Genomic DNA, 72,089 nt, shown 5'->3' with positions numbered 1-72,089 from the left:
TGTAAACATGTTACTGCCTTTTGTACTGATTGGAACTTGTCCGAGTTCAACATAGTCCCTTTTGGTCTAGCAACAGGAGCGGCTGTGCTTACTCGTTTGTTGGATAATATCCTTGGCGACTTGAAGTTAGTCTGCGATAATAATTAAGCGGACGACTTGGTTATCTATAGTCGTTCGTTTGAGGATCATTCGGAGCATTTTCAGCAAGTTCTTTTGAGATTACAGGGAGCCGCACTGACCGTTAAGCCTAGTAAGATCACGCTTGCCAAACAACAGGTATCTCTCTTAGGTCATATAGTGTCGGGACAGAGTATTTGCATTGACCAAGAGTGAACTAAAGCCTTACAGGCCTTGCCTCCACCTAGTGATAAGCGGGGGATTGCTAAATTCATAGGTATTGCAAATTATTTCAGGCGGTTCGTTCCCAAATTCGCTCAGTTGGCTGCACCCTTAAACCAGTTACGCCGGAAAGGGGACTCGTTATGAATGAGGACCCGCACAGGAGGCTGCCTTTGAGGATATTGTAGCAGCGATAGCCAATCCTCTGGTCCTTAGGGTGATATTAATAAAAGGTTTATTGTTCAAACTTATGCTTCTAATGCTATGGTTTCAGCTGTTCTCCTCCAGGAGTTTGAGGGGCAGAGACAGCCATTAGACTATGCGTCTTATCAGTTAACTAATGCCGAACTCAAGTACTCCGTCTGCGAGTGGGAGGCTTTAGCCATTTTATTAGAATTAGAGAAGTACCATTTCTACCTTGAACATCGGGTTTTTCAATTAGAAGCGGACAATCAGGCTTTGAGCTGAGTGTTGGCTAGGCTGCGTAAAACTGGCTGTATTACCAGGTGGGCAGTATGCATTTCGGCATTTCAGTTTGAAGTTAAACATGTGAGGGGCTCTGAGTATCCTTGTGCATGTACTCAGCTGGATGTTCACCGGAACTACACCTAGTGAGAAAAACCAGCAGGTAAAATGAGACGATCTTAATTTATGGCGTTGGGTGAAATTATAGTCTTGTTAGAAGATATGGCTCAGCATCAGGACCCTGTTGGGGCCCCCATTAAGCCCAGGACGGCTCAAGGATGAGTATGTTGTTGTATTCTCTGTAAGAGAGTGGGCGAGGGTAAGCAGTGCAGGATATTTTTTTCTGTAACTTTAGTGCGCCCAGTTTTTTGTTATTTTCATGATTCGTTGGTCGGTGGCCATTTGGGTACTTACAAGACTCTCCAAAAATCAAGGAGCATTTAACTTGGCCCTCCATGGACCGGGATGTGAGAGAGGATATCCGAATGCCGCTTGTGTAATGTAGCCAATCCCAAGAATGCTCTTCAACAGGGTTTGTTGAGTCCTGAACGAGAGTCGTGTCCTATGCACAAAGTCATTATTGATTACTTACCTCGTACTAAGGAGGGTCATCGATATGTACAAGTTACTATCGACGCATTCTCCAGATTTACTTGGCTCCTCCCGACTTGTAACGTTACCATTGCCACCACTATTTTTCATTTTACTAATATTTTCAATATTTTTGGCCCACCCAAGCAGCGTGTTAGTAATAATGCTGCTTTTCTGTCAGCTCCTTTCAAGGCTTTTTCTTTTCATAATCAGGCATATCACTAACACCCCGTATTATCCCCAGGGGTCTTTTGTGGAGAAAGATAACTGAAATCATGTCCACATTGATTATCATCTGAAGACCCCTAGTAGATGGAGCTCCACTCTTCCCTGGCTTAGTTTTGCCTGTAAAACCGCCAATCATGAAGCCCTGGTAGCTACACCCACCTCCTTGTTCTTTTCCTATATGGTTAATTCTCCTCTTTGTAACTCATGGAGAATTCAAGATTTATTCAGCCGATATTAGTGCTCGTGTTATCAAGGAAAATTGGAACTGGGCCAGGTGCCATACACTCAGAGCCCACAATAAATTGCGGCTATGCTGTTACCTTCTCCTTCTGCGGGTGGTAGCAACATTGTGTATCAATATTCACACCTTGGACTATCTTTGAAGTGGCGCTTATAGTTTCCAGCTGGGCGGTGTGCGACCAGTCGGTCGGTTGGCGTGGAGCTGCGAGGAATTCTCGGCAGGGCGTATTTTGGCCGGGGCTGCTGGCGGTCTCTATGTAGTGTCGGAGTGTGTGGCGCTGTTCCCATTGCTACAAGGTCCATGGCTCACCGACCCTGGACAGGAAAGTTGAGTTTTGATTTGACCTACCAGCAAGTGAAGACTGTTCATGTTGTGTCATTTGGAGTTCGATGTCGGCTGTTGGGGTATTCCCGTAAGCAACAACATTGTTTTCAAGTCAGAAAATTCTAGCCACCCTCTGGTGGAGTTTGACTGTATTTGGTTATTTGAATTGAACTCTACCAGCGGAATCTTCTGCCATGTGGCCGTCACCGTTCCAGTTACCTGCCCTGGCAGTTGGCGTAAATTTCAAGCAGTACAGTTTCCTCATGGTGTCGTTGCAGTCCAGCACAGTGTGTAGATTGATTTGTCCATGTATGATAGGTTGTGGGCGCAAACATCTCCTACATTGCTCCGATGAACTCCCTGTTGTGCCCTGGTCGGGTGAAGTGGAAGTTATCTTGTTAGTTGGTTCAAATGGCTCAAATGGCTCTGAGCACTATGGGACTCAACTGCTGAGGTCATTAGTCCCCTAGAACTTAGAACTAACCTAACTAACCTAAGGACATCACAAACATCCATGCCCAAGGCAGGATTCGAACCTGCGACCGTAGCGGTCTTGCGGTTCCAGACTGCAGCGCCTTTAACCGCACAGCCACTTCGGCCGGCTGTCAGTTGGTCAGTTGACTGTCAGTCAGTTGGGTTGTCGTCGGATCGTGAATGGTTGGCCTGACTGCATGTCTAAGCGAGCGTTACTGCTTGAATTACAGGCTGACCCTCGAACATCTGAGCGCCTTTGGGTGTACTGCCCTATTTTATTTTAATTTGTTCTTGTTGTTTGTACTTGTATGGCTTCTAGCCGATTTTTTTAAAAAATTAGAGTCGTTTTGCTCTTAAAGCTTTCAGCTGAGTTTAGAGTACTGCTTCACATTAACTCTTTGGCATTTTAAAACTTTTAGTGTTGTTGAATTTTAAGTCTTGGGCCTTCAGCCGATTTTGAGGTTGAGTTCTTTTGCTCTTAAGGCCTTCAGTCTAGTTTAAGGTACTGTTTCATGTAAGCCCTTTTGCACATTAAAACTTTTAATGTTGTTGAATTTTAAGTCTTGGGCCTTTATCTGATTTTGAGTTTGTGTTCTTTCGCTGTTAAGGCTTTAATCCTAAATTAAAGAACTGTTTCACGTAAAGCCTTTGGTATTTTTTAAAAAAATTAATGTTATGGAGTTTTAAGTGTTAGGCCTTCAGCCAACTTTAATTTAATTTGTTTACTTCAGCCCAAATAAAGAACTGTTTTAAGATAAGGCTTGCCTGTTAAATTTCTGATTATACTTGCGTTTTAAGTTATAAGCCTTCAGTTTTTTTAAGTTAAAGTGGCTTTCAGCCAGTAATTAAGTTCCAAGGCTTAAGGCTGTGTGTTTTTTTTTATTGTTTTGGGATCTTGTAATGTTTGATCAAATAATAATGTTGTATGTTCGAGTGTAACTGACAGCCCTTATTTGGCCCCTTTCCACAATTCATACTGTTTGTCCTGTCCTGAGGAATTAGCAGGGCGTCTCACTATTGTATTTGGCCCTTTGTAAACGTGCCAGACGAAATGGACACCACGCCGTTCTAAATTGCCATGTAGCTCTTCATTGGACTGTAACAGGACGTTGCAATGAAAATTATTTCCCTGGACCATATTGAGGCTTGTGTGGGGAGTGACTGAAACAAGAATATCATCCAGTTTGTCACAGGTGAGTAACGTCTGGGACTGGGTTGTGGATGCTGTCTGAACAAAATCGACCCATTGTGCATTTTGGACACTGCTGGCACTTTCACAAACTTATCCTCTAGGTGCTCAATAAAAACAGAGGTTTCGTTTCCAGAAAGGAGTACCCATCAGTTTTGCTGTCTAAGTAACATGGTGAATAGGGATCCAGTCACTCTCAAGCCCTTTGTTCCTCCCAAGGTGTTGCTAGGGAGGGGAACGACTTAGGGTTATATTTGTCGGTGTTGTAATCAACCTTTCCTTGTTTAAAGACTGATGGAGTCATTCGGTCCCCAGCAAAAGATGACTTAGTCTGCCTCATTGCAGGTCATCCATCGTGATGACCACCACGCCAATCAGGGGCTCTCTCCACGGGCGCCACCCTGCCACAGCAAAGGCTGCCTGGCATGACGGCTGTTGGTGGGAGTCCTGATGCCCCAGAAAGACGGGCTTATACTCCGTGGGGAGTTTACAGCTCAGGCATCAGCAGTGCAATCCCTGTGTTGTTATGGGGCTACCACCAAATGGGTATATGATGGCCCCAACCCAATGGACTGGCTACTGTGCTTAATATTAGGCGCAGAGGAATCCATTAGTGTCATGGGAGCGAAAGAGGACTGGAGACGACGGAAATAGAATACGTACCCCACGAAATGCCTTCACCCAATTGCAGATAGAGATGCAATGCCATGATGACAAGAGATTCAAGAGATAGAATCCAAGGGCACTATAGATAACTCGTGCACCATGTAAGACGCCCTGCCCCATATGGTATGCACTTCTGTGGAATTTGGAAAGTGGCAGGTCAAACCATTCAATGGGACCTGAACATATGGCCGAAATGTGTGAGACTCCTTTTAGTCATCTCTTATGACAATCAGGAATATCTCGAGCCTATTCTAACACCTGCACCTGCTGGTTGAGGTGATTTGGTGTGTATCTCGAAACACAAGACAGGAAATGGGAAGTCTTACCTCCCAAACTGGTCGAGTGAGATATTCCAAAACGTGCAAAGAACAGATACCAGGACTTACATCTTAAAGGACAGCAGTAGCATTGAAATTGCAGGATGCTTTTACACAGAGGAACTGAGCTCAGAGCCACAAGTATTCCTCATAGTGCACATCACAAATAGTTGAGGAAATGAGCACTAGTTAAATACCTTAGGTTTACTGCAACAGAAAACAAATTGACTGACGATGACGATTTGCTGTATAATGGGGTGCACAGAGGACTACCAGCACAGCAGCTTAACATGCACAAAAGGATATTTATTATAGGAGGTGGTGGTGTTCTCGACAAATTACCTGCCTAATTACACATTCTGTGGTATAACTACAGCAGAGCTGATACAAAATCTCAAAAACGTTTTCCTCATGGTGATAAGGGGATTACCCACATTTCTGAGGCATGTTTAAAACATGACGCTGCATAAGCAGCAAATAAAGGTCTTCCAAGACGTCATGCTGCAGACCTTATTTTAGCTGATCAAGCCAAGGTAATATGTGTGAGAAAAGATATTGTTCTAGGACACCATAGTACAGAATTTTTAGTGGCTAAAACGATGCACAGTAAAAGTAAGTTGGGCATCGATGTGAATTTCAAGCAAGTTATGAACGCTGCACATCATGCTCTGGACAATAAGAAGAAGAAGACTATGATGAAGAAGAAGAGGCTAGGACAAATGTGTTCAAGAACTGTATCCTGCCAGCAATGTGTGCAGTGAAAAGTACCCTGAATCATAAAGGGCTGGTTAGAGCACCAAGGGTTCTACTGTTACCTAAGACATTAGTAGGTGATAGCCCCTTCCTCATTCCTGCATTTCTGTCCTCACAGGTCTCCCAGCGCTACGTTCACTGGCTGGTGGTGCTGCAGATATTGCCAGAGCGCACAGAACCCCCATGAGACGTAACTGCGTGATGGTAGTGGCAGCCATCAGAAATGGACTAGACCGGGAACCATATAAGGAAGCATTAGGTCTTTTCATAAATTGAGATAAGGCTCATTAGCTATCCAACCAGAAAGGGTGCTCACAAATTCAAATCTTCTGCCGTTTGTTAAGAGAAACTTCAGGATTCCTACATTCTGTGGTGAGTTTATGCGGTGTACTTTACCAAAGACTATGTGGAATTTAAGACAATGTGGAAATGTGAATGTAGATATTACCAGGGACCAGGAAGCAACTGGGTGGCGTATGCTAAGAAATTAGAAATAATGTCTACTTATACTACTTTGGAGAGGTGCAGCCCTCAGAAGAATTGCAACGATACTTCACAGGCAGAAGACGTTTGCTTTACAATATCCATCGATATCAAGACAATACTCACCTGTGTGGACATCTGTGAATCATGCCCCGCTACCGTTCACCTAGATGGATACATAAGGATCTGTGTTAAACATCCATTCGTCAGTTGAGGTTCAGTGAAAATATCATATAGTCTGACTTTAAAATAACGATCGCCTGTGTTACAGGAAGTGGAGTATTGCACTGACTGGACTGGAGACCCACTTGGAAATTAATGATAGAAAAGAAATTGCGGATATACGACACGCTGCAGTGGATGACCGCTACCTACGGATTATGGCTCGGAGAAACCCTGACAGCAACATTACCATGTTGAACAATGCTTTTCATGTAGCCACATGATGTGCGCAATAGGCTGCATGATGCGCAACTTCACTCCCGACATCGACGACAGGGTCCATCTCTGCAATCACAACACCATACAGCTCGGTAAAGATGGGCCCAACAACATGCCAAATGGACCACTCTGGATTGGCGTCAGGTATCGAAGGAAATTGACGGAGATCCGAAATGTGAAATAATTTGGGTGAAGGTCACGATTAAAGCATGCTCAAACATGGTAATTGGATTTCTTTATAGGTCCCCTGGCTCAGCAGCTGTTGTGGTAGAGCAGCTGAAGGAAAATTTGGAAAATATTTCGAGTAGATTTCCCGAACATGTTATAGTTCTGGGTGGAGATTTTAATTTACCAGATATAGACTGGGAGACTCAAACGTTTATAATGGGTGGTAGGACAAAGAATCCAGTGAAATTTTTTTAAGTGCGTTATCTGAAAACTACCTTGAACTGTTAAACAGAGAACCGACTCGTGGCGATAACGTATTACACCTTCTGGTGTCAAACAGATGAGAACTATTTGAAACAGTTAATGCAGAACAGGGAATCAGCGATCATAAAGCGGTTGCTGCATCGATTATTTCAGCGGTAAATAGAAATATTAGAAAAGCAAACTGGCGCTTTTCATTTATTAATATTGAAAAAGGTAGGAAAATTTTTGTGTTCAACAAAAGTGACAAAAAGTAGATTTATCTCAAGTACAGATAGTGTTGAGGGTCAGTGGAGAAAGTTCAAAACCATCGTACAATCTACATCTACATTTACACTCCGCAAGCCACCCAACGGTGTGTGGCGGAGGGCACTTTACGTGCCATTGTCATTACCTCCCTTTCCTGTTCCAGTCGCGTATGGTTCGCGGGAAGAACGACTGTCTGAAAGCCTCCGTGCGCGCTCGAATCTCTCTAATTTTACATTCGTGATCTCCTCGGGCGGTATAAGTAGGGAGAAGCAATATCGTCCAGAAACGCACCCTCTCGAAACCTGGCGAGCAAGCTACACTGCGATGCAGAGCGCCTCTCTTGCAGAGTCTGCCACTTGAGTTTATTAAACATCTCCGTAACGCTATCACGGTTACCTAATAACCCTGTGACGAAACGCGCCGCTCTTCTTTGGATCTTCTCTATCTCCTCCGTCAAACCGATCTAGTACGGATCCCACACTGATGAGCAATACTCAAGTATAGGTCGAACGAGTGTTTTGTAAGCCACCTCCTTTGTTGATGGACTACATTTTCTAAGCACTCTCCCAATCAATCTCAACCTGGTACCCGCCTTACCAACAATTAATTTTATATGATCATTCCACTTCAAATCGTTCCGCACGCATACTCCCAGATATTTTACAGAAGTAACTGCTACCAGTGTTTGTTCCGCTATCATATAATCATACAATAAAGGATCCTTCTTTCTATGTATTCGCAATACATTACATTTGTCTATGTTAAGGGACAGTTGCCACTCCCTGCACCAAGTGCCTATCCGCTGCAGATCTTCCTGCATTTCGCTACAATTTTCTAATGCTGCAACTTCTCTGTATACTACAGCATCATCCGCGAAAAGCCGCATGGAACTTCCGACACTATCTACTAGGTCATTTATATATATTGTGACAAGCAATGGTCCCATAACAATCCCCTGTGGCACGCCAGAGGTTACTTTAACGTCTGTAGACGTCTCTCCATTGATAACAACATGCTGTGTTCTGTTTAAAAACTCTTCAATCCAGCCACACAGCTGGTCTGATATTCCGTAGGCTCTTACTTTGTTTATCAGGCGACAGTGCGGAACTGTATCGAAAACCCTCCGGAAGTCAGGAAAAATAGTATCTACCTGGGAGCCTGTATCTAATATTTTCTGGCTCTCATGAACAAATTAAGCGAGTTGGGTCTCACACGATCACTGTTTCCGGAATCCATGTTGATTCCTACATAGTAGATTCTGGGTTTCCAAAAACGACATGATACTCGAGCAAAAAACATGTTCTAACATTCTACAACAGATCGACGTCAGAGATATAGGTCTATAGTTTTGCGCATCTGCTCGACGACCCTTCTTGAAGACTGGGACTACCTGTGCTCTTTTCCAATCATTTGGAACCCTCCGTTCCTCTAGAGACTTGCGGTACACGGCTGTTAGAAGGGGGGCAAGTTCTTTCGCGTACTCTGTGTAGAATCGAATTGGTATCCCGTCAGGTTCAGTGGACTTTCCTCTGTTGAGTGATTCCAGTTGCTTTTCTATTCCTTGGACACTTATTTCGATGTCAGCTATTTTTTCGTTTGTGCGAGGATTTAGAGAAGGAACTGCAGTGCGGTCTTCCTCTGTGAAACAGCTTTGGAAAAAGGTGTTTAGTATTTCAGCTTTACGCGTGTCATCCTCTGTTTCAATGCCATCATCATCCCGGAGTGTCTGGATATGCTTTTCCGAGCCACTTGCTGATTTAACGTAAGACCAGAACTTCCTAGGATTTTCTGTCAAGTCGGTACATAGAATTTTACTTTCGAATTCACTGAACGCTTCACGCATAGCCCTCCTTACGCTAACTTTGACATCGTTTAGCTTCTGTTTGTCTGAGAGGTTTTGGCTGCGTTTAAACTTGGAGTGAAGCTCTCTTTGCTTTCGCAGTAGTTTCCTAACTTTGTTGTTGTACCACGGTGGGTTTTTCCCGTCCCTCACAGTTTTACTCGGCACGTACCTGTGTAAAACGCATTTTATGATTGCCTTGAACTTTTTCCATAACACTCAACATTGTCAGTGTCGGAACAGAAATTTTCGTTTTGATCTGTTAGGTAGTCCGAAATCTGCCTTCTATTACTCTTGCTAAACTGATAAACCTTCCTCCCTTTTTTTATATTCCTATTAACTTCCATATTCAGGGATGCTGCAACGGCCTTATGATCACTGATTCCCTGTTCTGCACTTAAAGAGTCGAAAAGTTCGGGTCTGTTTGTTATCAGTAGGTCCAAGATGTTATCTCCACGAGTCGGTTCTCTGTTTAATTGCTCGAGGTAATTTTCGGATAGTGCACTCAGTATAATGTCACTCGATTCTCTGTCCCTACCACCCGTCCTAAACATCTGAATGTCCCAGTCTATATCTGGTAAATTGAAATCTCCAACTAAGACTATAACATGCTGAGAAAATTTATGTGAAATGTATTCCAAATTTTCTCTTAGTTGTTCTGCCACTAATGCTGCTGAGTCGGGAGGTCGGTAAAAGGAGCCAATTATTAACCTAGCTCGGTTGTTGAGTGTAACCTCCACCCATAATAATTCACAGGAACTATCCACTTCTACTTCACTACAGGATAAACTACTACTAACAGCGACGAACACTCCACCACCGGTTGCATGCAATTTATCCTTTCTAAACACCGTTTGTACCTTTCGGCAGAATTTATTTCTGGCTTAAGCCAGCTTTCTGTACCTATAACGATTTCAGCTTCGGTGCTTTCTATCAGCGCTTGAAGTTCTGGTACTTTACCAACGCAGCTTCGACGGTTGACAATTACAATACCGATTGCTGCTTGGTCCCAGCATGTCCTGACTTTGCCCCACACCCGTTGAGGCTGTTGCCCTTTCTGTACTTGCGAAGGCCATCTATCCTAAAAAACCGCCCAGACCACGCCACACAACCCCTGCTACCCGTGTAGACGCTTGTTGCGTGTAGTGGACTCCTGACCTATGCAGCGGAACCCGAAACCCCACCACCCTATGGCGCAAGTCGTGGAATCTGCAGCCCACACGGTCGCAGAACCGTCTCAGCCTCTGATTCAGACCCTCCACTCGGCTCTGTACCAAAGGTCCACAGTCAGTCCTGACGACGATGCTGCAGATGGTGAGCTCTGCTTTCATCCCACTAGCGAGACTGGCAGTCTTCACCAAATCAGATAGCCGCCGGAAGCCAGAGAGGGTTTCTTCCGATCCATAGCGACACACATATTGGTGCCGACATGAGGGACCACCTGCAGATGGGTGCACCCTGTACCCTTCATGGCATCTGGAAGGACCCTTTCCACATCTGGAATGACTCCCCCCGGTATGCACACGGAGTGCACATTGGTTTTCTTCCCCTCTCTTGCTGCCATTTCCGTAAGGGGCCCCATTACGCGCCTGACGTTGGACCTCCCAACTACCAGTAAGACCACCCTCTGCGACCGTCTGGATCTTGCAGACTGAGGGGCAACCTCTGGAACAGGCCAAGCAGCCATGTCAGGCCGAAGATCAGTATCAGCCTGAGACAGAGCCTGAAACCGGTTCGTCAGACAAACTGGAGAGGCCTTCCGTTCAGCCCTCTGGAATGTCTTTCGTCCCCTGCCACACCTTGAGACGACCTCCCACTCTACCACAGGTGAGGGATCAGTCTCAATGCGGGCAGTATCCCGGGCAACCACCGTCGTAGTCCGATCGGGGGATGCGTGGGACGAGCTGGCCGTCCCCGACAAACCCCCATCCGGACCCCCACAGTGATGCCCATTGGCAACAGCCTCAAGCTGTGTGACTGAAGCCAACACTGCCTGAAGCTGGGAGCGAAGGGATGCCAACTCAGCCTGCATCCGAACACAGCAGTTGCAGTCCCTATCCACGCTAAAAACTGCTTTGCAAAGAACGTCTGAACTAATCTACAGAGAGCGCAAACAAATCGACAAAATTTAAACGGTTATTAAAATACAAGATTGCCTAGTAAATGCAGTAATGCTGCTACTTGCGCACTGCTGACACTGCTCGGCGGCGGAAGGAGACTACGCGAATTTACACTATTCAGGTATTAAAACGCGATGCTACAACTCTCAAATACTATAATACGCCCGAAATTTATGAATTAAACAATGCAAGTACCAAAAACACGCAAAGAAATTAAGAATTAAACTATGTAACAAATGAGTGAGCTAGGAGTATACGACTTGCTGCTGCAGCTGCTTATCCAACGGCGGCAGGGAGCATTAGATGAGTATGTGCCAAGAAAGATCGTAAGAGATGGAAAAAAGCCACTGTAGTACAACAACCAAGTTAGAAAACTGCTACGGAAGCAACGGGAACTTCACAGCAAACATAAACATTGCCAAAGCCATGCAGGTAAACAAAAATTACGCAAATCGAAATGTAGTGTGAGGAGGGCTGTGCGAGAGGCGTTCAATGAATTCGAAAGTAAAGTTCTATGTACTGACTTGGCAGAAAATCCTAAGAAATTTTGGCCTTATGTCAAAGCGGTAGGTGGATCAAAACAAAATGTACAAACACTCTGTGACCAAAATGGTACTGAAACGGAGGATGACAGACTAAATGCCAAGTATTAAATGTCTTTTTCCAAAGCTGCTTCACAGAGGAAGACTGCACTGTAGTTCCTTCTCTAGATTGTTGCACAGATGACAAAATGGTATATATCGAAATAGATGACAGAGGGATAGAAAAACAATTAAAACCGCTCAAAAGAGGAAAGGCCGCTGGGCGTGATGGAATACCAGTTCGATTTTACACAGAGTACGCGATGGAACTTGCCCCCCTTCTTACAGTGGTGTACCGGTGGCCTCTAGAAGAGCGTAGCATTCCAAAAGATTGGAAAAGGGCACAGGTCATCCCCATTTTCAAGAAGGGACGTCGAACAGATGTGCAGAACTATAGACATATATCTCTAACGTCGATAAGTTGTAGGATTTTGAAACACGTATTATGCTTGAGTATAATGACTTTTCTGGGGAATAGAAATCTACTCTGTAGGAATCAGCAAGGGTTTCGAAAAAGACGATCGTGTGAAACCCAGCTCGCGCTATTCGTCCACGAGACTCAGAGGGCCATAGAAACGGGTTCCCAGGTAGATGCCGTGTTTCTTGACTTCCGCAAGGCGTTTGATACAGTTCCCCACAGTCGTTTAATGAACGAAGTAAGAGCATATGGACTATCAGACCAATTGTGTGATTGTATCGAAGAGTTCCTAGATAACAGAATGTGTCATGTGATTCTCAATGGAGAGAAGTCTTCTGAAGTAAGAGTGATTTCAGGTGTGCCACGGGGGAGTGTCGTAGCACCATTGCTATTCACAATGTATATAAATGAACGTGAGGATAACATCGGAAGTTCACTGAGGCTTTTTGCGGATGGTGCTGTAGTATATCAAGAGGTTGTAACAATGGAAAATTGTACTGAAATGCAGGATGATCTGCAACGAATTGAGGCATGGTGCAGGGAATGGCAATTGAATCTCAATGTAGACAAGTGTAATGTGCTGTGAATACATAGAAAGGAAGATCCTTTATCATTTAGCTACAATATAGCAAGTCAGCAACTGGAAGCAATACCATAAATTATCTGGGAGTAGGCATTATGAGTGATTTAAAATGGAATAGCCATATAAAATTAGTCTTCGGTAAAGCAGATGCCACACTGAGATTCATTGGAAGAACCCTAAAGAAATGTAGTCCGAAAACAAAGGACGTAGGTAGCAGTACACTTGTTCGCCCACTGCTTGAATACTGCTTGATAGAAGAGATAGAGAAGATCCAACAGAGAGCAGTGTGCTTCGTTACAGGATCATCTTTCTTTCCACCAACAATACGAGAATGGAACAGAAGGGAGAACCGATAGAGGTACTCAAGGTACCCTCCGCCACACATCGTCAGGTGGCCTGCGGAGTATGGATGCAGATGTAGATGTAGATGTAGGATCTTTTCACTGAAGAGTGTCGCATATGCCATCAACCAGACAATCGTCAGAGACGTGTTTGGAAGCAACCTGGCCACGCTGAACGCTTTAGGCATTCTCTCCAGTAAAGTGTAGCAAGGTGGATGTTCCCTGCCGTTTTGGGGTGGCATTATGCGGGGCCGCAGTACAAGCCACAGGTGGCCATGGAAGGCGCTGTAACAGCTGTATGATATGTGAATGCCATCCCCAATCCGTAGTGCATTCATATTCCCAGGATGTTGGCGAGTCATTCGTCTTCATGGACGAAAATTTGCGCCCCCATCGTGCACATCTTGTGAACAACTTCCTTCAGAATAACGACATCGCTCTACTAGAGTGGCCAGCAATGGTCTTCAGTCATGAATCTTAGCGAACATGCCTGGGACAGGTTGGAAAGGGCTGTTTATGGACGACCAACCACTCTAAGGGATCTACAATGAATCGCCTTTGAGGAGTGGGACATCATGACCAACAGTGCCTTGATGAACTTGTAGATAGTTTGACACGACAAATACATCAATGGAAGAGGGGACTTGTGACTGGGTATTAGAGGTACTGAGAATTACAGCAGGGTGGACCACCGCTTCTGAAGGTCTCGCTCTATGGTGGTACAACATGCAATGTGTCGTTTTCATGAGCAATAAAATGGGCAGAAATGATGTTTATTTTGATCTCTATTCCAATTGTTTTACAAGTTCCAGAACTCTTGGAAATGAGGTGATGCATAAATTTTTTGATGTGTTTATTTGTACTGCAGACACACGAATAAATTCTGTCTGGCATCTGAAATAATGTAGTGTGAGTACTTCTAATAACATGACATTGTAACTATGGACACAAATTATTGGACTATCTGCCCAGTAGAGAAACAGGAAAATTCCTTTCTGAGCATACTGCTTAGATGGCAGTATTACGTATATTGTGAAATTTACAGCAGTTTCACATAGCACGTATGCTGCTCCTACCAAGTACTTTTCAGTAATTATGTATTGTAGAGACCTGGTGTATTTTTCGGATTCTCTTGTTTTTTCGAGAATGGACTCTTTCTTCTGACGACTTGCATTACTTTGTAAATATCTTACATTGTTAGTCTTGTCTGAGTTGGGTTGGGTTCATTTGGGGGAAGAGACCAACCAGCGAGGTCATTGGTCTTGTCAGATCTATGAGGAAGGCCATGCCCTGTCAAAGGAACCATCCCAGAATTTGCCTGAAGTGGTTTAGGGAAATCGCAGAAAATCTAAATCAGGATGGCCAGATGTGGGATTGAACCATCGTCCTCCTGAATGCGAGGCAAGTGTGCTAACCACTGCACCACCTCCCTCAGTCTCTTGTTCTGATGTTAGTGGAGTAGTTAGGTGTAGATCGAAAATACAGTTACAAAGAATGACTGCTGATGTAACATTTTGTATGGTTTATTTTAAAGAGAAGGAGAAATCGTGTATTAACGCTTGCTTTATTTAGTATACATCACAATCGTTTGTTGGAATGCTAGATAGGATTTCTACCATCCATTGTCGGTTGTTCACTCTTGCCAAGTCCAGCGCGGTATTCCCTGCGTCCTCTGTGGCGTCCCTATCGGCCCCTGCCTCCAGCAGTGCCTTCGCCGCCTCTGTGTGGCCGTAGGGTGCCGCCCAGTGCAGCGGCGTCCTACCCCACTGGTCCTTGGCATCGACGTCGGCGAAGGCCGCCGCCAGCAGCCGCACCACTGCTGCATGGCCTTTCCAGGCAGCCAAATGTAGAGGCGTGTGCCCCGCGTCGCTCCTGGCATCCACTTCTGCCCCATTCCCGATCAGACACCTCACCATACCCGTGTGCCCCTGCATCGCTGCATAGTGCAGAGCGGTCCACGTGGACCATGGTCTCTGCCCCACATTAGCACAAGCCCAAAGCGGCACCTGCACTTCCTCCACTGACCCCCGTGTAGCTGCCTGGAGCAGCACCTTGCTGTTCATCTCTGCAGAAAGGGTCCTGCAAGAAACGGAGAAGTTCTCGTATTTTTCTGCACATATACACTGTTTATGAAGTAAACTATAACGACCAGCTCTAAAAACATGTCAGAAAACTGAAAACTAATTAATCTTCAAATTTTCCCCCTCTATCATATATTACAGAATAGTGGAAAAGTGTCTCTCCATTGAAGTACAGATAGACAATTGCATCATCCTCATAAAGCTTCCTCACTCACCATAAGTAAGCCTTACATTCCATCACTCCACAAATTCAGACAATACATTTTGCCACATTGATTCCTGATTGTGAATTCCTATGAGCTCAGGATGCTATTGTTAATCAGTGATTGCACTTCACTGAAAGAGATGATTCATGCAGACTCTACTTTTCCTCTATACTGAGCATATCACCTTAATACTAGCAAATGCAATGAAAAAAATAACTTATTTCTGTATTTAAATAAAATTTTGAGTCTTTTTACTAGAAAATTTACTGGCACAGCCACTTCAGAGAAAGCTAAAATTTATCAGTAAACGTTTTAGACGATATTCCCCTGCCCCTACACACAAACACATTTGGTGGCACATGCACATGAGGGGGTGCACATACACAGATAAAGATGACTGCAGAGTTAACAAGCAAGCACACATGCAATCAGCACACACACAGTACACATGCACAAATGCAGTCACTCATACACACACACACACACACACACACACACACACACACACATACACACACACACACACACACACACACACACACACACACACACACGCACACAGACACACACACACACACATTCTTAACTCATGTTCTTGTGGGTGCAATGCAAAGCAGCTGAGAAGCCTGCTGTTTATGAGACAAAATGAATGCTTCATCTACAGACCTGAAGTTATTCGAGAAGAAGGTATTACTGACCATAATGTCATTGTGGCTTGTGGAAGTTGCAAAAATACCAAAGATACAGAGTAGAGTTTTATTGTTTGGGAAAGCAAATAAAAGTGACATTAATGAATATCTTCATAGTCAGCTCCAAGCATTCACTGCAGGACACAAATATATTGATCATCTTTGGTCAGAATTTAAAGGTATTGTCCACCACGTGCCAGAGAAGTATGTTCCTAGCAAAAATATATGGGAAGGAAAGGATGCACCTTGGTACAACAAACAAATTAGGAAGCTGCTGAAAAAGCAGAGAATTTTGCATAGTCGTTTTTAACTTAGTCACTGCCCTGCTGACAAACAGAAATTATGTGAAATTAAAGTAGTTGTCAAAAGGTCAATGAGAGATTCTTTTAATGAATTTGAAAGCAATGTTTTATCTGCAGATTCTAGAAATAACACCAAAACATTTTGGTCGTACGTAAAATCTACGAACGCTACAAATAATTCAATATCTTCTCTTGCTGACAGTACAGGTTATGTAACGCATGATGGTTAACAGAAGGCCGAAATTCTAAACCTAGCTTCCAAATACTCGTTTATGGTAGACGACTGCAGCACCATTCCCCCTTTCAATTATCGAACAAACGCAAGGATGGCTGACATAGTGTTTAATGTAGATGGGACTGTAAAACAGTTAAGATCCTTAGACGCCAGGAAGGCACTGGACCAGAAGGTATCCCCTCAAGATTATATGTTGACTATGCTCCAAATATAGCACCATTCTTATCCATAATCTATCAGAGATAATCGAAATAGAGGAACATTCCACAAGTCTGGAAGAAGGCCCTGGTCATAGCGATCTATAAAAAGGGTAGAAAATTTGATGCACATAATTACCGGCCAATTTCACTGACGTCTATTTGTTGTAGAATCAAGGAACCTATTTTATGTTCAGACATAATGAACTTTCTAGACTCTGAGAAGCTCGTCTGCAGAAACCAGCACGGTTTTAGGAAACATCAGTCATGTGAGAAACAGCTGGACCTCTTTGTTCATTATATACAGCAGGCTCCCAGGTTGATGCCATATTTCTCGACTTTCGAAAGGTGTATGACTCACTTCCGCACTGTTGCTTGCTACAAAAAGTGTGCACTTACAGTCTATCCAGTGACATATGCGGTTGGATAGAAAGTTTTCTAACAGACAGGGAGCAGTATGACATCCTGAATGGGGTAACTTCAACAGAAACAAGAGTAATTTCAGGTGTGCCCAAAGGCAGCGTAATAGGTCCTCTGCTTTTTACGAGTTGCATAAACAATCTGTTTGATGGTATTGACAGTGGCCTTAGACTGTTTGCGGATGATGCTGTAGTCTATAGCAATGTAGTATCACACGAAACTTGTGAACAAATCAATGAGGATTTGCAGAAAATAAATGCTTGGTGTAATGACTGGCAGTTATCTCTCAATATTAGTAAGTGTAACCTACTGCGTATAACAAGGAGAAAATCCCCATTAATGTATGAGCACAAAATAAATGCCCAGTCTTTGGAAGTGGTAATATCCATCAAGTATCTCGGTGTGACTGTTCGAAATGATCTCAAATGGAATTATCAAATTACACAAGGTACGGTCAAGGCGGTCTCTAGATTGCAGTTTATTGGTAGAATCCTGCAACGGTGCAGCCCTTAAACAGGGGAAGTGGCTTACAATACGTTAGTTCGTCCAGTATTGTTCTTCTGTATGGGACCCTTACCAGTTGGGTCTGATTCAAGAGATTGAGAAGGTCCAAATAAGAGCGGCAAGATTCGTGACTGGTAGATTTAGCCACCGCTAGAGCGTTACTAATCTCATAGAATGTTTGGAGGGGAACACACGACGAGCTAAACGGAAGGGGCTGCTCACTAAATTCCGAAAACCGATCTCCGCCGAGGATGCAGAGGTTATATTATTACCACCCACTTTGAAATCTCTCAATGATCACCATTCAAAGATAAGGGAAATTAGGGGTCGTACAGAGGCGTTCAGACAATCGTTTTTCCCTCGCGCGATTGGCCTGTGGAATAGAGGGGGGAAATATGACTTTCCCGCGAATTGTGCACTCCGCACACACCGCTTGGTGGTTGGCGGAGTATGTATATAAATGTATATGTAGATGTACGTCACAGTCCGAAATATTGATCTAAATAAACCCGATTTTCTTGGACACACTGTCCACCTCACAACGCTGATGTATGCTTGCACACCATTTCATTTGCATGTGACAGCATCACTATAATGTGGCTAAGAGACAACGCCCATATTCTAATGTTGAAGACAGTGTGTTGCATGCACGCAGGAGTAAAATGCAACAAAATTCTTTATATGTTAAAGAAAATTAATAACAAGTAGATTCTCTCATTCTGTCAAGTAAGACGTTACGGCGGATAAAAACAGTTTCCAACAGTCGATCCAGCACTAACCCTCTTTTTCTACAAACGTAATCCAGTTAATACACTCAAAATAAACCTTAATACTGTGAAAAATGTGTGAGACCTTCGTTGATCTCTCCTATGGAATGAAGAAACATCAAATGAGAATTCTGAATTACCATAAAATCGCTAACAGCCAGCATATGATTTTGACCCACACAGTGCTACACTAGGCTTGCTCGAGGTGCTTCCCTTTGCCAGCTTTTGGTTTCTGCATCGGTTCACACATACCCACAGTTTAATGTGGAATTCTCGGAAGATGCCACTTAGTTTTAAAGCACATGGAGCTCTGACAGAGGTCAAAGTCATGTCTAGAGATTCAAACAATCCAACAAAAGGGAAGGGAGTGCACTTGTACACTTTACTACACAGCAACCAAGGTTATCCACATTCAATATTTGGCTGTCACTACTCCTATTGTAAGGAACCTGATGCAAGCTGATTAGGATTACTGACATTGTAAGAGCCACCTCATTCCCTATTCTTTCTATTAGTGCACATTTTATGGAACTATTGCTTTATTATCAGCTGGCTGCCTCCGGTGCAAGAACTTCCCTGCTGCAGCATAACGTATGTTGTGGATGGCAGAGCTACTGGAAGCCTGTATTCTCCTAGGGCAGTTATATATGCACATCTGTGCCTCAGTGGTTTCGGCCATATAAACGTGGAAAACACACGTCGTCTTCAGTGGGAGGAGATTCTGCGTTGTCTATGTGTGGTTGCTGGTTCCAACAGTGACGTCAACCTGTAAAGGTGTCCCTGAGGTACAAACTGAGGACAACATCCTTCTACATCCAAGTGATCTGCGACAGGACACGGTGTGCCAGTCAGTCTGGTGAATGGCGTTCCTGGCACTGACGTCAGTAGGTATAATGAACGACTTGTGGTCCTCACGAAATATTACGCTTTCCACATGGAAATCTATCAGTTTCTCAGAAACTACTCTTCAATTTTCCTCTAACATATACAGGTTGGTCCACTGATCGTGACCGGGCCAAATATCTCACGAAATAAGCGTCAAACGAAAAAACTACAAAGAACGAAACTTGTCTAGTTTGAAGGGGGAAACCAGATGGCGCCATTGCTGGCTCGCTAGATGGCGCTGCCATAGGTCGAACGGATATCAACTGCGTTTTTTGAGTAGGAACCCCCATTTTTATTACATATTCGTGTAGTGTGTAAATAAATATGAATGTTTTAGTTGGACTACTTTTATCGCTTTGTGACAGATGGCGCTGTAATAGTCACAAATTTATAAGTACGAGGTATCACGTAACATTCCGCCAGTGTGGACGGTATTTGCTTCGTGATACATCACCCGTATTCAAATGGACCGATTACCAATTGCGGAAAAGGTCGACAGCGTGTTGATGGATGGCTTTTGTGATCAAAATGCCCAACAGGTGTCTGCTATGTATGCTGCTCGGTATCCTGGACGACATGATCCAAGTGTCCGGACCGTTCGCCTGATAGTTAACGTTATTTAAGGAAACAGGATGCGTTCAGCCACATGTGAAACGTCAACCACGACCTGCAACAAATGATGATGCCCAAGTAGGTGTCTTAGTTGCTGTCGCGGTTAATCCGCACATCAGTTGCAGACAAATTGCGCGAGAATCGGGAATCTCAAAAACGTCGGTGTTGAGAATGCTACATCAACATAGGTTGCATCCGTACCATATTTCTATGCACCAGGAATTGCATAGCGACGACTCTGAACGTCGTGTACAGTGCTGCCACTGGGCTCAAGAGAAATTACGGGACGATGACAGATTTTTTGCACGCGTTCTATTTAGCGACGAAGCGTCACTCACCAACAGCGGTAACGTAAACCGGCAAAATATGCATTATTGGGCAACGGAAAATCCACTATGGCTGCGACAAGTGGAATGGCTCTGAGCACTATGGGACTCAACTGCTGAGGTCATTAGTCCCCTAGAACTTAGAACTAGTTAAACCTAACTAACCTAAGGACATCACAAACATCCATGCCCGAGGCAGGATTCGAACCTGCGACCGTAGCGGTCATGCGGTTCCAGACTGCAGCGCCTTTAACCGAACGGCCACTTCGGCCGGCGACAAGTGGAACATCAGCGACCTTGGCGGGTTAATGTATGATGCGGTATTATGGGAGGAAGGATAATTGGCCCCCATTTTATCGATGGCAATCTAAATGGTGCAATATACGCTGATTTCCTACGTATCGTCCTACCGATGTTACTACAAGATGTTTCACTGCATGACAGAATGGCGACGTACTTCCAACATAGCATGATGGCTGTCCAGCACATAGCTCACGTGTGGTTAAAGCGGTATTGAATAGCATATTTCATGACAGGTGGATTGGTCGTCGAAGCACCATACCGTGGCCCGCACGTTCACCGGATCTGACGTTCCCGGATCTCTTTCTGTGGTGAAGGATATTTGCTATCGCAATCCACTGACAACGCCTGACAACATGCGTCAGCGCATTGTCAATGCATATGCGAACATTATGGAAGGCGAACTACTCGCTGTTGAGAGGAATGTCGTTACACGTATTTCCAAATGTATTGAGGTTCACGGACATCATTTCGAGCATTTATTGCATTAATGTGATATTTACAGGTAATCATGCTGTAACAGCATGGGTTCTCAGAAATGATAAGTTCACAAAGGTACATGTATCACATTTGAACAACCGACATAAAGTGTTCAAACGTACCTACGTACTGTATTTTAATTTTAAAAAACCTACCTATTATCAACTGTACGTCTGAAATTGTGAGACATATGTTTGTGACTATTACAGAGTCATCTATCACAAAGTGAAAAAGTGGTCCAACTAAAATATTCATATTTCTTTACGTAGTACACGAATATGTAATAAAAATGGGGGTTCCTATTTAAAAAAACGCAGTTGATATCCGTTTGACCTATGGCAGCGCCATCTAGTGGGCCAACCCCTTCAAGCTAGAAAAGTTTCGTTCTTTGTAGTTTTTTCGTTTGACACTTATTTCGTGAGATATTTGGCTCAGTCACGATCAATGGACCACCCTGTATATGAACTTCATTAATGGCAGTGATACCCTCCAGAATACTATCTGCCTCTACATATTACTTGCTACTGTGCCACATATTGGATTGCTGTATGTACAATTATTAATAGGACACTGGTTAAACTTATGATTTAGTTAGAAAAATACCACCCACATCAGGTAAGGAAAGAAATTTGTTATACACGTTTTCTTTATGACATGTGGTGTGTGTGTAAAAAACACACCACATGTCATAAAGAAAGCGTGTAAACCGTGTGAGGATGAATCACTACGATTCGAAACCGGTAATGGTATCCTTTGAATAAAAGTACTGAAAGTAAATTTGTGGCTAGTTGCTGCCCTGAGAATGTTTTTTGACAAAGGAACGTCTACTAAATATCTAGGCATAATGTAGCAAACTGATACGATATGAAACGAGAACGTGAGGACAGTATTATAGGAAACTGTTCCTCACCTGTAAAGGTGACAGTGTTTAGAACACTAGCTCAACCAATTCTTGAATACTGCTCGAGTGTTTTGGATGCCCACCAGGTTATATTAAAGGAAGTCATCCAAGCAAGTAATGGGCGTGGTGCTAGATTTGTTAATAGTAGTTTCGATCAACACACAAGTATTGTGGAGATGCTCAAATGGCAATCCCTGAAGCGAAGAGGACACATTTTCCGCGAAACACTAAAGAGGAAATGTAGAGAACAATTTTTTTTCACCTAACTACAGTTCGGTTCTACTACTGCCAACGTACATATTCCGAAAGGATCACGAAGGAAAGCTAATAGAAAATATGGCTCTTGTGGATGGATGTGCACAATCGTTTATACCTCGCTCCATTTGTGAGCAGACCGGAAAGGAAATGACTAGTACAACTGGAACATGGTATCTTGCGCTTTGCGCCATATGGTTACCAGTGGAGTATGTGTATAGATGTAGACGGATGTAAATGTACACTATGTGATGAAAAGCATGCAGACACTCCCAAAAGCATACGTTTTTCATACTAGGAGCATTGTGCTGTCACCTGTTTCCAGGTACTCCATATCAGCGACCTCAGTAGTCGTTTGACATCATGAGAGAGCAGAGCGGGGCGCTCCGCAGAACTCACGGACTTCGAACGTGGTCAGGTGATTGTGTGTCATTTGAGTCATACGTCTGTATGCGAGATTTACACACTCCTAAACATCCCTAGGTCCACTGTTTCCGATGTGATAGTGAAGTGGAAACGTGAAGGTGACACGTACAGCATAAACGCATACAGGCCGACCTTGTCCAAGCTGTATCAGGATCCACAGCAAGTACTATGACAGTTAGGTGGGAGGTGAAAAAACTTGAATTTCCCTATCGAGCGGCTGCTCATAAGTCACACATCATGCCACTAAATGGCAAACGACACCTCGCTTGGTGTAAGGAGCGTAAACAAGGACAATTGAACAGTGTGAAAACATTGTATGGAGTGAAGAATCACGGTACAGAATGTGGCGATCCGACGGCAGGGTGTTGGTATGGCGAATGCAACGTGAAAGTCATGTGCCAGGGTGTGTAGTGCCAATAGAAAAATTCGGAGACAGTCGTGTTATGGTGTGGTCGTGTTTTTCATGGAGGGGGCTTGCACTTGTTGTCTGGCGTCGCACTATCACAGCACAAGGCAACATATTTTATGCAGCTTCTTGCTTCCCACTGTTGAAGAGCATTTCGGCGATGGCGATTGCACCTTTCAAGACGATCGAGCACCTGTTAATAGCGCTCGGCCTGTGGCGGAATGATTACACGATAGTAACATATCTGTAATGGGCTGGTGTGCACAGAATCCTGACCTGAATCCCTTAGAACACCTTTCGGACGTTTTGGAACGCCGACCTCGTGCCAGGCCTCGAAGACCGACATCGATATATCTCCTCAGTGTAGTACTCCGTGGAGAATGGGCTGCTATTCTGCAAGAAACCTTCCAGCACCTGACTGAACCTGTCTCTTTCGAGAATGGAAGCTGTCATCAAGGCTAAAGGTTGGCCAACACTATATTGAATTCCAACATTGTCAGTGGAGGGTGCCACGAACTTGTAAGTCGTTTTCAGCCAGGTACCCGGCTACTTTTGATCACATTTCTAGATATCACCTCATTAGAACTACAGTGGCTAATATGTCTGACATGATGGTGAAATATGGAGATGTATTTTGTATCTCGCGCCACTCTATGAAGTTGTTGAAAAGAAAAGTTTACTGAACAACATTATGAGTATAATGGAAGTCGTTATTCAAAAGTAATCACCAGAGACCAGAGCACAATTATCCCGCTGTCCCACTGTTTCACGAGCCGAATGATTTCCTGGTTCTGGACTTCCTGTGGCTGCGACAGGAGCCAGTCATACGCTTTGCCCTTCAACTCATCGTCAGAGTTGAAACGTTTTCTGATTTAGTTTTTCTTTTTTTAGTGGACCAAAGACTTGGAAGTCGCAGGGCGACAGTGACCGAGGTGTAGGGTAGGTGATCAAGCTGCTGCCACATGAACTTGGCCATTACATTTCGTGTGATCTTGTTGACGTGTGACTTGCGTTACCGTGGAGCAGAATCGCTCCCTCCTACAGTAGGCTGTCTGTTCTGGATGGACTTACGTAGGATACGTAGTGTCTCACAGTGCACGTCACTATTAATGGTTTGTCCGTATTCGACGGATTCGGTGAGTACCGGACCTCGAACATCCAAAACACTGTGAACTTCACCTTGCCTGTTGACGGCACAGTTTTGAATTTTTTAAGGGGAAGAGATGAGGTTACATTCGCACCCCTACAGGTATCATCACGTTTTCCCAAAGTGGCTGATGCATATTTCATCTGGTTTGGTTCTTACGACCCTTTGCATCTTTTCATTTGAATACTGCTTACACAAATGACAACTGGCCGTCATTTATGTGAATTTGTGTGATTGAGTTAAAGACAACTATCTACTAGAAAGAGACGACATGGTAGTGAATGTGTAGCTCAGAAGAATATCGTTGGCTGAAAAGTTTATGGAAGGGTCTTTCTCCACCTGCTGTACAGAGCATGATGAAGAAGTCTGTATCAGCTGGAGAACTGGGCGTCGCTCTGGGAAGAGGCCGACATCACCACAGGTGGTTGATGAAATCACTGTGGCTGTGGCAGACAACGCTGCACACAATTCTCAATCGTTAGGCAGTCTTTGTCTTGTGTCATGAAAGTTGAACATCCAGTGGTCCACTACATGGAACGTGCTTCGAACCATTCTTTGAGCATGAAGTTCCTCTGTACGGTGAACGCGCCACTGTTTGGTGTAGCTTCATCGCCATGTTCATCATTGGCCCGTTTCTTTTTTGAACAGGCTGGCGCTCAAGGACCCAAGACATGCCAGCATTCCTGCGATATGTCTCGCCAACACGTCATACCCGCCCTACAGGAGAGAGATGCTTTGAACTCAACAGTTTTCACCCAAGATGGGACCCTAGCGCACATCTCTCGTGAAGTTCACCTGCTTCTCCGAAACACCTTTGGAAACGGTCAAATTATCATGCGATCGTTTCCGAGTGCTTGGCTGCCACGATCACTTGATCTCACTCCCTATGATTTCTGGTTGCGGGGCTACCTGAAGGACAGAGTTTACCAGGGGAACGTTCAGACTTGTGCTGATCTGAAGCGAAGCCTTTCAAAGGTGATAGCCACCATATCTATGAACATACTTCGTTTTGCTGTGCTTTCAGACTCTTCTGGACACTGATGGGCACCTTATTGAGCACCTTTTGCGGATGTAATGGTATTGGTATGTAATGGTATGCTGTACCGTAGCAGCACATTAGAAGTGTTTGAATGATAGGTGATTTTGCGTTATTTCTCTGCTCCATGTCCAACCAAGTTTGGTCCTCATTCGTCAATTAGTTTCTGTATTATAACATGTTGAATAGGGAAAGTCTAATTATAACCACCCAGTACATAACGGGTGAGGGAGTGCAGGCTGTTGACACATGGTTGATGACAGGTGGACCTTTGGGTCATGCTTAGGTAGCATAATGGCAACCACTCGCGATAAGTGGGAAATCCGGGTTTGAGTCGCGGTCTGGTACGTATTTTCGTTGTCGTCATTCCATCATACAACTAATGGTTGTCCATATTCGCAACTGCAAATACATTTCATGCGTATCAGTTACTTGCTGACTGCCCCTAGTAGCTGAGTGGCAGTCAGCCTTCAGCGGCGCAGCGGTTCGGTCGGTGTTTACGTCCCTGCCGCTCGTTTGCGCGAGAGGTGTTTACGTTATGTGTGTAGCGGTGTGCCGCGGTATACATAGAACGAATCATGGCCTTGTCGTTCCGCAAATCGACACTGAAATTTAGTTTTGCTAACGAATATGCTCGACCGAAGGCTTACGAGATCGAACGTTATTTACGGGACGAGGTGAAAATCGAACCTGACGTTCTAGTTGGAATACACTTATCTATAGTCAGCAGCGTGGTCTATGTCAAGCTCATAAATGAAGGGGGATGTGACGAACTACTACTTCGACACCGACAAGGACTTCGTTTCCGTCATTCGGACGGGAATGTTGGAGCGGTCACAGTTGAACACGCCGGCATGGGACTCCGAACGATCCGCGTTTTTGAGCTTCCATTCGAAGTGCCAGAAGAATTAGTGACAGACGCCCTGCGTCCTTACGGAACGGTCCTATCCCACGTGGCTGTAAAATGGGCGAGTTCCAAGACGTATCCTGTCCTCAATGGCGTCAGACAAATACGGATCGAACTCCGAAAATACGTTCCGTCATACTTGTACATCGCCAGTTGTAGGGCGATTGTCATCTACGACGGACAACCAAGGACGTGCTCTGGGTGTGGGAAGGAGGGCCACGTACGTTCTGAGTGTGCTCAACGATGGTTATTACAGCTGCCACGGGATGATCCACCCCTGACGCCGCATCCGACTGTGCTCCCCATGACTTATGTCGCCGCATTACGCGATGACGCGGGCCGCGAGACAGACGCGTACCAGAACACACAGACAGAGGCAGATCGTGGCGAGCCACGGAAGGACGACGTTGCGCTGGACCGCCTGCAGCAGTCACAGGACGCCCTCTCTTCAGTGCCGCTTGCGGCCCCTTCAGATAGGGCACTTAGAGACGTGGATAATACGACGGCGCACGATTCCGACGTCCCCCACGAACAACTGGAGACCATGCTGACCTCTGATTCCGAGGCCCGGAAACGTAAACAGCGATCACCAAAACGCCGGAATAAGCTCCGCCTCACGGTGGAGAACGACGACTCTGTTCTAGCAGACAATTCTGAGACGTTTACGGGTACAGAGCAGACGACCATGGATATAGAAGAACTGCCTAGCGTGGATGCAATGGTGGCCAGCGGGACGGCGACACGACCTACCGCTGACGAAGCTCCAGACACAGCGAAGGAGTTCGACCGACGGCAACAGGCTACAGAGGAGGCTACGGCACCTGCACCGCACGATAACGATGGGACACTAGGGGACTGGTCAGAAGAGCCACCCCCGTGGGGAACACATGATGCCAGAGGAACTGCTTCCACGCACTCTCCCGGTGTAAGACCGGAAGACTGCACGGAATAACGGCAGACCATATGAGGGGACGGTTGGGGACGTAAGTACGACAGCAGCCTATGTATGGAAGAATTAGCGACTGTACGGTACCCTATCTACGTTGAAAGCCATGCAACAAGCTTATCGCATAGGGTCTGTTAACATCAATAGCATTGGGTCGCCGGTAAAAATCAAGATGCTCAGTGACATGATAAAGGCTGCGGATTTAGACATAGCACTATCACAGGAAGTTCGGGTACTTCCCCCCTCGGACTTTCACGGTTACGACATTTACTGTTCCCCGTGTGACGAGAAAGGCGTTGGCACAGCTATACTATTAAAGGAAGTGATACGTGCAGACGAAGTAGAGTATTTGCCTTTTGCCCATGGTACGGCCGTGACCATAGGTGGAATACGTTTGATCAACATATACGTACTTCTTGCTCGGATAAAAGAGACAGATTTTTACGCCCGTTGTTCCAGGGACGATACGATGGTTGCATACTCGGCGGAGATTTTAATTGTGTGCTCGACAGAAAGGACCAACAACCTAACTATACTACTAGCCAAGAACTTAGGGAGCTGGTCAACGGGATGGAATTAGTCGATACATGGGACCTAAAGTATCGCAACCAACCAGGATATACATTTTTTTACTAGCCACTCCGCGGGCCGTTTGGATCGGATCTACGTTTCAAAGGCGTTAGCAATGTCGACGATGTATGTAGGAATACGACCGACAGCGTTTACAGACCACGAGGCATTTATTTGTACGGTTCACCTTGATAGACAGCAGGTATGGAGACGGAGGGGTAATTGGAAGATGAACGTCTCCCACCTGCGAGATGCAGAATGCCGACGCATGGTGGAGGACGCGTGGCATGGCTGCCTCCGTCGACGAAATTCTTTCTGTTCTGTCCTGCAGTGGTGGATCGAGTGCACGAAGCCAGCTTACGAAGGACGTTAATAGGTTACGGGAAGGAGGTTTCTCAATGGCAGCGCACGACCACTGAGTTTTACTTTACGGCTCTCCGGGAAGTGTTAACTCAACAACCTACACCAGAACGCCAGACTGCCGTCCACCGAGTTAAGGCGAAGCTGGTACAACTTACGACGCTGAGGATGACAGGTACAATGATACGTGCGAGGTCGCAGGGTTTCCTGCTCAACGAGGTTCCCTCGATGCATTATGTGATAAAGGAAGGGCGAAGAAGACGAAGGAATTTAATAAATGAGATCGATCTCGGCGATGGCCGTCGTTTTACAACTCAAAGGGGCATAACTCAGGCGTTCACGTATCATTTTAGCAGATTCTGTGAGAGCAACGGGGAGGGCCAGAGGGAGCTGGAAGAGATCCCAGACGCGACGAGTGTGAACGGGAAAGCGGACGGGTTATCTGATATTACGTGTGAAGAGGTGGAGGAAGCGATTACAAGAGGTGGCGGCAACAAGTCCCCAGGTCCAGACGGATTCCCGTTGGAATTTTACCGTGCCTTTGTGACCATTGTGACGCCTATGTGGCTATGCGTGTTTAATGATCTTCTACGGCAAGAAGTACCGGTTTACATTCAATTCACGGAAGGGCTCATGATACCGATACCAAAGCCCCGTGGTGGTAAACTGCCTTGTGATTATCGTCCCTTGACCCTCCTTAATAGTGACTACAAGATCTTCATGCGCATCCTGGTTCAAATGGCTCTGAGTACTATGGGACTTAACATCTATGGTAATCACTCCCCTAGAACTTAGAACTACTTAAACCTAACTAACCTAAGGACATCACACAACACCAAGTCATCACGAGGCAGAGAAAATCCCTGACCCCGCCGGGAATTGAACCCGGGAACCCGGGCGCGGGAAGCGAGAACGCTACCACATGACCACGGGCAGTAGATTTCGAACATGCTTTTGATCGCGTGGATCATGTGTACCTCGCGGCGCTGATGAACAGGATGCGTGTCCCGCCATTATTGACCACTGCTGTGATGCGGCTGTTGCATGTTGCCAGATCAGCGATGGTGGTCAACAGAGGGAGAAGTGAGTATTTTAAGATCTTCAGATCAGTGAGACAGGGTTGCTCCTTGTCGATCCTCCTTTATGCGATCGCCTTACAACCGTACCTGCAGGTCTTCGCCGCCGTCTTACCGGGATCTCCCTACGGCATTTATCATTCAAATGCAGAGCATACGCGGATGACATTGTGTTCCTCGTACGGAATGAGGGGGAGACTCAAGCAGCACTGGATTGCCTACAGACGTATGGGATGGCAGCTGGAAGTGTGGTCAACTACCGAAAATCACAATTCATGCATGTGGGGCGTGGACTAGAACCAGGAACGGAAGGACCCTTACCTGCGGTGCAAACCCTCCGCTGTTTGGGTATCATCTTTCATAAAGAGACAGCGGGAACGGCTGCGGACAACTACCGAAGGCTATTACTCAGAGTCCGTACGGCAGTACGACTAAACGCCCTACGGTCGATGGATATGCTGCAGCGAGTGTTCCTCGTCAGCCTTTAACTCGCGCCCATGATGTGCCACCTGACACACCTTCTCCCCTTGACGCGCACGATGGCTATGCGAATTCAGGCGGCTTTTGGGTACTATGTATGCCTGGGACAACTTTTTAAGGTACAGGCTTACCTTCCCAGAGTGAGAGGGGGGCGTTGGTTTAGTGAACGTGCATCGCATCTTCCTCCAGTCAGTGTCGGCCATATATCGCCACCGTTAACGTATGTGCGCACGTTCATCGTGGAACACAGTTACGTTCGAGAGCGTTTACCGACGTCCCGGCAGTCGACATCGAAGGACGTTTACCATCTGCTTCTTCGACAGATCGCCCGGAATAGGGTGGAACGAAAACATACAGCTGTTAACTGCCACGTGGTGTGGCGCACGGTCCACCACCCCCACCTACCTACAACAGCCAGATCAACATGGTACATTGTCGTGAACCGAAAATACCCTACGAATGATAGAAAGTACGCAATACATTTGGCGGATTCGCCCATGTGTCAGCAATGAAGCGTGCTGGATACGGACGACCATCGGCTGGTCTGCGGCGAGGCATTGGCTGTCTGGACTCTCGCAAGAAAGATAATAGCGTTCATGCGACGCACTATCTATACAGCAGTCCCTTCTGACATAGTATTTTTTCCAGAGTAAACGTATTTTCCGCGTCATAAGACGAACGCAGTGGCGTGTATCACAGGTACGACGGTCCATTACATCTATAGAGACGCACGTACGAACGTACTGAACGTCCTGGATTACTGGCAATACTGGCAAGAAGAACACACAAAACTATTAGGGCTACAAAGGTACAAGGATTGGTATGCCAATTTCCTAGTAACGGTTTTCACGGACCCGCCATATACTTGGGGTGTGCCGGGTGCGCAAAGATGAGCGGCAGTGCTGTCGTTGTGAAACCGACCAAGTAACGTGATCGGCTAAGAACACTAAGCGAGTATGCGACCTAGGAAAAGCTAACGCTTGCACGGTTAGCAAATGGATGTACTTCAAATTTTGTTTTCATATCTATAAATACTTTTCTTTAGGGTGCCGGAAGCGGCCCCACTTTGATTTTGTTGTTACTTCACGCTGCGTGGTAGAACGGCAGCGAGGTTCCTTCCAGGACAGTTATCATGTGTCAGGACGTACTTTGTTTATTTTGTGAATAATAAAGGTTTCTGTTCCTCCTACCTTCCTTAATAAAAAAATAATAATAAAACATCCTCACTCCTGACAAGAAAAGTGGTTCCCTAGGTTAAAAAAGAAAGATGGATGAAAAAAAGATGGATAGACTGTGAACCCTAAGGGCCCGGGTTCGATTCGCGGCTAGGTAGGAGATTTTTTTCTCCGTTCGGGGACTGGGTGTTGTGTTGTCCTAATCATCATCATTTCATCCCCATCGACTCGCAAGTCGCCGAAGTGGCGACAAATCGACAGACTTGCACCAGGCGAGCGGTCTACCCGACGGGGGGGCCCTCGCCACACGACGTCTAATTACCAGCTAGGTCTATGACCAAAATGGCATTTAACTAATGCACCACTAACATTACCAACATCGTTATAGCTTATGAGTCGTCCGGAGTCAGTGTTCACGGCAGAATTATCACCAAGAGTGTCACATCGACAGAGATGACTCCTCCCAGCAACGTTACACGCAACTGACGCGGAAGCACGTATTGCAACATTAAAAAGGACACCAGGTGTCTGCGTGAAAAGCGTTCATCACGAGAAATCTCACGAAATCAGCTTGCACGGTTAGCAAAGGATACGTCTAAGCACCAGAAACTAAAATTAACTACGGAATAATCCCATATCATGGAACTGGTCTAAACATTCTCCATCCCTACTAACGTCCGTATTTTCTCATTACAGTTCACACCACTTTGCCACATTTTCCCTTGATATTTAATCGATGTCCCTTTCTCAGCCAGCACCCCCATTGATACTGTGCTCTTGCATTAACACATACTTTTCTAGCTGCTATTCGTCAAATCAAATAAAATTCATTCTAAGCCATCTTGTATATTTCTGCAGGCATTATGCGATGACACTTTCCCATACACTACAGTCTCATCAACACACAGTCGCAGATTGCTGCTGTCAGATCACTTACGTATAAGGAATACAAAAGCGGTCCTATCACACTTCCCTGAGGCTCTCCTAACTGTAGCCTCGTCTCTGCTGAAAACTAGCAGTCGAGGTCAACACAACTGGTGGCTCTTTTTACCCTTCTTCTACACAAGACTCACCGGTGCTTTATTCCAGTCCCTCGTGACTTCGATGTGGAAGAGCGATTGGTGATAAATGCGAGTTAATTAAAGGGACAATAAAATGAAGTATCCGCTGTAAAATTCCATCCAGACCTGGCGAATTACTTGATTTCAACTCCTTCAGCTGATTCAGTACAGCGGAGGTGGCTACTACTACGTCCTCCATACGGGCATCTGAGTGCCTTCAAACGACAATATGTCAATGTAATCTTCCACTGTGGTTGATATCCTGTACGTGAAATTTAAAACTTCGGCTTTCATTTTCCTCTCATTTATTGGCACATCGTATCTGTCAATGAGTGACTCGATTGAAACTCTCGACCCATTTAACGATTAGTTCCAACATAAATCATGTACTGTGTTAGATTTTTCGCTAAGACTTGGCTGTCTAGTTTGTTGTGTGCATCGTACGTCAGTGATCTGATAGACGCATGAATTGCTACTAAATTTGGGTTGTGGACATTTCTGCGCTCTTTTTCGATCACTCTACCCTCCCTCGGCATTTTCCGAGTTGTATTATTCAACCATGGTTGGTGTTTTACATGCTTAATGCATTTATAGGCACTTTTACGATTTGTACAGAAACCAAATGGTAGTTATAAGAGTCGAGGGGCATGGAAGGGAAACAGTCGTTGGTAAGGGAGTGAGACAGGGTAGTAGCCTATCCCCGACGGTAATCAATCTGTGTATCGAGCAAGCAGTAAAGGAAACAAAAGAGCAATTTGAAACAGGAATTAAAATCCATGGAGAAAAAATAAAAACTTGGAACGTTCCCGATGACATTGTAATTCCGTCAGACACAGCAAAGGACCGTGTCTTGAAAGGAGGATATAAGAGGAACATGAACAAAAGCAAAACGAGAATAACGGAAAGTAGACGAATTAAATCAGGGGGTGGTGAGGAAATTAGACTAGGAAATGAGACACTTAAAGTAGTAGATGAGTTTTGCTATTTGGGGCGCAAAATTAATGATGGTCGAAGTAGAGAAGATATAAAATGTAGACCTGGCAATGGCAAGGAAAGGGATTCTGAAGAATAAAAATTCGTCGAGTAGAGATTTAAGTCTCAGGAAGTCTTTCGTGTGGAGTGTATGGAAGTGGAACATAGACGATAAATAGTTTGTACAAGAAGATAGTAGTAGCTTTTAAAATGAGGTGGTACAGAAGAATGCTGAAGATTAGATGTGTACATCATGTGACTAATGCTGAGAAGAGTAATTTGTGGCACAAACTGAGTAGAAGAAGGTTTCATTCTTAGGACATGTTCTGAGGCATCAAGGGATCAGCAATTTAATACTGGAGGGAAGCGTGGAGGGAAAAAATGGTAGAGGGAGACCAAGAGATAAATACACTAAGCATATTCAGAAGGATGTAGGTTGTAGTAGTTACATGGAGATGAAGAAGCTTGCACAGGATCGAGTAGCATGGAAAACTGCATCAAACCAGTCTTGGGACTGAAGACCACAACAAGAACAACACCTCCCTTGGACGATTTACAGTCAGTCTACACTTTACTCAAAATTCCTCTATGTCCATTCAATCGGCACTAAATAATGTATATTAATTATCTGAGTAGGATGCTAACAATTGTACTACTTAATGATCTGTCCAGGTTAAATACTCTCCATATCTTCTTGATGAACTTCAGTTATCATTGGCGCTGCAATGACCTAATGATCGCAAGTATCATATCCCTAATGATACTAACCATAAGATCACACCCAACTTTAGTTTCGACATCTAAAATATTTCCATTGCTTGTGGGTTGTTGAACTAGTCGCTGAAGACAGTTTTCAGAGATTTGCACTGAGCACCGAAAGCAGTGTAGGGGGACTAAAATATGCTGACAGTGACTTGGGTTGCGCTGGGCTTACAAACGCGGACCTGGAAGTTCCAGAGTGGTCGAGCGGGGGGTGAGGAGTATGGAGGCAATTCTTGACAACACTCTACTGGAGCCACCTGGTAGTTGAAGGTGAAGCCAGGAGTATGCAGAGCAGCATTCGCTCCCAACATGTGGACAAACATGATCTATTCGTCACACTGCAAGTTCGACTGGATGAGCAGACACAAGCGGCAAAATCACCTGTCCTTTAAACATTCATTTCTATGATCAGCAGTTCAGTCTCATTACGCTCAAAGCCCCTTTGATTTAAAAAATAAAATGGGCGAATATTTTTCATCAGACTTAAGGGTGGAGTGAGACAAAAAGTGCTGATGGCGACTTGGACTGCACCAGGCCTGCAAAAGTGGAAAGCGGACCTGGGCGTTTTGGAGGGGTTGAGGGGGGAATGGTGCGGAGAACAGAGGCAATTCTTGGCAACGCCGTACTCGAGCCACCTAATAGTCGAAGGTAAGGCTGGGAGTATGCAGAGCAGCATTGGCTCCCAACACGTGCACGAACATGACCTACTTGTCACACAGCAATTATGACTGGATGGAGCTGCAAAATCCCTTGTGCTTCAAACATTCATTGCTATGATCACCAGTTGAATCTCATTTCGCTTAGAGCCGCTCCATTCTTAAAAAAAGAAAATGTGCGTGTTGTGGTTGGCAGGAGAGCCAACACCATGTTACTAGAGGAGGCCGAAATGCACGCGTTTTAGCTCACGCAGGCTGGCGTGAGGTCTGGAACAGGACAACGAAATTAGAATTTAGAAAAACGGACGTAGCTGGTGGAATACTTAACTTTAATCCATTAATGATGAACGTCGCTCTTGACGGTACATGATTCACAATATCAATAATAACTGAATATGGCGCCTTGCTAGGTCGTAGCAAATTACGTAGCTGAAGGTTATGCTAAACTATCGTCTCGGCAAATGAGAGCGTATTTTGTCAGTGAACCATCACTAGCAAAGTCGGTTGTACAACTGGGGCGAGTGCTAGACCTGCCATGTGGTGGCGCTCGGTCTGCAATCACTGATAGTGGCGACACGTGGGTCCGACGTATACTAACGGACCGCGGCCGATTTAAAGGCTACCACGTAGCGAGTGTGGTGTCTGCCGGTGACACCACAGTGCGAATATTTTTCATCAGACTTAAGGGACTTCACAGCTCCTTTCCAGAACTTCGTCCAAGACGGCGCCCCTTCAGAATTTCGACAAAATCACCTTCACTATCATATCGGAAACAGTGGACCTAGGGATGTTCAGAAGTGTGGAAATCTTGCGTACAGACGTATGACACTAGTTACACCCAGTCACCTGAGCACTTTCGAAGTCTGTGAGTTCCATGGAGCGTCCCATTTTCCTCTCTCACGATTTCTAATTACTACTGAGGTCGCTGATATGGAGTACCTGGTTGTAGGTGGAAGTAAAAACGTATATTTTTGGTGGTGTCTGGATATGTTTGGCAACATAGTGTAACATATGTACTGAATGTAGCACTATTTTCATCAGATGATGGTTTTAGCTTGTGTGTCATCGATGGGTCTGTAGGACACACAGATGGTCAGATCTTAGTTGCTACATATCACTTTGTGTTATTCCATGCCTGGTATCTAAAGGAAACAAAAAAATAAATCTAAAGTACGTAGAAACTAAAAATAAAAACAGAAAAGGACATACTCTGCCAGACACCTTGAAAGACGACGTCGGTTTTGATCCAGTGATGTCATGTACTAAATGGTGGATAGTGGATGTACCGATAATGGTTTCAGTGTCATCGGGCAATATATAGCTTAGCGCCATAGCTAATAGGGTGCCATCTGACTGTATCCTATAACAATGAATACTCACAGCCAGAAGGTTCAGAGTGGTACAAACGTTTTAAGCAAGCAGACAATGATGTCACAGAGACACACTTGTTCTTCCTGCAGCCAACTGAGTGAATTTGGAAGGGGTCAAATTGTGGGCTTTTGAGTGGCGGGATTGTCCTTGTAGAGAACTGCCACATAAGTTGGACGTACGGCATCAGTTGCTTTCGATTCAGATATCGGTAGTCAGCTGAATATTCTCACACTCATAAATGAAGTCATGGATGGCTATGCAGCACAGACGCCCGTCTGGATCGTAGTATTTTAAGGGCAGCAGTGGTGGATCGTACAGCCACCACACTACAGATAAGAGGTCTTGTGAGCCCATATGTGTCAACACGTACTGTTGTGAACTGTTTATTAGCAGTGGGGCTGCAGCCATGCACACCTCTAGCCCATCTTCCATTTGTGAACACGATCGACATGCATATGCATGACCCGACGGGTGCTGTCAGAGGATCGTTTGGAGCAGGGAATGGCGCATTGTGGTCTCCAGCGATGAAAGTGGATTATGCCTGCGTGCAAGTGTTGGTTAGTTGTGCATACAATATAGATCTTGTGAGTGCTACATTGTAGAGTGAATTCCTCCAAGACACTCTGGTCCTACCCCAGATGTTATGGTCTAGGTTGTGACAAGCTGCAGTTCTCGTTCACCTTAGGCGTTTCTGAAAGGGACGCTACTCAGCACTCAGTATTACCAGAATGTTGTTAGACCTTTTCTTTTTCCATTCTTGCATCAGGAATATGATGTGTTATTCCAACAGGACAATGCACACCAGCATGCTGCCTGTAAATCTCAATATGCTCAGTTCTGTATTCTGCCCACTCATCTAACATAGGGTGCCTAGGAAAGCTGCTTCCTCGGATCGCTAGACAATAATTCAACCAAATCGTATTAATGGAGTTCATTATAAAACTTAACGAGATATTGACGTAGTGCAAGCAAGGGGCGACAGATGAACATAAGCAAGCTCTTCAGTACACACAATTCGTAATACAAGTGAACGAATACAGTTTTTAAGTCACTGCTCTAGCGTTTGTAGGTCGGCTCAAGTTCAACTCAGGCCACAGCCAGGCGGAGCAGCGCTTGTATTCTCCTCGTGTAGAGGGCACTCTTGTATCAGTGCCGTACGTCCGTCAGCGTGCCGTTGGCTGACGCCGCCTCACAGCCGTAACGTTGCTGGCCGATGTGCCGGCGCTTCATATTACTCCGAAACGCTCTGTAAGACACGGAGCAACTTCCCTTCCGGCATAATACCCAGGCAGATCTCCTAGGGAGCAAGTGTGGGACATGATGGGACACAAAGTGAATTATGAGACTCGTCAACTAACAACTCTTACAGAACTACACGAAAAGGTCGAGCTGATGTGGCATAACATACCCCAAGACAGTATTCGCCATCTGTTCAGTTGACTGGACGCAAGAGTCAACACCTACATTGGTGCTGTGGAGGCTGAACCATGTACAAATGTGGGTGTTTCACCGTGGTCGATACCTGATACCACAGAACTGCCTGTGCTATCAATCTTTAAGTGTAATCATTTCATGTACTCCATATGCACTGTTGCAACAGTAAAGCTTGAACGAAATGGAAACTTCTTAAGTGGTGCACTATTTTTTCCCGTAGTGTATTATAACAGTGATATATTATGAGAGGACGTTACCGTGTATGACGTCATTTCTTTGGGACTACAGGTTCCGTAGAAAGTGGTAAAGAACATCTGAGTGCTCTGAGAACACAAGGGGACTGGGGCTAACTGGGCCACTTTAAAATGACAACTGCATATCGCGTTACGTCTTTATCATAGTGCTTTAACATTGCATGAAAAAGTGAGTAGGCAGCAAATAAACAGGATCTCTTCAAATCATTATGCACAGATTTCGCATAATATAAAACAAACTAGGCAATAACTTGTCTTAAAGTAAGAATAAATGGCAGTTACTCAATTTTGAAGAAAAGTTATGGCACTGAGTGCCGAAACTGAACGCTGTTCACTCTATGAATCCAAAGAGGGAGGTAGAAACAAAAAAACTGGTAAGTAAATTGTTACCAGGCTCCTATTTCAAAATTCGTAATGCACTGCCAGACAAAAATTTGACTTACTTCCAGGACGAAATTCAGTCATCAGTTGCAAATATATTTTGTGGTGCTGTACAGGTTTCGATAAATTAATTTGTCATCTTTAGATGCATACAAAATTATGCATGCCATAGACCTCGGCTATATATTTATGTGAAGCATAAAATGTGTTTAAAATAATCACACATAATATGAACATTTCTAGGCATACCACGGCAGTATGCTTCTGTGAAGGAGATATTGACATCTGCTAAACACATATTAAGTACGTTTCTGTAATATTAAAGTTTTAAACATGGCTGCGTGGTCAGCGACCGTTTTCGAAGTAAAAGTAAAGCAATAAAACCCCTCGGTCGCAAATATTAAGTCTTTTGACCTAGTTTTGGCACTACTAAGAGTGCCTTCATCAGAAGTAAAACATTCAAACTGGCCTATAACGTAAGTACAAAAATTATGAGACTTTTTTTTGTATAAGTGTCAGTACTGACTAAAATTACAAGAAAGAAATAGTACTTACATGTTATGTATAAAATAAATATTAAGCGATAAAGCTGTAGTCACAAAATCTTTGAAGTTGTATTTTTCTGTAATATACTTTTTATGCTTCACATAAATGTAGTCAAGGTCTAACGATGTATAATATCACTAATTTTGTAGGCTTCTGAAGATGACAAATTGATTTGTCGAAGACGGTAAAGCGTAATAAAACTTATTAGCAACTGATGGCTGAATTTTATCCTGAAAAAATAATACTACATTGCTGAAAATTACAATCACAAATAAAATAGAAGAGAAAGTGATGCATCAAGAAGACTTGGTGCGATTTCAATATAACTTTATACACATACACATCATCAACAGGTATGTAATAAGTTGGAAGTGCAGTTCTCTGTGCGTGGCAGAATGGCTGGGGAGTGTGTAGTACTGTTGTTCAATTTCTAGCATTGTTTCCAGGCCTTATAAGGTAGAAAAGTGGAGTAAACAGCGTCCTCTGTTGAGCGAACTCTGAATGAGATGATGATGTCGAGTATTCATGTGAAACAGCATTATTGGCAACTGAGGGGTTTTAAAGAAGCTTTATTGCGAGTCTTCACTTGCCTGGCTGCTCGAATCCTACAATATCCAGCTTTTGGGCCATTAGAATACGATGGGGGCCCGTGTTGAACTGCATGGGGGCATCAGGGCAGGCATTCCCGTCATCATGGATCAAATCGACGATGTCAGACCACAAGGAGGTAGCATCGCTGAATGAACACAGTTTTAACCTGCCTGGACGTTTCATATCAGCCCGTAATCCACCCAGGCTGTGGCTAAGCCATGTCTCTGCAATATCCTTTCTTCCAGGAGTGCTAGCTGGTCTTGCAAGTTTTGCTGGAGAGCGTCTGTGAAGTTTGGAAGGCAGGAGACGAGGTACTGGCGGAAGTAAAGCTATGAAGACGGGTTGTGGGTTGTGCTCAGGTACCTGAGACCATAGAGCTCTTGTCAGCAAAAGACAAAGTTTTTTTTTAATGTGTGAAATCTTATGGGACTTAATTGCTAAGGACATCAGTCCCTAAGCTTACACACTACTTAACCTAAGTTATCCTAAGGACAAATACATACCCATGCCCGAGGGACGACTCGAACCTCCGCTGGGACCAGCCGCACAGTCCATGACTGCAGCGCCTTAGACCACACGGCTAATCCCGCGCGGCAGACAAAGTTTCTGAGTTCGAGTCTCGACCTGGCACACAGGTTTAATCTGACAGGAAATTTCAACACCGGCATTTCACTGAGTGTAATGAAATATCCATTTTCGTAACTGGTCATAACCTATATGCTGAATCACGAGAAAATGGAGAATCAAAGGTATGACACTCAAACTTAAAACTGAACAAGTTCCACTGTGAAGGTGTAAAACGTGCACGTATAGAGACAGAACTCACTGTAGGCGAGAGACCGTGGTGTCACCAGTTGTGGGGGTGGTGTGGGCGGTTGTCGTCGGCGCAGTTGCGACAGGAGTCCTGCTGTGGTCGCCGTGGTCGCTGTGCGGCAGAGTGCTGGCTGCCAGTGTGCTCTCTGGGGTGGCTGGAACACTGTACAGAGACAAGCAGTGAGTGGAGGTGTACTCACGTGGAGGGCAGGTAGCAGCCTCCCATACACAGTGCTACTGAGGGCTTGTCCAAACACAAAAAAATACAACATATGGTGTGAACGACAATAGTCGCTCCACTAAGATGTACCATTGAGGTACAAGAAATCATTATATGACATTTTTGGCTGGGAGGCCCCATCTGGGGAAGTTCAGCCGCCGAGTGCAAGTCTTATTTCAGTCGACGCCTCATTGGGCGACTTGTGTGCTGGTGATGAGGATGGTGATGAGGGCAACACAACATCCAGTCCACAAGTGGGGAAAATGTCCATCCCTGCCGGGAATTAAACCTGGGCCCACTGCATTGGAGGCATGCAAGGTACCACTGAGCTAAGCAGTTGAACACCATTGAGGTAACAATTCACACATATTTCCTCCTGAATTTCGCATATCACCAGCTTAGCGTATCAGACCACAGTATGTAGGAAATAAACCACAGATAAACGGTATACGCAAAGGCCTATACTTATGCTGCACTGATATAGCAACTACTGGGCAGCAAAGTTTGAATACATATCTACAACATGAGTAATATTACAATGGCTGTAGCCTTTAAATATACTTCATGTGATACTATCAAACAATGGAAAATGTAGGATGGAATGTAACACTTTCATGAGACGGGAAGTAGCTACTCACCATATAGCAGAGATGCTGAATCACAGATACGCACTACAAAAAGACTCTCACAATTAAAGCTTTCGGCCATTGACTTTTGTCAACAATAGACACACATATGCATACACACACAGTCATGCAAACGCAACTCACAAACACGACTGCAGCCTCAGGCAGTCTCCCTGCCCATGGCCTCCTCCTTTCCCCCACCCAGTCGCCACTCCCATCATGCACTGGTGCTGCCGCTGCCAGTGTGACCTCAGATGCGTGAGACTGCAGTCGTGTTTGTGAGTTGCGTTTGCGTGACTGTGTGTGTATGTGTATGTGTGTCTGTTCTTGACGAAAGCCAATGGCCAAAAGCCTTAATTGAGAGAGTGTTTTTGTAGTGCGTATCTATGACTCAGCATCGCTGCTATGTGGTGAGTAGCTACTTTCCTTCTCATGATATTGTTAATGTGATACTGTGATCAACCAATGGTCTATGTCGGTTCTGCGTTAGACACCTGGCTGTTAGAGACACGGATGTTAAACAAGGCAGAGAACTTCTTGTATGAAGCTATTCTTACGAAAAAGAAAGAAACAGAATTGATTTACGCTGCCCAACGAGAACTCTCACTAAGCAGGTGAACATTGAACATCAAATGACTGTTAAGTCGAATGAGTATTTGAGGAACTTCAGTAAGGTAAGCTGAAACTGCGCATGCCTGGTAACTGGCAAGAGGGTGTCACTCTGCTGAAATTAAAAATTCTGTTTCGTTATTGTATTCAGTGTACTCATTCTATCAGACTGTGATTGAGGGATTTCCTGGTGGAGGAAGGAGTCAATATGGTAGAAATTAATGAGAAACAGGTTACGCAATACAACTGTCAAAGCACATTTCAGTAAGGACACATGAAACAATAATTGCACATAAGAAATCCTTAAAGTAATCTGTGAACTTTGGCAGTGAAGAGGAGATAGACGCTAATGTCTGTGACGTGAAGTACAACCACTGAAGAAAGTGTGTATGGGTGTGTGTGTGATTTTTTTCCATTACTTAATGTAGTGAAATGTCGTGTGGCTAGGGTCTCTCATTGTGTGGACCAGTCGCCTGGTGTAAGTCTTCTTAGTTGACGCCACTTTGGCGACTTGAGCGTCCATGGGGATCAGGTGATGATATTGATGATGAAAACACAATACCCAATCCTTTAGCGGAGGAAATCTCCGACGAAGCCAGGAATCGAACCCAGGCCCTTAGCATGGCATTCTGACGCAATGACTCCTCAGCTATTGAGGCGGACAAATAATGTAGGAAAATTGGGCTATGAATTTACGAATGACACGAAGTCGAGGATATGATAATCGGACGTTCTACGAGACATTGATGTTATGATAACCGGATGGACTCCTACTGTGCATTAGTGTGTGATGCCTGAGGCTGTGGTGAAATTGATGGTTAGGAATACCAACACAGATTCTATTTAATTTATTAAGTGCTTCCCTGACCAACACTTCTGAATACTGCAAGTATAATAACGTCTACAGGTAATGTGTTTGTCTACCAACTCAGAGTCGTCACCTTTGAAAAGTGTCTGAACACACACATCTGCTGCATGTCGCATTGGGTGGCACTTTGGCCAGTACGACCGTTGCGCCTCTGAAACGAAGCTGCCTGCTGTTGAGTGACCACAGGAGGTACTCACTCCATCAGCTTTCAACCAATAGCTACCATCGACGGCGTCTACGCCGCCGGATTACATTGTTTCTATTCCTGGACTTGATGATTTTCCATGTCTGCATCGTCAACAGCAGCGTTCGGAGTTGTGAATCCTGGTTTATCTCTTTGCATGCACAGGAAATGCTTGGTGGCCCTGATCATCAGAAAGGATCTGGTTATGCTTCAGAAAACGTTTGGTGTGGCCTACCTATGACCAGTTAATCGCTTAAGGTGGAATCTATGTACCAAACGTTCAGCGAAAGAGTCGATAGTCCACCCCCTGAAAAAGTGAAGTCAAATAGTGTGTTCAAATTTGACCATATTGCAGTGAGGAATCAGTAGGAAATCAGAAAATATTTATTCTTTGCTCATAGACGCTAGTTGATGTACAGAATTTCAGCCAGATATACTCATGGGTCCAAAAACATTTGATCCGGGATACTGCAAACCTTTCAGGTAGGACAATCTGAATTTCAAGTACATTTACCAAACTCATGACGGAACCGACATGCCATTTGCTGAAATGTTGGGATTGATGAGATAACTCGCAATATGATTTTCTGATTATTGATAAAACGAAGAAACTGAATGAGTGGCGATATAGACAAAACTTGGACGAGATTCTGTATAAAAGCTAGTGTACCAAACTGTAATCGTGTCGGTATACTGTAGGCTATGTTCAAGTTTGCATGGCTGCAGTGTGCTCATCAACAGAAAAATCGAGACCTTCAGTGTCAGATTAGGATAACTGAATCAAGGCAGCAGCTCTGAAAGGGGAATCCCAGCCGAATGACAGGCTCCACTCAACTGAGCAAACACTCAGCAAAAGGTTAGAGGTATTGGCGGACATTATCAGCTACAACAGTTGAATTCAATGGCAGAACCCCACAGTAAGTAAGTTGCATTCTGTCTCGAAGTTTGATCAGTAGGCAGCAGGATACCAACAAAACACATGGTCCTACAGGTGTTGAAAGATACTCGCGAGAAATTGCGTCTCCCGGTATAGCTGGATAGTGAAAAGCGTCTCTCTGAAACGTTTAGACCCGTAACCGGAAATATTTAACAGTGCTTAGTGGTGGTGGCGAATGGTGGTACTGGTAGTAGTAGAAGAAGAAAGAGAAGTAGAAGAAGAAGAAGAAGAGGAAGAGGAAGAGGAAGAGGAAGAGGAAGAGGAAGAGGAAGAAGGCGTGGACAGTCGAAATCATCCCTGTATTTAGGGAAAGCTACATATAAGCTTAACGAAGAACACCTTAAAGACAAGGGTGTGTGAATGGACATCTGGTTTAGTGGACCTAAAACCATCAAACCTTTAAAAGTATTTTCTGAAAGAAAAATATTGCTGACATATTACGTATGACTACTGTACAAAAGTGAACACCCAAAGAAGATTATTAAAAATCAGAAACATTAGGATATACATTAACATTATTAGACCAATGTTAAGCAGCGAATTTCGCGTAGGCCATGCCTTTGACATTCAGCATAAAATGCTGAACACATTACCTCTGAAGGCAGAGACAGGGAGTGACGTGGTGCAGGCGTTTGAACAATTACTTCAGAACTATAGGAATTGGTGTCCAGACAAACTGCAGAATGATCACACAGGTGAATATTACTATAAGGACATCAAGCTGGTAATGGAGCGATAAGGGATAAACCACTATTCAACATTCCCCCACATGAAAGCGAGTGTTGCAGAGCGTATGAGCAGAACCAAGGGCCTTGCCTCAGTGGCAACCCCAGATCCCGTAAGACCAACGAAGTTTACAGAAGCTCTCCTGCGAACCTTGCAGAGTCTCGGTCGGGCACACAGTTTTAATCTGCCAGGAAGTTTCATAGCAGCACACACTCCGCTGCAGAGTGAAAATCTCATTCTGGAAACATCCCCCAGGCTGTGGCTACGCCATGTCTCCGCTATATCCTTTCTTTCAGGAGTGCTAGTTCTGCAAGGTTCGCAGGAGAGCTTCTGTAAAGTTTGGAAGGTAGGAGGCGAGGTACTGGCAGAAGTAAAGCTGTGAGTACCGGGCGTGAGTCGTGCTTCGGTAGCTCAGATGGTAGAGCGCTTGCCCGCGAAAGGCAAAGGTCCCGAGTTCGAGACTCGGTCGGGCACACAGTTTTAATCTGCCAGGAAGTTTCATATCAGCGCACACTCCGCTGCAGAGTGGAAGTCTCATTCTGGAATGTTATGTGTTCTATTCTCTGTTTGCTGGTGCACTCATCTCACGTGTCCAGGTTGACCAACTTTTGTTGGAGGTAGCGACTAATAAATTCCTTTTGACTGATTCAGAGGCAGTTAACTCTGAACGTTATTAGAAACACTGTAGACGTCCACATATATCTTCATTTTATAAAAGTTATGCATGATCCTTTATATTTTTCCTCCTCCTCTTTGTGCAGATTATATGGAGTAGATTCTGGGTGGTAGACTCGCACATGTAGCAGCAGCAGGCCCACTGACGATGGTGCAGCTGTATCTGGCTGTGCAGCAGCCCTGCCTACCATATGTGTTCCAGCAGTTCTCCCGCCACCCATGATGCAGCCTGGCCTGATGAGAGACACTGCTAATTTTGAATGTACGTAGAAACAATATAGACCCCTACATACTCTGTTTTTTGAAATTATGTATGATAATTAATATTGGTTCCTCCTTCTGTCTTTGTATGTGCTATGTAGGAGAGGTAGTGTGGTGGACATGTGCGTCAAACAGGTGCTGGTCGACCCATGCTGATCGAGCATGCTCCACAGCCGCCCATGACGTACCCATAGCACCAGCAAGAGCAGCAGCATCAGTAGTAGCTGGTCACTGCAGCAGCAGCCTGCCCCATTGATGACTGTGGTGATGTACTTATGGCTGACCACGAGGCAGAGGCATTCCAGACATTGTGTCATCTGTGGTACAGCACTGGCTGTCAAAGTTCCAGACCTGCCTGTGGCACTGCTATTCAGTTCTGGCCTGTTTGCCATGATCTGTAAACTGCTCTCCACGACCTTGCCCATATCGCAAGAGAGGTGAACTGTTGTGGTATCATGGGGTGAGTTGGTCGCAGACTAATTCAGAACTTTTATTAAGAGTTTTATGTTCGGCCTTTTTCCTGAGATGCAGGGAAGAGGGTTTGGTGAGGCACACTGCCATATACTCCACCTTAATTTTTACTCACATGTTTTTGATCCAGGTATTGGAGGTCCAGTTACATCTCTCTTCCAAAAGATGTCACTGCAAAACATGCTCATACAATAGCAACAACTATGACGTGGGAGCCGTGACTTGGCGGAATCGGAGTGGCATCCATAACGAAGAGGCTACAAGTGTGAGCAGGCTGAGCCACTGTCACTAGCCATCCCGTATTGCAGCCGCATAGAGCGCTCGACGTACACCTGCTGAACACATAGCTCAGTGGCCATGATGGCTGGGTCCACCAGATTCCATGGGACCACTATTGGAGTCAGACAGAAACATGCAATTCAACTGCTATGATACCCATGATGTAGTACTGATTTAAACTAATATGCCAGATGATGTGGAACAGTGACATACACATGCTCACAGAATTATTCAAGACGTTCTGGAATGTACACATGAGCATATGCTTTTTGGATACCGCCTTCCACTTGATGGCACCTGGGCTTCTGTGGGATGCAATGTTAAGGAAGATGTTTGTCAACATTGTTCTGCTGACCTGATATGTTGCTCTTCTTAAAATGTGGGATTCACTGGGGATTTGCCAATTCATGGCAAGATACACTAGGGTGAATAACCCATAAATAAGTAAGGAGGAGTACAGGCCATCTGGCAATTTAAATTACAACCTTTACCTGGTTGTCAAGCATCCATATGAACAGTCCATGTAATGAAGTATACCTTTTGAAGGGTTCTAGTCGCTGTCCAAGAAGAAAATCGACAGTTTGAAGCATGAGATCCATGAAGCTGAGGATTGTGGTGAGGGGTATGGTCTAAGGGTAGAGCTGGAATATCCCACCAATATTCATGAAGAGCACAATGTCTTGTTTCGATGTTTCTTCACCAGCTGGTGTTTGTCCATGTTTCCCCTGTATACAGCGTAAACAGAACAGAAACCATTAACGAAATACCAAATATATCGAAAGAACTGTATGTATTGTACACAGAAAGAGCTGATTCATTGAAATGTAAAAATACTAAAAGAAATGCTGGATATATTGAATGTAGTGATTATATGGGAAGTTTAGTAACCAGGTTGCATCATTAATGCAGGTGACAGTCAAAAGTCTTCAAAAAAGCCAATATATATATATATATATATATATATATATATATATATATATATATATATATATATGGAAAATATTGTTGATAAACTAGAAGAAATAATAAAAGAAGAATCATGCAGAAGGCCTAATATCCGAGTCCTTGGATATGAAAGAAGAGCCTGCTTATGGCTCTCTTGATATTGAAAGCTCTGTTTCTTTTATCAGCGCAGTTTGGGCTTCCACTTCTTGTGAACGGTGTAAACTCCCCACATTTTACAGGATTTTCGAATATGGTGGAGTCCTGTAAGCTGGCCAATTCTATGGAGATGCGGGTTTTGGGAACTATTAATGTTAAGATCTGTATTGGTGTTTTTATGGTGAAATTCACAGTTAAGATAGAATATAATTTCTCTGTGTCAGCTATCAAAGGTTGTCAATCCGTAAATCTGGATTAGTTCCTCAGTGGAGTCAAGGAAAGTTTTATTTTGAGTTTGCAGACCAGAAATTCTTTAGTTTTGTAAGCATATGGTGAATCGAAGAGCAGTTCAGTCAACACCGATTTTCCAGATTATGACTTTTAACACTCCAGCTGAATAAACAGATAGTGGGTTTATGTGTAGGATTTAGGGGGATGTGCTTATTGACAGACTAGATGAGGTTAGAGGAGCATTATTGAGTTTACAGGCAATATTCTCGCAAAGCATTGCCAAACAGACTGCCCCCACCTAAGGCGCGTTCAGATGAGATGCTATGGAAGCGTGTTAGAAAGCAATCCAATTCCCCATACTGCCCCCCCCCCCCAACCTGTATGTTTATGGTGCCTAAGCCACATGGCAGGGTGATACCAGATATTTACTATCAGGCCCTGAATGAGAAAGTAGTTCTTCAATCTTTAACCATTCCTTATTTTCAGTCGTGCTTCTCATAGATACAAGGGGCAAAGGTCGTCACTACCTTTGACCTACACGAAGCCTCTTATTAAATTCCGCTGGCTGAGGAATCTAAGCATGCCACAGCCTGTGCAACGGTTTACTCACTGTTAGATTTGAATACAGTCCGATTTGGGTTGTCTACAGTACCTGGCGCTGACTGGTATACTAGATAAGATTTTTCTGACCTTAAATCTCGCTCTGTCTATCATTATTTTGATTATTTGGTGATCTTCAGTGAGAAGTTTCAGAACAAGTAGGCCACATCATGCAGATGCTTCAGCTGCTGCCTAGGACAGTGTTTTTGGTTAAAATTTCCAAAGCTACTTTGCCCAACCAGAAATCTCATTCATAGTTCGTATTGTTTGTGATCAAGATATTACAGTCAATCAGAGTTGGAGAAAGGCTACTTATTCTTATCCCAGAGCTTCAGATTTACAAGCAGTGGCCCGTTTTGTTGGGATGATAAATTACTTCCATAAATTTGTTCCTCTAAATTTTCTCAACCAGTTGAGTTCCCCAAGCATCTCCCTACCATTTGCATGTTGCCTGAAACTACCAGTAACAAACCTAGCAACCCACCTCTGAACTGCTTCGATGTCTTTCTTTAATCCGACCTGGTTCGGATCACAATCACTCGAGCAGTACTCCAGAATAGATGGCACCAGTGTCCTACATGTGGTCTCCTTTACAGACGTACCACACTTTCCTAGAATTTTGTTCAAACTGACTCCACCACGTCAGGAGTTGTGGCCGTCGTTTTGTAGGAAGGGGTAGTCAAGAGACAATCTGTAGCATATGCTTCATGTAGATTTCTCCAGTGGTAAGCCATCTATTCTGTAAATGAGCTGTATCCACTGCCAGTTCTATTCACGCTCTCGAGAAATGTGATCAAAAGTATCCGGACAACCCAAAAAACTTACGTTTTTCATATTAAGTGGATTGTGCTGCCATATCAGTGAAATCAGGAGTCATTAGACGCCATGAGAGAGCAGAATGGGGCGCTCCACGGACCTCACGGACTTCGAATGTAGTCAGGTGATTTGGTGTCACTTGTGCCATACGTCTGTAGGCGAGGTTTAAACACTCCTAAACATATCTAAGTGCACTGTTTCGAAGTGATAGTAAAGTGGAAACGTGAAGGGACACGTACTGCACAAAACTGTACAGGCCGACCTCGTCTTTTCACTGACGGAGACTTCCGATAGCTGAAGAGGGTCATGATGTGTAATAGGCAGATCAGACCATCACACAGAAATTGCAAATTGCATGAGGATCCACTGGAAATACTATGACAGTTAGGAGAGAGTTGACAGAACTTGGATATCACAGTCTAGCGACTGCTCACGAGCCTCACATCACGCCTGTAAATGCCAAATGACGCCTCGCTTGGTGTAAGCAGCGTAAAAATTGGACGACTGTACAGCGGAAAAACGTGTGGAGTGACGAGTCACGATACACAATGTGGCAATCCGATGGCAGGGTGTGGGTCCGTCAAATGACAGGCGAACGTGATCTGCCAACGTGTGTAGTAGCAACAGTTAAATTCGGAGGCAGTTCTGTTATGTTCTGGTCATGTTTTTCATGGAGGGGCTTGCACCCCTTGTTGCTTCACCTGGGAATAACTCAGCACAGGTCTACACTGATGCTTTGAGCACCCGCTTGCTTCCCACTGTTTAAGACTAATGCAGGGATGGCGTCTGCATCTTTCAACACGATCGAGCACCTGTTCATAATGCACGGCCTGTGGCTGAGTGGTTACACAACAATAACATCCCTGTAATGGAGTGGCCTGCACAGAATCCTTTAAAAACACCTTTGCGATGTTTTGGAACGCCGGATTGGTGCCAGGCTTCGCCGAACGAGATCGATACCTCTCCTCAGTGCAGCACTCAGTGAAGAATGGGCTGCCATTACTCAAGAAACCTTCCAGCTCCTGATTGAACGTATGCCTCCGAGAGTGGAAACTGTGATCAAGGCTAAGGGTGGGCCAACACATTGAATTCCAGCATTATCGATGGAGGGTGCCCCGAACTTGAAGTCATTTTCAGCAAGGTGTCTGGATACTTTTGATCACATACCGTAAGCGTAAAAGAACGGACCCTGAAAATTACAGACGATTAACTCTAACATCAGTTGGCTGTTACAGATTTCCGTGAAGCGTCTGACACAGTGTCACACTAGCGACTGTTGAAGAAAGTACAAGTATGAGGGATGGGTTCCTAGGTATTTGAGTCACTTGAAGACTTCTTAAGAAAGTAACCCAGTACGTTGTCCCCGACGGCGAGTTTGAGGCTGTGATATTGTTAGGAGTGTCCCAGAGAAGCGTAATAAGGCCGCTGTTATTTTCTATGTACATAAAAGACCTGTCAGACAGGGTAAGCTGCAGTCCACGGCTGTTTGCTGATGATGCTGTGGCGTACAGGAAGGCGCCGACGTTGAGTGACTGTAGGAGGAGACAGGAAGACTTAGACAAAATTTCTAGTTGGTGTGATGAATAGCAGCTGGCTCTAAATGTAGAAACACGTAAGTTAAAGTAGATGAGTAGGAAAACCAAACCCATAAAGTTCGAATATAGTACTAGCAGTGTTCTGCTTGGCATGGTTACGTCGATTAAATATCTAGGGGTAACGTTGCAAAGCAATATGAAGTCGAATGAGCATGTAAAGAGTGTAGTATGGAAGGTGGATGGCCGACTTTAGTTTATTTTGCGAATTCTAGGAGAATGTGGTTCATGTGTAAAGGAGGAGTCTAGTGCGACCCATAGTTGAATACTGTTCCAGTTTTTGGGGTCCAAACCAGGTCAGATTAAAAGAGGACGTCGAAGCAATTCAAAAACGGTCTGCTAGATCTTTTACTGGTAGGCTCAAACAACATGCAAGTGTTACAGTGTTGCAAATGGGAGTCACTGCGAGGTAACGCGACGTTCTTTCCGAGGAGCACTAGCGTGAAAAATTAAGAGAACCGATATTTGATGCTGACTGCAGAGTTATTCTATAGCTGACAACGTACATTTCACGAAGAACCGTGAAGACAAGAACAGAGAAAGCAGGGCTCATACGGAGTCACATACACAGTCGTTTCTCCCTCGCTTTGTTTGCGAGTGGAACAGAAGAGAACCCGACTGGTAGTGGTACAGAGTACCCTAAGCCACGTACCATTCGGTGGCTTGCGCAGTATGTGAATAGGTGTAGATAATTATTTGATGTCATTCCTTCCACGCCTTTAGTAGCTGGGGAGTATATGGTCAAGCCAAAATAGTGACTGCATGATTATTCTAAAATTTTGGTATATCTTATTTTACAGCCTCTGCCGTAAAATATCTAGTAGTAACTATCCCCAGCGACCATAAGTGGAATGACCACATAAAACAGGTGGTGGGAAAAGCAAATACCAGATACATAGGGGAATCTTAAGAAAATGTAACCCTTCCACGAAAGAAGTGGCTTATAAGGCGCTTGTTCGCCCTGTTCTTGAGTATTGTTCATATATCTGGGATCCCTGTCAGGTAGACTGGATAGAGGAGGTAGGTACGATCCAACTAAGAGCGCCGCGTTTCGTTACGGGATGGTTTAGAGGGCGAGAGAGCGTTACGGAGATGCTAAACAAACTCCACTGTGAGACGTTACAAGAGAGGCGTTGTGCATCACAGAGAGATTTACTATTGCAATTTCGGGACAGCACATTTCAGGAGGAGTTGGGCAATGTATTACTTCCTCCCACATACATATCACATACTGACTATGAGGAGGAAATTCGAGAAATTAGAGCCATACAGATGCTGGCCGACAAACATTCTTCGCACGCTCTATTTGCGAGTGGACCAGGGTTGGAGAGATGTGATAGTGGTACCAAAAGTACCCTTCACCACACACCATTAGGTGGATTGCCGGGTATGATGTAGATGTAGAAGTATGGGGTTTATTGGTCTTTTTATGATTCCAATTGTGATAGCAGCAGCTGGCATAGCGTACTAATGCAAAAGTCAGAGTCCTTTCAGCTGCATCAACACCCCACTAGCTGTCAGTTTCGGCGGGGGAGACTATGCTGACTCAGGTTCATCAACGTTGCAATGCTTTTAACACCAGAGCGCCCCTCCACCGGTCGTTATGCTGAGCAGTGCTGCAGCGCCTGCTGGACGAAGCTGCCTCCCCTCCAAAACTGGGGTCTCCTCCCCCCCCCCCCCCGCCACTGGCGTCACCACTTTTCAACCTGTGCTGACCATTGTAGGAGCACACCCAGCCACAGCACGCTGTCCCCACGCTCTGGACATGCTTGTTTTCCTGCCTTTGTATTGTCAGTGGCAGTGGCTGCCATTGAGTGATCTTACAGCGTTAAGGCAGCCTGCTGTAGGTTGTGGCCCTTGCATACCTCTTGGCACATGCAGAAAGTGATGGTTAGCCTTGACTATCTGGAGAGGCTCTAGTTATGATCTAGAAACCGGTTGGGTGTCGCTAGCCTTAGGGCAGTTGGTTCTCTTAAGTGTTTGACGATGATGGTGATATTTGGTTTGTGGGGCACTCAACTGCGAGGTCATGAGCGCCCGTACAAAGTCCCAATTTTGACACAGTCCAATTTTTACACAGTGCAATCTAGCTTCTGTCAACAATGGTAATGATGAGGATGAAATGGTGAGGACAACACAGACTCACAGTCAACAGGCAGATAAACTCCCCAACCCAGCTGCGAATCGGACCTGGAAACCTTGTGATCCAGAGGCGGACCACGAGATGCAGACTCTTAAGAGTTTATGAGCACAGTGGCTCTACGCTTGCTGGTTTGCTATATTTAATCAGAGACAAGCCATAAATAATACTGTACAACTTAAGTCTTTGTAAATGTGGGAGTTTGGTTGTCAGTGTTAAAATTTGTTTCATTATAGTGCCTTTTCCCAAATTATTGCAGTTGCATTTTCTCTTAGCTGAGAAAGTTGTGGCGGTACATCCATTTCATTTTTTAAAATTATGTGTTTTCATAAATCTTGATTGGATGCGAGTTTGTGAACCTGATAGTTTTTGTAATGAGAGTTTTTGCTGTTACTTGGCTCCAATGCATCTTGAAGGAAAGTATCACACTCACCTCGATCTGTCCTTTCCACTCACTTATTATGTTCTAATTTGTAGTAGGGTATTTTGAAGGGCCAGCTGTGGTAGTATATGTTTTATTTCCAACATTGATTTTCACATACAATTACGGAAATGCATTTCTGCCTAGATACAACAAAATGAGAAACAGATCATGCTGTGCAGGCACTACTATTTCAAACACAAGCATTGGAATTGTTATGTAGTTCATTAATCATTGCATAAATACTTAAACTTATTTGAAAAATAAGGGAAATTTTTGAAAATTACTAGACACTGGACTTGCAGGGACTATTGTACTCTGATACAGTGTGTATTAAAGGATAGCTGGATCTACATGTCTCATCAATACTGCAGTCATAGAAATAATCAGCAACCAGTTGCATAAAGGATATTTGACTTTTTTTGAGACACTTAGTGCCCTTCATCAGAACTTTATACCCTTCGCAGTATTTACGAGTGTCAGCAATGAAATTCATACAGCGTACTGCTCCACACAAGCGTATTGTTGATAACGTTTGCGTACAGGCACTACAAACCACCAGACTACAGCAATATACTGCGTCTCTCTCATTGTTGATACTTGCAAATTACTTCATGTTATAACCTTCTGAATAAGGGCACTAAGTGCCTGAAAGCAGTTAAGGAAATTAAATTTCTTTTATGCAAGTGACACATGATCATTTCGATATATACAGTCGCACTTGCTGAAAATTAATAAAATACTCAATGCTGACGCTCTTAAGAGCTGGTCAGTAACTACAGTATATCAGAGAGTGAGTCCGCTTGCTTAGCTGGGTGGTAATGTGCTCGCCTCCCATGCAAGCGGGCCCCAGTCCCTTTCCTGGCTGGGTTGGACATTTTTCTCCGATTGGGAACTGGCTGTTGTTTTGTCCTCATCATCATTTTATCCTTGTCACCGGCGCGCTGGTCGCCCAATATGGGGCGAATGAAATAGGAATTGCACTTGGAAGCCGAACTTCCCTGCATAGGGAATACCACGGAATTCAGTGGATGGCCTTCAGTAACTCGATAAAGAGCTGCTCGCAACTGGATGGACACAGATTTGAAGTGGGGTCCTCCAAGAAGAAAGTACAGTGTTTTGAAAGCCTCTCCCTATGTGTGTTATTGACAGTAGTATAGTAAGATTCGGCATATATCCTGAGGAACAGCTGAATTGAAAGTGGAAGAACACGAGAAGGAAAGGGGCATCATCTAGTGGAAGAGCTCGTGGCTGATGTGTTATTCGTGGGGTCTAATCTATTGTTTTTGGTCGAGGTCACAGAGTATATCAGCAGTATGCAGCTACTCCTCCAGGACATGTGCAGGAGGAATCTCCATTAATGCAGTTCCTCCATGCATGCTCTAATTGTGAACCATATCCTTCACCTTGGAGCCTAGTAGTTGTTGTCATGGTCTTCAGTCCAGAGATTGGTTGGATGCAGCTCCCTCCGTGCTACTCTATCGTGTACAAGCTTCTTCATCACCAACTAACTACTGCAACTGACATCCTTCTGAATCTGCTTATTGTATTCATCTCTTGGTCTCCTTATACGATTTTTACCCTCCACACGTCCGTCCAGTAGGAAATTGGTGATACCTTAATAGTTCATGACATGTCCTACCAACCGATCCCTTCTTCTAGTCAAGCTGTGCCACACATCCCACTTCTCCCTAATTCAATTTAGTACCTCCTCATTAGTTACGTGATACACCTATCTAATCTTTAGCAGTCTTCTGTAGCACTACATTTCGAAAGCTTCTATTTCCTGCTTGTCTAAATTATTTATCGTCCATGTTTCACTTTCATATACTGCTACACTCCCCACAAATACTTTCAGAAGAGACTTACTGACACTTAAATCTACACTCAATATTAGTAAATTTCTCTTCTTTAGAATCGCTTTCCTAGCTATTGCCAGTCTACATTTTATATCCTCTCTACTTCGACCATCATCTGTTATTTTGCTCCCCACTCATCTACCACTTAGTGTCTCATTTCTACTCTACTTTGCTCAGCATCATCTAATGTAAGTAAACTACACTCCATTATCATCGTTTCGCTTTTGTTGATGTTTATATTTCATTCTCCTTTCAAGACACTGTCCATTCCATTCAACTGTCTTTCAGGTCCTGTGCTGTCTCTGAAAGAATTACAATGTAATCGGGAAATCTCAAAGATTTATTTCTTCTCCATGGATTTTAATTCCTACTCCCAATTTTTCTTTTATTTCCTTCACTGCTTGCTAAATATACATACTGAATAACATTGGGGATAGGCTACAACCCTGTCTCGCTCCCTTCCCAACCACTGCTTCCCACTGGAGCCTAGTATACTTCTAAAAAGCTATACCTAAATTCCCAACACTGGTAGGAGAATAACACCGAATTTTGCTGTGGAAATTGCACAAATGCACTTACTGAGTGAAAGAGAAATAAGTAACACACCATAAATGTCGTTATGCTGTGAGAATAGTGATTATTCTGACTGCCCAGTTTACCAGACAATAAGACTTCCGTATATGAGGGTTTACAGCATGGCAGGATATTTTAAGTACGTTACTGGCCTCCATGCAGCGTGACAGAGCACACTGCTGAGTTGCTGGCACTGATACTGGTTGAGGGACCTGTCCTCACCTTCATCCTCTCTCTGCACAGCATGATGCCATTGATAGGCATCTATCTGTCACCGGTATCAGAGACAGCAAACAACAATAAACGCCAGTGCCCTACGCGGGTCACAGAGAGTGGAGCCTACACATTCGTGAGCCCTGGCTGCTAACTGTACACGTTACTGTGTCTGCTCTGTTTCTGTTTTGAGTGGCACGTCTTTGGTTCCACTTCTGGAATGGCTCCTCGTGTGACCACGGCCAGTGCACCTTCCCTCACAGGCTTCCTGTGAGAACCAAAATAACACCTTGTTGCATCTATGTAATTTAACAGAAATCATGACAGCAAGTAGGGTCGAAACAATTTATGAAGCTACGAGAAACTCGGCTCTTATATGACGTTCCTTAGCTAACTTATATTTGATAATGTACAAACTTCAATTTCGAGATTCGATGAGCCTATTATGAGAAGTTACTGAAAGCACTATGAGCTATCAAAAAATGGCCATGAGTGATAGTATATTTTACAGCACAGACGGATCTAAGGAAACTGAGTGTCATACACTGCAGGCTTCAGAATAACACACACGCCTAGAACTGGGAAACACAGGCGAGTGCCTTCTCACGTGCCTACCTTGTTTCTGTTGCTGGCTCCAGGTCCACAGCCGCGGTGCCCGTAACCTCCTGAGCTGGCGCCGTCGGCGGCGATTCTGGAAAACGGCGTCACTGGGCAGTTCTTTGTCCGTACACAGATCTGTCTACACTTGTGTGGGCTACAGGTAGACCTATAGCAAGCAACAGTTGGTAAATGTTGTCCAAAAGAATCCAATTATAGCAATATCCTTGTGGCATCAGATTAATTACATATATAAACAGCTGCAAATCTTTGATGTTGTTGTTGTTGTGGTCTTCAGTCCTGAGACTGGTTTGATGCAGCTCTCCATGCTACTCTATCCTGTGCAAGCTTCTTCATCTCCCAGTACCTACTGCAACCTACATCCTTCTGAATCTGCTTAGTGTATTCATCTCTTGGTCTCCCTCTACGATTTTTACCCTCCACGCTGCCCTCCAATGCTAAATTTGTGATCCCTTGATGCCTCAAAACATGTCCTACCAACCGATCCCTTCTTCTAGTCAAGTTGTGCCACAAACTTCTCTTCTCCCCAATCTTATTCAATACCTCCTCATTAGTTACGTGATCTACCCACCTTATCTTCAGCATTCTTCTGTAGCACCACATTTCGAAAGCTTCTATTCTCTTCTTGTCCAAACTATTTATCGTCCATGTTTCACTTCCATACATGGCTACACTCCATACAAATACTTTCAGAAACGACTTCCTGACACTTAAATCTATACTCGATGTTAACAAATTTCTCTTCTTCAGAAACACTTTCCTTGCCATTGCCAGTCTGCATTTTATATCCTCTCTACTTCGACCATCATCAGTTATTTTACTCCCTAAATAGCAAAACTCCTTTACTACTTTAAGTGTCTCATTTCCTAATCTAATCGCCTCAGCATCACCCGATTTAATTTGACTACAATCCATTATCCTCGTTTTGCTTTTGTTGATGTTCATCTTATATCCTCCTTTCAAGACACTGTCCATTCCGTTCAACTGCTCTTCCAAGTCCTTTGCTGTCTCTGACAGAATTACAATGTCATCGGCGAACCTCAAAGTTTTTATTTCTACTCCATGGATATTAATACCTACTCCGAATTTTTCTTTTGTTTCCTTTACTGCTTGCTCAATATACAGATTGAATAACATCGGGGAGAGGCTACAACCCTGTCTCACTCCTTTCCCAACCACTGCTTCCCTTTCATGCCCCTCGACTCTTATAACTGCCATCTACTCTCTGTACAAATTGTAAATAGCCTTTCGCTCCCTGTATTTTACCCCTGCCACCTTCAGAATTTGAAAGAGAGTATTCCAGTTAACGTTGGCAAAAGCTTTCTCTAAGTCTACAAATGCTAGAAACGTAGGTTTGCCTTTTCTTAATCTTTCTTCTAAGATAAGTCGTAAGGTTAGTATTGCCTCACGTGTTCCAACATTTCTACAGAATCCAAACTGATCTTCCCCGAGGTCCGCTTCTACCAGTTTTTCCATTCGTCTGTAAAGAATTCGCATCAGTATTTTGCAGCTGTGACTTATTAAACTGATAGTTCGGTAATTTTCACATCTGTCAACACCTGCTTTCTTTGGGATTGGAATTATTATATTCTTCTTGAAGTCTGTGGCTATTTCGCCTGTCTCATACATCTTGCTCACCAGATGGTAGAGTTTTATCAGGGCTGGCTCTCCCAAGGCTGTCAGTAGTTCTAATGGAACGTTGTCTACTCCCGGGGTCTTGTTTCGAGTTAGGTCTTTCAGTGCTCTGTCAAACTCTTCACTCAGTATCGTATCCCCCATTTCATCTTCATCTACATCCTCTTCCACTTCCATAATGTCCTCAAGAACATCGCCCTTGTATAGGCCCTCTATATACTCCTTCCACCTTTCTGCTTTCCCTTCTTTGCTTAGAACTGGGTTTCCATCTGAGCTCTTGATATTCATGCAAGTGGTTCTCTTTTCTCCAAAGGTCTCTTTAATTTTCGTGTAGGCAGTATCTATCTTACCCCTAGTGAGACAAGCCTCTACATCCTTACATTTGTCCTCTAGCCATCCCTGCTTAGCCATTTTGCACTTCCTGTCGATCTCATTTTTGAGACGTTTGTATTCCTTTTTGCCCGCTTCATTTACTGCATTTTTATATTTTCTCCTTTCATCAATTAAATTCAATATTTCTTCTGTTACCCAAGGATTTCTATTAGCCCTCGTCTTTTTACCTACTTGATTCTCTGCTGCCTTCACTACTTCATCCCTCAGAGCTACCCATTCTTCGTCTACTGTATTTCTTTCCCCCATTCCTGTCAATTGTTCCCTTATGCTCTCCCTGAAACTCTCTACAACATCTGGCTCTTTCAGTTTATCCAGGTCCCATCTCCTTAAATTCCCGCCTTTTTGCAGTTTCTTCAGTTTCAATCTGCAGTTCATAACCAATAGATTGAGGTCAGAATCCACATCTGCCCCTGGAAATGTCTTACAATTTAAAACCTGGTTCCTAAATCTCTGTCTTACCATTATGTAATCTATCTGATACCTTTTAGTATCTCCAGGATTCTTCCAGGTATACAACCTTCTTTCATGATTCTTGAACCAAGTGTTAGCTATGATTAAGTTATGCTCTGTGCAAAATTCTACAAGGCGGCTTCCTCTTTCATTTCTTCCCCCCAATCCATATTCACCTACTACGTTTCCTTCTCTCCCTTTTCCTACTGACGAATTCCAGTCACCCATGACTATTAAATTTTCGTCTCCCTTCACTACCTGAATAATTTCTTTTATCTCGTCATACATGTCATCAATTTCTTCATCATCTGCAGAGCTAGTTGGCATATAAACTTGTACTACTGTAGTAGGCATGGGCTTTGTGTCTATCTTGGCCACAATAATGCGTTCACTATGCTGTTTGTAGTAGCTAACCCGCACTCCTATTTTTTATTCATTATTAAACCTACTCCTGCATTACCCCTATTTGATTTTGTATTTATAACCCTGTAATCACCTGACCAAAAGTCTTGTTCCTCCTGCCACCGAACTTCACTAATTCCCACTATATCTAACTTTAACCTATCCATTTCCCTTTTTAAATTTTCTAACCTACCTGCCCGATTAAGGGATCTGACATTCCACGCTCCGATCCGTAGAATACCAGTTTTCTTTCTCCTGATAACGACGTCCTCTTGAGTAGTCCCCGCCCGGAGATCCGAATGGGGGACTATTTTACCCAAGAGGATGCCATCATCATTTAATCATACAGTAAAGCTGCATGTCCTCGGGAAAAATTACGGCTGTAGTTTCCCCTTGCTTTCAGCCGTTCACAGTACCAGCACAGCAAGGCCGTTTTGGTTAATGTTACAAGGCCAGATCAGTCAATCATCCAGACTGTTGCCCCTGCAACTACTGAAAAGGCTGCTGCCCCTCTTCAGGAACCACATGTTTGTCTGGCCTCTCAACAGATACCCCTCCGTTGTGGTTGCACCTACGGTTCGGCCATCTGTATCGCTTAGGCACGCAAGCCTCCCCACCAATGGCTAGGTCCATGGTTCATGGGGGGGAAATCTTTGATAATATCACTTAAAAAAATTTTTATTTGTTTACACAAAAAGCCCGAGAATTGGCGGATACCTCATTCAATGGCTTTCTTTCTACTGTTGCTTGCTCAGGAAGTCTTTCTGAATATAGGTCTAACATAACTCAAAAATCACCAGATCTACCTATTATAGTATTTTATTCAGTTATCCCTCTGAAGTCAGTAGTTACTTAAGAAAACAACAAAATTTTGTGTTTCGAGTCGGTATTATTCTGCCTTAATTGCTAATACTGAATGTTTTCATGAAGGGAATGGTTCACATAGGGTACTAATCATCTGTTACTAAAATCTGGAATACCTTTCCAGAAAACATTATCTCCAGGTAACAGATATTTTTAGGCTGCAACTCATTCTATACACATCTGAGGTAGTCCAAAATAACAACGCTCAAACAGGAACAGGGCGGTATGTCAAAGCTAGTAATAGTGAATACGTCTTCCTTTCAAATAACATATTTGCCACCGTTTTGTCCCCCCATCCCCCCCATGAACCATGGACCTTGCCATTGGTGGGGAGGCTTGCATGCCTTAGCAATACGGACAGCCGTACCATAGGTGCAACCACAATGGAGAGGTATCTGCTGAGAGGCCAGACAAACGTGTGGTTCCTGAACTGTATGGTTAAATGATGATGGCATCCTCTTGGGTAAAATATTCCGGTGGTAAAATATTCTCCCATTCGGATCTGCGGGTGGGGACTACTCAGGAGGACATCGTTATCAGGAGAAAGAAAACTGGCGTTCTATGGATCGGAGCATGGAATGTCAGATCCCTTAATCGAGCAGGTAGGTTAGAAAATTTTAAAAGGCAAATGGATAGGTCAAAGTTAAATATAGTGGGAATTAGTGAAGTTCGGTAACAGGAGGAACAAGACTTCTGGTCAGGTGAATACAGGGCTATAAATAAAAAAAATGGCTCTGAGCACTATGCGACTTAACTTCTGAGGTCATCAGTCGCCTAGAACTTAAAACTAATTAAACCTAACTAACCTAAGGACATCACACACATCCATGCCCGAGGCAGGATTCGAACCTGCGACCGGAGCGGTCGTTCGGCTCCAGACTGTAGCGCCTAGAACCGCACGGCCACTCCGGTCAGCAATAAAAAATCAAATAGGGGTAAGGCAGTAGTAGGTATAATAATGAATAAAATATAGGAGTGTGGGTAAGCTACTACAAACAGCATAGTCAACGCATTATTGTTGCCAAGATAGGCATGAAGCCCATGCCTACCATAGTAGTACAAGTTTATATGCCAACTAGCTCCGCAGATGACGAAGAGATTGATGAAATGTATGATGAGATAAAAGAAATTATTCAGATAGTGAAGGGGAGACGAAAATTTAATAGTCATGGGTGACTGGAATTCGATAGTAGGAAAAGCTGTTGAAACTACAGACAGACTGGGGAGGTACACTTGGCATGGTCAGATAAACAACTGAAAGATAATACATAAAACTATTTGAAGAATAACAAATGACAAGCTATTTCAGATCTAAATTTCCCAGCTGCCCAGCTTTTCTACAAAAACGTATCACAGTAAAAGAACATATTACTAATTCTATTTGACATCCGTCAGAGTACTACCTAAGGTATGCAGTGACACCCTGCACAATAATTCTGTAGCAAAGGAAAACATGTCCTCCATGATATACGTGAAAATTAACAGTAAAGTACTCAAATCCAATATGTAAGATAAGTTTAACAAGCAAGGAATCAACAAAAGAAATTATGTAGCATGAGCTGCATAAAACGCAGGACACTGGGTAATATGGGTGATTGCAAAGTATAAGTGAACTTAAAAGTAGGTGCCAAAAGCACTGTTTGAACAAACCGTAAATACCTCCATACACTACCAACATGAGGAAGAAAACAGAACCAGTCATGCACTAAAGCATGTAACAGGAAATTACCTTTTGCACTCAACACAAGGCTTCCACGGTGCCCAATTGATCACAGGTCTACAGCCTTAGAGCATGACTGCACACTCTGCAAATACATGCTTAGTTGTGAAGACATCTCTGGCCTATATTGTTGGCCAGAGTTGTGTGCAGTTCGTGTTAATGCTGTTTATTGCTTGGCATCTTGTCATTGTGGCTATGGCATTTCGTTCCTTATTCGATTTACTGGCATCACTAAGTTGCTGGTTTGCTTGCCCGTGAGTGGCAGCAGCAGTGCTTATCGATATGAGTACTGTGGTATAATGTCTGGTGCGACCGCTAGTATTTCCAGGTCGCGTTGTGTAGAATGGGGAGTTGCAGTGCGAGGGCAAGTGGCGGCGTGCTGCCACTGCTGGATCGTGGAGGGGTAGCTGCAAGAGCGAAGACTTCGTTGCACACCGAACCCTGGACGTTCAAGTTGAGTGAAGAGTTAACTACTTATGCAACCTCAACTATTCTGAGATCTCGCCTGTGGTCGGCGGGTTGTTCCTGACTTCTAATTCAGGCCTTCAGCCATTTGTTATTTGAAATTGTTTGTGGTCTTCAACCGAGTAATATCTTCACTTCTTTTATAATAAGCACTTCAGCCATGTTACAGTTTGTTTTAAAACGAAGTATTTATCTTAATATGTGCTATTTGGAATTGTTCTTCGGACATCAGATTCAGGCCTTCAACTGTTTGTTGTTTGAGGTTATTGTTGGTGCCCTTCTGCCCTAAAATTGTGGAATTTTTTTCCTGTGATGAGGCCTTCAGCCGTCATGCAGTCAATTGTGTTTTTTTTAAGTGATTGTTTTAAAATTTTAATTTCTTTAAATAAATTTTACATATTTGTTGTGCAACTGAGAGTAACTGATTACGTCCCCATCCACAACAGTAACCCTATTCAGGACCATCCTGAGAAACCAGCTCTCAACAATATCAGACAGTAGTTTAAAATCACAACTGTCAAGAATGGGCACAAGAAACCGGGATTAATGACTTTAAAGCTGGTAATGAAGCGCCTGGCCATAGTATGTACAGGCAACTACCATTGTTATGCTGCCAATAATTTTTACAAGGGAGAAAGCCACTTTGCTTCAATGTTGCACCAATGTAGACTGGTTGAACATGCTTCAGAAGAGTTAATCACTGACTCCTTTTACTGTTGCCACAGTGGGGGTCCAGTCCAAAGCCCCCAGTGCTCAATCCCCAGTGCCCAATCTTATCCCCAGTCTCCAGTCCACAGAGCCCAGACCGCAGTTGCCAGAACCCAGTCCCCAGTCCCCAGTGCCCACTGCCCAGTCCCCAGTCCCCAGCCCCTGTCCCCAGCCCCCCGTCCCCAGTATCCAATCCCCAATTCCCAGTGTGTAGCCCCAGTCACCAGTCCCCAGTCCCCAGCCTCCAAACCCCAGTGCCCAACAACCATGTGCCCAGTCCCATCTCCAGTCCCCTGTGCCCAGTGTCCAGCCCCCAGTGCCCACTTCCCAGTCCCAGTCCCCAGTCCCCAGTCCTCAGTCCCAGTGCCCAATCCCATCTCCAGTCTCCAGTCCCCTGAGCCCAGCCTCCACTCCTGTCCCAGAACCCATTCCTCAGTCCCCAGTACCCAGTACCCAGACCCCAGTGTCCAGTGTAAAGTGCCTAGTGCCTTGACTTTAAGATGATTTAAATTTTGGTAAGCTCCACAATAAGTGACACATACTTGACTGTTCACTGTCTCATGTCCCCACCTCTTACAAAGATATCCATACATATACGCTGTTTAACAATAATTGCAATTAACAACATTCTTAGAGACGACCTAATGCGTCGATTCAGTGCAAATTGGGGTGTCCTGCAACTGCATTACCTAATTTGCGACTTTGTAACTTGTTCACTGATGCATTCAAAGTGCATTATGTTGGCAATTCAGAGAAAAGTAGCGTCTTACGAAACATACCGGCTCTGCATAACGAGAAAAATGCAGTTAACGTGTATTTTCTGTTGGTGAAGTACTTGTGGTCTTCGTTTTCAAGGTCCGCTTCCAACTGAACAACTGTTTGATGTCGTTCATGGATTTTAAATAATAAAATACGCCATTCTGTATCATTGCTACTAACGCATGTCCCAGCTGATATTGGCCAATTTCGCTGATGGATACTGTTGCATTTCCCATCCCAAATATTGCTATATCGCCACCTTTCTTGATTCGTCTGCACATGCGCTTTAGCCACTTCACTGAATAGCATTATTCAATATTGAAGTGTATTTTGTATGTATCACAAAGACGTACAAAATACACATGATGAATGGCAAATACGATACATCTCTGTTATAATGAAATTCAACATCATTGTTTCCTAGTTTTAGAGTAATGGCTTTTCCGCCATCTTTAGCTGATCGTCGACGTCAGAGTAGATACGACATTGCTTCTGATAGTTCAGCAGTTAAGTGTATTGGGTTTCATTTTGTGCATTTCTCATCAGACATGCTCGGTGAATTATTTTCTGAGTGAGTCACATGGAACACGTATCATGGTTTGGTGAAGACCTAGATTAACCTATATTCTGTATGTCTGTCCTTTTGATTGGAGGCTTTACAGACTTAGGCCATCCACTTATATAATAAAATGGAACACCTACAGCTGTCCTTGCGATGTTATTTATTATATGGCTACCACTTTCGGTGCTTCAGTATATCGTCTCCAGGTCTTAACTGACGCTGAGCGAGTTAACTCCAATGGCACATACAATTCATCAGTGGGCAACATCTATCAACTACCTGTAACAACAATGTTTTGTCTCCAATCGTCATGTTCGTAGTTGATAGTTGGAGACACAGCATCGTTGTTACAGGTAGTTTGTGGAGACCAGTTCGTAGATGTTGCCCATTGATGACACTGGTATACGAATGGTGTTAAACCCCTCAGCGGCAGTTAAGGCCTGAAGATTATGTATTGAAGCACCGAAACTGGTAGCCACATAATAAATGACATCATAAGGACGGCCACAGGTCTCCCATTCTATTACATAAAAAAACCTAATTCTGGATAAGTGTCGACAATTGGTACTTCTGCTGAGACGATTTGACCAATATTATCTGGTGTGTGGGTTTTTCGATCAACTAAATCGACATGTATGCTAAGGGCAACTCTCTCTTACGCCACTCAATAGAATGCATCGAACAGCGTCTTTCAAAAACATGATCCTTTGTAATGAGATCCATTAAAGGTTTCAATGTTACTTTGAACACATATGCTGATATATCATGACGATTAAATGATGACTGCCCATTTAGCGAAAGTTCTTTCACTTGATTAAAAGTAGGATTGAATGTGATTATAATGAAAAAACTGGAGTGCTATATGCACGAACACATATCATTGCATGTTGTCTGTTCTCATTCATTTGCAGTTGACTCCACGTAGATGCCTGCCCGCCTGGTTGAGTGGTAACGAGCTTGCCTCCCATGCAGCTGGCCCAGGTTCGATTCCTGGCTGGTATGGGCATTTTCTCGGATCGTGAACTAGGTGTTGAGTTATCCTCACCACCGGCACGCGAGTCGTCCCGTGTAGCGTCGACTGAACAGAGACCCGCACTCGGCGGCCGAACCTCCCCGGATGGGGCCTCCCGGCCAGCAGTGCTGTGTAGACGTGGCTGGTAGTGTGGCCGTTTTTCTCGATTTTTGAGTTTCACGTTGAAATAATGATTTCGTGGGATTCATATTGATGTTGTTAACAACATTGAAAGACCTAACACTTTGATATGACATGGCAGAAGATAAGGTCGAAATCTGAGTGATGCAAGTAAATGACTTTGGCAGAACAAAAACAGCGTACTTGTTGTTCAACCTTAAATAACTTTGACACCCAAAGACGACTATGATATCTTTTAAAAAATTCTACACGACTGTGAACTCAAATCGCAGGAAGTAGAAAATATAGATGTTAGGAATTCTTTTCAGGGAGAAGAAAGGAAGATTGTGGTTCCAAATTTCGTCGACAGTGAGGTCATTACGGATGGAGGACAAGCTCGGATTGTTTGAAGGACAAGGAAGAAAACTGGCTGTGCTCTTCCATGGAACCATAGTTGCATTTGTATGGAGAGATTTCTGTAAATCATAGAAAACCTAAATCTGAATGGCTGGACGTAGATGTGAACGGTCGTCCTCCTTAATGCGTATTCTATTCAGAATGTATTTTCAGTAGAGTGGAAGTCAGATATGGATGGTAAACAGTACACGCGTGAAGAGAACAGAAACTTTTGAAATTAATGGTACAGAAGGACGCTGAAGATTAAACAGGAAGACAGAATAATTAAGCAAGCAGCGCAGGATGGAATCAAATAGGATCTTTTGGGTACAACTGAAAGAAGGGACATGTTGATAGGACACAGTCTGAAGGATGGGGCCGTAGTAGTTAAACTGTCAGTTGAATGACCGCGCGGTTTGAGGCGCCATGTCATGGATAGCGCGGCCTCTGCCACCGGAGGTTCGAGTCCTCCATTGGGCATGGGTGTGAGTGTTGTTCTTACATAAGTTAATTTACTTTAGTTTACGTAGTCTAGGGACGGATGACCTCAGCAGTTTGATCGCTTGGGAATTCAAACCCATTTGTACATTTGATGAGATATACTGATACTTGGGTTTGTAGCAAACAGACCATATGGAGAAGTAAGTTTTATCTCACAATGCTATTCGGCAGCTAATACACGTAGCAGTTCAGTTGCAGGGGAATTAAGAGAGGAAAGGAATGAACGGTCATCCTAGACACTAACATTGCTGCATCGGTCACTTCGTTTTTCGGAATATCCTTGGAAGATGTCTTTGTATTTTTCGATAGTTCAGCCGCTAAAGTGGGAATTGGAATAATGAGCAACTGCTGAGTGCAGCCATGCTAAAACTAGCTATGGGTGCCAGATTGTACGATGTATACAAGGAAAATTTGAGGAAAATGCAATCGTTAGTATGGCAGTCTTTTATGCTGATAAATCACAGTAGCTTGGGAACATAGACCATCTCTCAATTTTAAAATCCAGCATACAGCTAAGTTAACAGAACTGTGGCACATAGAACAATGTTAGCATTTATTTACGTCTTTCGTAATTCACTTCTCGTGCAATGATTTGAATGAGACCTCAAATAGCATTATACACATTGATCTTAGATATCGACATTTGGCCTCATTATCTAGGATGTTTCTGTAGGAGCGTGCAAAGGTTTAACAGGACGAACAGGATGCTCCACTGAGCGATTTCAGGTAGCGAACCGGGGCTTGGAGAAGCCAGCTTATTGAGGTAACAGGAATAAAATCACATTACTGTCTTCTTTTTTATTCACACTTGTTACAGTTAACAGCAAATACCATCACACAATGAACGTACCATTTGTACTGTATCTTACTGAATGGGTTGATACTGATAGCCATCAACCTCAGTGCAAGCATGACATCGACGAGCAAGATTCTGTTGCACACTCACAAATATCTCTGGTGTGTCTCAAGTCAGATCACAGGCAGCTACAATTTTGGCAATAATCCATCTCCGTGTCCGCTGAGGCTTTATATGCAAGTGACTTTAGATATCCCAATTGGAAATAATCAGGGGGATTCAGGTCAGGTGACCTCAAAGGCCATGAAATAGGACCTCACCTTCCAGTCCAGTGACCAACTGAGAGGGCTGCAGACATCCACACTGAAGCGAGGCAGTGCACCATCATGTTGTATCATGTTGTACCCACATACCTTCAAGAACAGCCAAGGGGGCAATGTAAATACGATACAACAGAGCCACCTTACGGATAAGTAAAGTAAATACAAGGTGCATCATGACATCCTAGTAATCAGGATCATCCTTGTTTTCTTGGAGAAAATAATAAACGTACATGTAAATAAACAATGCAGTACCTGTAAATCTGTATTCATGTTAGTTGTGAATAATGTCGAAAACAGGAATGCTAGACAAAGCGATAGACATGTTTACTCCATATCTCCTTCAGCTGGCTTATCCAGGTTCCCTACCTCAAATTGTTCAATGAAGAATTCTCTATGTACTGTGTTACATTTTGGCGCGCTCTTACGGAAACACCTTGTATTTTGTCCCTCTGAATGCTATTGTTGTGATTAAAAGAACTTTCCACTTCAGGGCGAGCAATAGTGGTAATAAACAAACCAGCCAATAGGTGATGAGGTAATCAGCGACGAAATTTTGACGCTGAAATAGACTTCAGAAACAGAAGCGTGCCCACTGCTGCTAGAATCCAATGTAAATTAGCTTTCTTTCAATGTGGGAATGTTTACTAATGCAGATAAAATATAGCAGAATAACTTAAATTATTTATATAAAGGACAGGGACTTTTTTGCGGTAACTATGTATGTGATCCTCAGGTGACTGTTGGTATTGCAACAATGAGAAGTCACTGATAAGAACCGAGTGAAAGAATAGTCACAAAACAAAACAAACAAAAAAACAAAAAGAGCTACGTTCTGTCATTTCCATTTCATTAACCACTACCGCCGCCAGTGCGCACCATCCCTTTGCATCTTGGACAGCCTGCTTCCTTTGGGAATAGCTGGACTGAGGTCACCGTGTAACGAGAGGCTCGTACGTGCCCAGTTGTGCAGGACAAGCTACATGAAGGACATGCTGTGCTACGACACTAGACGTTGCACGCACTAGTCTATCTTCACTGTGTAGCTGGCGAAACTAAGTAAATCATCAATGTATCGTGTGCTGTCCCAGATGCCTAAATCTCTTCAGAAATTTTTCAACATGTATTCACCAATTCCTTTAATTTAAACATTAAAGTTTAGATTGATAAAAGCATCCGAAACCTTTTTTAATGGTATTGTAATGCCATGTTAAGAATAAATCCTTTCTGCATTCTTAACTTTGGTGAGAAATTGTTTGTTGAACTTAATTACATTTCTCTTGATTGCTGCTTGCAAACAACACAACTGGCTTAAATTGATCTGAAATTTGATTAGCTAGAATTCATAGACAAATCAGACCTGCCGCTTCGGAAAGCTTCATTTACTCTTATTTACTAGCAAGTCATAGTAGCTGAGTTTTAAGCAAATGAAAGATCTTTTTTTTTCTTTTTCTTTCGTCACTAGTCTTATGATTGATTAAATGTGACAGACCACGAATTCCTTTCCGATGCCAACCTTTTTATCTCAGATTGCTAGCTGCAACCTACAACCTCAATTATCTGTTGGATGGATTCCAACCTCTATCTTCCTCTACAATTTTTACCATCTACAGCTTTCTCTAGTAACATGGAAATTATTCCCTGATGTCTTAAAACATTTCCCGTCGTCCTGTCACTTCTTCTCGTCATTGTTTTCCATGTATCCGGGCCGATTCTGCAGGGAGCCTCCCCATTCCTTACCTCATCAGTCCTCCTAATATTCGACATTCTTCTGTAGCACCACACCTCAAATGCTTCGATTCTCCTCTGTTCCGGTTTCCTCGCAGTCCACCTTCCACTATCATAACATGCTGTTCTCATAACATACATTCTTAGAAATTTCTCCTCAAATTTAGGCCTCTCTTAGCTAGAAATATCACGTTTATCCTCCTTATGTTGTTGCCCGGTAGCATAATTCCTCAAGTTCGTGATCCCAAATGCTGATGTTAGGTTTCTCGGTATTCTCATTTCTGCTACTTTTCATTACTTTCCCCTTTCTTCGATTTTGTCTCAACCCATATTTTGTTCTTTATTTTGTACTCGCTAGACTATTCTCTCCATTCAACCACTCCTGTAATGCCTCTACATTTTCGCGGAGGATAGAAGTGTTATCAGCGAATATTGTCACTGATACCCATTCGCCCTGTAGTTTAATCCCGTTCTTGAAATTTTATGTTATTTCCCTCACTGTTTCTTCGATGAAAATATTGGACAGTAGTAGGAACGAAAGTGTAAGTCCCTGTGTTTTGCACCCTTTTTAATAAGATCGCTTCGATCTTCGTATTCTGTTCTTATTCCTCACTCTTGGCTTATGTACGTATTGAATATTCCCCACCTCTCCCTATAATTTTATCCCTTCTTTTCTTAGAATTTCGAACATTTATACCATTGTACACTGTCGAACGCTCTTGTTAGGTCGACAAATCCTATCGACGTATCATGATCTTTCTTCACACTTACTTCCTTTATCAACCACAATGTCAGACATGCCTCTCTGGTGTCTTTAACTTTCCTAAACCCAAACTGACCGTCATGAAACAGATTAGTTCCTCTGTATATTGTTCTTGTCAGGAACTTGCATGCATGAGATACTACGCTGGCCACCCAATATTTTTCGCACTTGCCATTTCTTGGTATCTTCAGAATTGTGATAATGGTGTCTTCTAGAAGTCTGACGGCATATCGCCAGTCTTATACAGTCAACAAACCAACGTGAATAGTCTTTTTGTTGTCACCTCTCCCAAGGATTTTAGAAATTCCTATGGAATGTTATCTATCATTTCCGCCTTATGTGACCTTAAGTCGTCCAGAGCTCTGTGATTGATACCCCACCTCTTCCCTATCGCCTCAGGTTTCTTCTTCTGTCACGTCATAAGAAAACTCCTCCCCCTCATAGAGGCCTTCAGTGTACCCTTTCCACCTATTCGCTTTCTCCTCTGCACTTAACAGGAAAGTTCCTATTGCAGTCTTAATGTTTTTAATTTAACCGAAGATTGTGTTGATTTTTGTATAATCTGAGTCAGTCTTTCCGGTAATCATTTCTTTCTCGATTTTTCCACATTTTTCGTGGAGCCATTTCACCCTAGCTTGCTAACACTTCCTATTTATTTCATTCCTTAGTGATTCGTATTTCTGTACTTCAAAATTTCTCTTATCATTTTTGCAGTTCCTTCTTTGGTCGATAAACTGAATTATTTCTTCTGTTACCCATAGTTTCATCACAGATCCCTTCCTGGTTAAATTTTTCTTTCGAACTTTTATGATTGCCCTTCTTAGATATGTCGATTCCTCTTTGACTGAACTGCCTGCTGAGCTAGTCAATGTCGCAGTGTCTATAGCCTCAGAGAATGTCAAGCTTATGTCATCATTCCTTATTACTTTCGTATCCCACTTCTTCGCGCATTTATTCTTCCTGAGTAGTATTATAAACTTCATCCTATTCTTCATGGCAGCTAAATTGCGACCTGGCTATGCTTTACAAGCCGATATCTAATTTCGGACATGTCTACCTGACCATGATGTAATCTAACTGGCATCTTCCTCTGTTTCCCAACCTTCTCCAACTACATCTCTTCCTCTTGTGATTCTTGAAAAGTGTATTCACATTTACCAGCTGAAATTTATTGCGGAACTCAATTAGTCCTTCTTCTCTCTCATTTTTACTATCAAGCCCACATTCTCCCGTAATCACTTCTTCTATTATCCCCCCCCCCCACAACCGCAGTCCAATCCCCCATTAACTATAACACTTTATTTCCCTTTATGAATTTAATTACTATTATATGCTTCCTCCATCTTTTCTTCTTCTGCTTGCGACGTCGGCATGTGTACCTGAATTATTGGTGCTGGTTTGTTGTCGATTCTAATGGCAACAACTGCATCACTTAACTGTTCATAATGACTCGCTCGCTGATCTACCATCCTATTCATAACTAATCCTACTCCCGTTATTGCTTGTACTGCTGCTGTTGATATTACGGTACTCTCGTAACACCAGATATCCCTGTTGTCTTTCCATTTCACTTCACTGACCCACACAATATATAAACTGAGCCTTTGAATTTTCTTTTTCAGATATTCTAGCTTCCCTACAAGCGATCAGGCCCAGAGGACTGCGAGCCACCACATCTAGAGCTCTCCATCCGTCTCTGTCTTCTGCTATCTGTCTCCAGTTTTCCGTGGCTCCCAGCTGCAACAGGTCTTCTCTCACTCCATCGATCCACCTCTTTCTAGGTCTTCCCACTGGTCTGCTGCCTGACGGGATCCAGTCCATTATGATTTTGGGCCATCTTGTTGCCTCCATTCTAACAACATGTCCAGCCCATTACAGTCTTTTGCTTCTCATCACTCCCAAGATGTTAGGCTCCTTGTACAGCTCTTCTAATTCAGTGTTATGGTGTCTTCTCCATTCTCCAGTAGTCTGATCTCTGACTGGTCCAAATATTTTCCTGAGGACTTTCCTTTCAAATGTTAGCAGTTGCTTAAAGTCTTGTTTTCGAGTGCTCCGGGTTTGAGAACCATAAAGTACTACTGGCATTATTAATGTTTTACACAACCGTAGCTTTAGTTGTTGCGAGCCACTTCTACATTTTAATATAGGGTCTAGAGAGTGATAGTATCTGTTTCCCGCCTGCAGTCGCGCTTTTATCTCTGCTTCAATTGATGTTACTTCTGTAAAAAATGATCCGAGGTATTTGAACTCTTTCACATGTTTATACCTGGTGTTGTTCACAATTAAATATTGAGAGTTCTGGATTTTTCTTCCTATGGTCATATACTCTGTCTTTTCAGAGCTAATTTGTAGACCGATCCTAGCTGCCTTTGCATCCTCATACCGTTGATAATTCCTGATTCCTCCGCCTTTTAGGAGTAGTTTCCCACCCCAGGGGCAGAGGGCTCTCTGAACCACTTTTGTGCGTCCCTCCACCTACTTTGACAATGCTGGTGGCAGGCAGGGTGACTTCTCATACCAGAAGTCTTCAGCTCTCAGTTGAGTTCATTCATAATTTTAGCAGTGGCGGCGCTCGAACCCAGGTTCAAGGACATTTTAACTACTAGTCAAAGATGCAACCCTACCTTTTTCCCAGTGGCACCTATGTAGCGCCTAAAGGGAGGGGTGGGGGCAAACTGGTCAGTGGTTGCAACACATGGCCTGGACACCATGTCCTGTTCCCTCATCCAGGGACCAATGAGGTGTAGACAACGAGGTATAGGGGTACGTGACACGTCAAGCAGACACGCTTTTCGTTGTTACAGGACCAACTGCAGCAGGAAACAAAGAACGCGAGGAGGAGGGAGCATCAATTCGTCAGATTCGTTGGGACG

General features: G+C 43.9%; 1 protein-coding gene across 1 annotated transcript; it reads right to left on the bottom strand.

The window, feature by feature from the left end:
* Positions 1-14,579: 14,579 nt before the first annotated feature.
* On the bottom strand, positions 14,580-55,681 carry LOC124741111 (ankyrin repeat domain-containing protein 65-like). The gene is made up of 3 exons (XM_047248646.1): positions 55,620-55,681; positions 39,616-39,765; positions 14,580-15,151 (listed from the first exon to the last, which is right to left on the bottom strand). Exon 3 carries the CDS (start codon positions 15,133-15,135, stop codon positions 14,641-14,643), a length of 495 nt encoding a protein of 164 aa, XP_047104602.1. The 5' UTR covers positions 15,136-15,151; positions 39,616-39,765; positions 55,620-55,681; the 3' UTR covers positions 14,580-14,640.
* Positions 55,682-72,089: the final 16,408 nt, after the last annotated feature.

This window comes from Schistocerca piceifrons, unplaced genomic scaffold, assembly GCF_021461385.2.
Source record: "Schistocerca piceifrons isolate TAMUIC-IGC-003096 unplaced genomic scaffold, iqSchPice1.1 HiC_scaffold_1870, whole genome shotgun sequence".
Lineage (NCBI taxonomy): Eukaryota > Metazoa > Arthropoda > Insecta > Orthoptera > Acrididae > Schistocerca > Schistocerca piceifrons.
The sequence above is the reverse complement of the archived record's forward strand: the minus strand, read 5'-3'. Positions and strand labels throughout refer to the sequence as shown.

Bases quoted from the DNA above. Each gene is read 5' to 3' on its own strand.
- LOC124741111 (XM_047248646.1), bottom strand. From the start codon at position 15,135: ATGAACAGCAAGGTGCTGCTCCAGGCAGCTACACGGGGGTCAGTGGAG.